The sequence below is a fragment of the Cydia pomonella genome, chromosome 12 (genome assembly GCF_033807575.1).
Source record: "Cydia pomonella isolate Wapato2018A chromosome 12, ilCydPomo1, whole genome shotgun sequence".
Classification (NCBI taxonomy): Eukaryota; Metazoa; Arthropoda; class Insecta; order Lepidoptera; family Tortricidae; genus Cydia; species Cydia pomonella.
Genome location: NC_084714.1, coordinates 13309151 through 13381239, shown reverse-complemented (window position 1 = coordinate 13381239; position 72089 = coordinate 13309151). Strand labels below are relative to the sequence as shown.

Sequence of the window (72089 nt, the reverse complement as noted above, 5' to 3'; positions counted from 1 at the left end):
ATATGCCTCGGCAGGAACAGCAATTCGTGGATTCGTCTTCTTTGTCGGACAAAATTGAAAATCGTCCACGAATTGCCCTTTCCCGGCCTCTGCAATAATATACTATTAATTGTGCTGTAAGAAATAAACGTCGTTCTAAAAAATTTAACATTATTAGTAGGGAAGTATACCACGTGATCGCCCATACAAAAGGAGAAAACGTTTTTCCACTTCTAAATATTTTCCATTCTCCATGTTTTTTTAAGTATGTTACTGACACAATTAAAAACTAGGTTTATAGATTTTTCTTATTTTTACTTGAAAAACATTTTTTTTTAAATTAAACCTATAATATATTATGCTGAAGCGATCGACATTGAAATCAAAGTTATTTGTTAGTATTTAGTTAGTCGAAAACGTTTTCTCCCGAAATGGAACTTCATAGAAAAAGTACCGTTATTACGCTATGATCGCAAAGCTATTTTTACCTCTCAAGATATAATAAACTCCAATTTATAATTTATCACCAAACCTTTTTCAGAATATTAGTTGAGGAATATCTATCCAGATAACTGAGGTCAATTTCGTGATTTTGGAGTTATCCCTATAAGTCTATACCTAAGCAGTTATTGACTAAATTTTTCTGGGGTTCTAGCGTGCTCGGCTCGAGAACAGTAAGCAAGGTATACTTTAGAAAACAAAAATGGCTGTAACATACGGACAGTCGGACGCACACTCGGACATGATGAAAGTATAGGGATTCCTTTTTTGCCATTTTGGCTACGGAACCCTAAAAAGATAACATGTCATGTGACAGGGTGGAACAACATAATTCATGATCTTCCGCTATCAAAAATTTCAAACATTGGTCTTGTCAGGAAGTGAGAATTCTGTAAAATCAAGAAATTTGATTTATATACAGTTATCTGCAGAGATAGTTGACCACCCTCCCCTTTAAAAATAAATTCCATGCAAGGGAGGTCAGTTATCTCTGCAGCTGACTGTCCATACTATACCATTTCAATGTGAAAGCAGTAACAAGGTACGAAATGATAAAAAAATCCAATTTCTTGACCGTATACGTTTATATGTGTACGTATAGTATAGGTAGTATTCCTTATTTTGTAGATAAACGAACTATAGGCATTCTACCCCTAAATCGGAGTCTTAATGCAGATGTTTACGCTACAGCAAAATATAGGTATATAAATGGTAAATAACTACCTTATTTTTAATGAATGTACCCGTAAATATGCGGACTTAGTACCTGCACAAAGACCTGAAACTCCAAACGTATAGCCGAAGTGCCAGCTTATTAGGATAATTTTACATTAAGTGGCAAAGTACGCCTTATTATCACCCACCCTAACGTATCGAATATTAAGCAGGCCCGGATTATAGGCAACGGCGAAGTGCACATTGAAATCATGATAATGTGCGCTTTTATATGAGATGTAAAATGTTTCGAAAGGTAGGGGAAGGTCGGGTAAAGTGAACACCTCAGGCAAAGCGAATTCAGTCTCCCAATCCCGACTTATTCATCTATGTCTCACGCTCCTACGCGGCTTTCGGAATCCTTTGCTCTGAAAGGGGCAGGCGATGTATGTATGTGTCACATTATTGCACATAAATAGGTAGGATGTAGGGAGCGGTCGTTGTTCGTGTCGCCAGTGTCTGGTAAATATGTATTTTAGAGTAAAATGTTCGATGTTTAAGGTAAGCAGGAACATTATGTGATATCTTGTCATTAGTAGTAATGATCTCGAATTTAAATGATCGATACTTCTATTGCCTATTAAAGTATCTTCCGTTTACAGTGCATTATTCTTTGCGTATTGATATTATTTGTGCATTATTTTGTGCTGTCTTCGTTTGTAACATAGGCTTTTCTCTAGTAGTGCGCAATACAGAGTTTGATTATTATTACTTTTAAAACAGATCAACAATTTTATTTTTAATTCCTTAATTTCGTAAACTGACTGATTGGGCTAAGTGAATCGCGCTAAGCAGATATGATGTTCCTTAAATTTATGAGGTTCCATTTTTTAATACCAATTTTTGTAATAGATGGTATATTAATATTTAAAAAAAAAACTGAACAAATGCCGATCGGACTCGCTCAACGAGGGTTCCGTACAAATATAAGTTATTTTTTTCACAAATTGAGATTTTTCCCTGTAGTTACATATATGCAGAGTAAAACTATATTACTTGCTGAATTTCATAGTTCTAGGTCAACGGGAAGTAGGTACCTTGAGAATTTTGATTCTCTTGAGAGTGTCAAAATATATGTTCTCTTGAGGCAAAAACGCATATTCTTTTTACTTTAACTTAGAAGTTTGATTTATTCACAGCTCTAAGAGATTGTAGATCTGAGTATATTGTTTAAATTTCAACTCGATACATCTACTCGTTCCCTAGATAAAGGGTCTTGACAGACAGAAGGACGGATAGATAAACAGATGGACAACAAAGTGATTCCATAAGGGTTCTGGTTTTCCTTTTTGTTGTACGTACGGTTGTCAGACGTCATAGAAATAGCTATCAGGACGTGGACACGCTGTGATAAATGTCTTCAGTGATTAATATTGTGCTTATGAAGGCAGTGAAAAGTTACTTAATTATAATAACTATTTGTATTTACTATTATTAAAATGTTTTTATGTTCTTGAAATTAAAACTTCTATAGCGGCGCTGTGCACTGTTTGTGATGGGGAAAAAATGTTAAACTCGCGACAGGTCACGTGACCGACAGTTTTTTTTATTAAGTTTGTTTAATAAAGACTGATTATATACATTTTTTGCATCCTTGTTAAACTTTTGTGTTATGTCCAGTCAAAAGTAGAGGGATTCTCTATGCCTGGGTTTCCCCTATTTTTATATGTTCTTCTATCAGCAAAACAGGGGTCGCTGCAGTTGATATATGCAGTTGATCATTGTTATGGTGCAATATTCCAAACTAAAAAGCCAAGTAAATAGAAAACATAAGTAATAAGGACGTATTATAATCGGATGGGACGGTAACCGCATTTTAGAGATACACTTGGAACGGATGGAAAGGGATAATCAAAAAACTAAAGTTTGTCACCAACCAAGTAAGATCATTTTTAAGAAATTCCTGATAGTCAGTAAAGCCAGTTTTAAATGTATCTTTTTCGCTCTTTCAAAAATGTAGGTTTCTAAAAGTTAATTAGTAGATTTATTAAATCATATATTTGTTTAATCCATAACCATCATCCAAATCCACAGCGCAGGCTTCGTCAACAGCATAGATACAAAACAGAATCCGCAACAAACTTCGTCCAATTTACATAAGTGATATTCCGCCACGGGCTTCGTCATAAATGTAGGTACAACATAAAATCCGCAACAAGCTTTGTCCAAAAACCTAAAACTACCTACGCCTCCCTGTTAATCCCCGAGACGACACGTACCCGGCGCAAAAGTTCCAAAAATACTGGCCGCATTACCGCGCTGTACCGCCAATGATATTTGCTGGACCAGGTATGAGCCAGAACCGGGACCTAAACCTCGCTCGCTTAACCGCCGCCCCAGTTTTTTAATAAAGGTTTTCGCCTCAGAACACCAGGGTCCACCAGTTTCCACCGCAACCGGGACAAAGTCGTAAACTGGTTCCAAGTTCGAGTATTTGGAATGCTTGAGCTTTGCTGCACCCTCCACCGCAAATAAAAAAAAAGTAAATATTAGTAGATTACATTTATCGTAGGTATATGTGTATAAACATATGTGTTAAGATGTGTATATTTTAAGTATAGTAACATCAAATAAACTGTCTATGTTGGTATTGCATATGGTTAATTGTCTTTGACATATATGTCACTTCCGTCTAACCGTTACAAGAATAAATGTGATCGTTCATAGCTCTCCGCTATATAAAACCGTAGTTTCATTTATAATAGGTTTTGGGCCCAGTTCTGCCCATTAGGGAATAGTCAAAAGTTAGTTTTCAGGTAGCTAGCATCAATTCAGTGCCAGAAAGTGTTTTTTTTAAAGTGGTTCGTGACTCAACATCATGGCATCAAATTCGTTCCTGACCAATGTTCCCAAGTTGAAGGGACGTGAGAATTATCGGGAATGGGCTTTTGCAGTGGAGAATTTGTTGATTTTGGAGGGCACGGGAGATTCAATTAAGACTGAACCCGACCCGTCACTCGCATCAGCAGCCACAAGTGACGCAAAAGCAAAAGCAAAATTGATTTTAACGATCGATCCGTCGCTGTATGTTCACATAAAGGAAGCGAAATCAACTAAAGATTTGTGGATAAAGTTACAAAATATGTTTGATGATTCTGGATTTTCCCGAAGGATAACGTTGCTGCGCAATTTAATTTCGATTCGACTCGAAAACTGTGAATCAATGCAAAATTATGTTACACAAATCATCGAGACGGCTCAGAAATTATCGGGAACCGGTTTTTCCGTGGACGACGAGTGGATCGGATGCTTTATGTTAGCTGGATTACCTGAAAAATACATCCCAATGATAATGGCAATTGAACATTCCGGAATCGCCATTACTGCAGATGTCATAAAAACGAAACTCATCGACTTGGCAATTGATGATAGTGAAGTTGGCAACGCATTGTTGAGTAGAGGGCAGCACTACCACAGCAAAAACTTGAAAGTTGGTAGCTCTGACAAGAAAAAGAATCATGGCGGCGGATTGTCTGTGGCAAATGTCAACAACAACAATGGTGATAAGTCGAAAATAAAGTGTTACCGATGTAAATCTTATGGTCATTATAAAAATCAATGCCAAGCAAGTAATCAGCAAACGGAGCAAATAAAGAAAACACACGCTTTTTCGGCAGTATTTATGAGCGGGAACTACGGAAAAACGGACTTTTATATAGATTCCGGTGCGAGCGGTCATTTTGTACGTGATGTAAACATGATCCAGAATACATCTTTTACACCCAGCGTAAAGGAGATTATAGCAGCTAATCATAGTGCTATGCCAGTATTGTGCTCGGGAGATGTGGATATAGTGACAGTGACTCCAAGATGTAAATACGAAGTGACATTGGAAAACGTTTTGTGCGTACCTAATCTTAGCACGAATCTCATATCAGTAAGCAAGTTAGTTGAGAATGGCAATAAAGTGGAGTTTAAGAAAAGAAACTGCTTTGTTTATAACAAAAACAAAGAACTTGTGGCCGTGGCGGACTTAATCGACGGTGTATACAAATTGATTATGGATGAAAGTAAACTTTGTTTACTTACGTCAAGCTCGGCGGCAAGTAGTGAAGTTTGGCATCGTAGAACTGGACATTTGAATATGAAGTCATTAAACTTGATGAGAGAAGGGGCAGTTACGGGTATATCATACAGTGATAAATCAGATATCAACAAAAATACGTGCACCGTATGTTGTGAGGGGAAGCAGGCTCGCTTGCCATTTAGTCACACAGGAACACGGAGCAGCCAGATACTGGAGTTAGTGCATGGAGATGTATGTGGACCAATGGAGACTACTTCAATTGGCGGATCAAGGTATTTCCTGATTCTTGTTGACGATTATAGTCGTATGGTATTTGTTTACTTTCTCAAAGCAAAAAGTGAGTCATTTAAATGTTTTAAAGAATTTAGAGCCATGGTTGAAAACCAGAAAGGTAGGAAAATCCAGTTTTTTAGGACAGATAATGGACTTGAGTTCTGTAGCCATGAGTTTGAGACTTATTTGAAGGAAGCAGGAATAGTGCATCAAAAGTCTAATCCCTACACGGCCGAACAGAATGGATTGGCAGAACGGACTATACGTACGGTAGTTGAACGAGCTCGCTGTTTGTTATTTGATGCAAATTTAGATAAAAGATTTTGGGCAGAGGCCACTAGTACTGCAGTTTATCTTAAAAATAGATCAGTCGCATCAGGATTAAATAACAAGACACCGTTTGAGCTCTGGACTAATAAAAAGCCAGATTTAAGCCATGTCCGGATTTTTGGCAGCCAGGTTATGGTTCATGTTCCTAAGGAAAAGCGACTTAAGTGGAACACTAAGTCAAGGAAAAACATTCTAGTTGGTTTTCCAGAAAATGTCAAGGGATATAGAATTTATGATCCCATTAAAAAATGTATAAGCACAAGTAGGGATGTGTATATACATGAGGATACTGAAAGGAAGTGTTCAAATGGCAGAGTATCAGTTTCAGTTGGGGATACTTGTCAGGAACAGGAAACTGCCTGTGAAGAAAAGCAGGAGACAGTCATGAGTAAGAGTGAACCTGATCACTCAGATCTGAACATTTCTGTAGAGTCTGATTATGACAATGCAATATCTGATTTGGACAATACATTACAGCAGGAGTCAGAAGAGGAGCCTGCAACAGCAGAAGTAGTAACTAAACGAGTCCGGAGGCAACCAGAGCGCTATGGATTTACTAACATGTGCACCTCATCAAACCCTGACTACATCAGCGATCCTGTGTCTGTTCAGGATGCCCTGTCTAGGCCAGATAAGGATAAATGGATTGAGGCTATGCAGGACGAGTTGCAAGCATTCGATGAAAATCAAGCTTGGGTGCCGGTGGAACAGTTACCTTCAGGTAAAACCTTAGTGCAGTGTAAGTGGGTTTTTAAAATCAAAGTTAACAGTGATAAAAGTGTGCGTTACAGAGCGCGTTTAGTGGCTAAAGGCTTCACCCAGAAGCCAGGAATAGACTATGAGGACACCTTCTCACCTGTGGTCAGACATTCCACTTTAAGACTGCTATTTGCCTTGTCTGTGCAATTGAACCTTGATGTAACACATCTAGATGTTAAAACTGCATTTTTAAATGGTTACCTCAAAGAGGACATTTACATGTATCAACCAGATATCTCTTGTGATGTTAACAGGAAAAAGGTGATTGTTAAACTTAACAAAGCTATCTATGGCTTGAAACAGTCATCTCGGTCTTGGTACGAAAGAGTTGAAAAATGTTTGTGTGAATTAGGATTTAAAAAATGTAAATTAGAACCTTGTGTGTTTACAAAAATGGATGATAATGTGAAAATTATTATCGCATTATATGTGGATGATTTCTTTGTTTATTCAAACAGTAAAGAAGAGACAGACAAATTAGTTTCTGTTTTGAGTTCTAATTTTAATATTAAAAACTTAGGACAAGTTCAGCAATGCCTGGGTATGCGTGTTAAAATCGATAAAAATGCAAATGTTATTACATTAGACCAGGAAGAATATATAAACAACTTGTTAGAAAAATTTAATATGTCTAAATGTAAAGAGGCTAGTACTCCAATGGAATGTAAATTAAGTATAGAGAAATCAGAAATTTGTGATAAGGAAATTCCATATCAAAACCTTATTGGAGGCCTTATGTATTTGTCAGTGATGACTAGGCCTGATATATCTTTCAGTGTTAGTTTTCTTAGTCAATTTAACAAATGTTATACTAAAGTTCATTGGAATTATGCCAAGAGAATACTTAGGTATTTAAGCAAAACTAAAAACTTTTGTTTAAAGTATGTAAAAGAAAAAGCTCAGCTTGAAGGATATGTAGATGCCGATTGGGCTAGTAATGTTATAGACCGGAGGTCTTACAGTGGCTTTTGTTTTCAAATGTCAGGCTCAGCTGTTTCCTGGCTTAGCAAGAAACAGAGGACAGTTGCTTTGTCTAGTATGGAATCGGAACTAATGTCGATAGCAGAAGCTTGCAAAGAAGCTATGTATCTCAGAGCTTTGCTAAATGAAATTAATGGTGATTGTTATACTGTACCATTGTTCAATGATAGTCAGAGTGCACAGAAGTTGGTGGCAAATTATGGTTGTCATAGAAAAAGTAAACATATTGATATTCGGTATCATTTTGTGAAGGATGCAGTAAATGATAAAATAATTAATTTAAATTATTTGCCAACTACTGCTATGCCTGCTGATGTGTTAAGAAAAGCTTTATGTGCAATAAAACATTATAAATGTATAGAAGCTATGGGAGTTAGTCAATATTAATAAAATAAGTTTTTTTACTCCTAAATAAAAGCTTTGTTTATTTGCTGTAGTTGGGGTGTTAAGATGTGTATATTTTAAGTATAGTAACATCAAATAAACTGTCTATGTTGGTATTGCATATGGTTAATTGTCTTTGACATATATGTCACTTCCGTCTAACCGTTACAAGAATAAATGTGATCGTTCATAGCTCTCCGCTATATAAAACCGTAGTTTCATTTATAATAATATGTTTTATGACAAATCTCATAAGTAAAACTAATACAAATACGACTTAAGAACACAAAAGGCTGGTACTTAGTTAAACCAGATTTATATGAAATACATTTTCCTCTAATATCCTATATATGATTCCTGCAGTGCTTTGACGGGATATACAACTGAGATTGCACTATTCTGCTAGTGTCATATGTAATAATCTACCAGTCTCCCACCTATTACTTGCACATTGCGTCAAAGGAGAACAATTTGGCTGCAGGTTGCATAAGAACATTTCTTTGACACACAAATTTGAGACATGAGTCTTTTGTTCCTCAGCGACAGCCTCTTGTATTCTAGAACAAGCTTTTTGGTCGATTGCTCAGATTTTAAGGGCCTACTAAAGCCGTGAATACCGGTTCGTAAGCCACGCCCGCTAGCTTCCTCACTCCCCGCTAGCACGCACACATGGAAGCGCTCCGCGGAGTCCGCGGCGCACGTGAAGGTGAAAGCTCCATCTAGCGTTACAAAAGTTAACTACGATTATACGCGGTCGGCCAGAAACTTAATTCTTAGAAAATAAAAAAGATGGCGTTATTACTTGCTACTAGAAAATAAAAAAATATATTGTTGTAAATTGTAATAAATCTGAGACTACAATATAGCCAATTTTTATTGTTGATTTTTGGAAGATGTTAATAGTATAGTTAATTGTAAGTATAACACTACCTATCTTTTTAAATTCGGTGTGATAACTAACAATGTAAGATTACATTGTTAGTTATCATATTTTATTTAGTAATATATTGTTGAGGCAGGAAATACAGGGTGCCGTTTTCCGACGACCAATTTTTCGGATGATAGTGAATCACAGTTGTCAGTGGTAACTACCTACATATAAAAAAGAAAAAAGTAAGTAATATGGTAACAACGAAAACTACCAAAAAAAGTGAAGTAAGTATTTTTATTACGCTGAAATATGTAATATTCAACTAATAACTTTTAAACAGTTACTCAAACAATCAGGGTGATTCTTAAATTGTGTCCAGAAAAATATTTTTTCATAAAAGGTTTTTATTTTTCACATATTGTTACGTATAAAAAGCATTTTTTGATGCATATGGTCAAGCTTAATACCCTCAGGAAAGGTAAATAAAATGAGTACATAATCACGGTTGTCACAAAGTGTCCCTCAGTCGTGACGTTTCGGCATTTTGGCGGCCAACTCCGCTATTTTGAATTATACAATATTTTTAATATAGCCTAAGTTACTCCCATGACTACGACACATCGAATGACAGCTCATACGTTGAAATTCGTCAAACTAGCGCTGTAGAGCGTGACAAAGAATCGGATACACATCATACATCCACATACACGCGGAAACCATTTTTCTGCTTTGGCAGTTGGGCAATAATAACAAATGAACGTAGCTAATAAAATCCATTTCTAAAGAGTGAATATGCCTCTAAATTAATCAAACGAATTGAGAATGTCACGACCACGTGTCTATATTACACGAACGTGGATTCAATAGTCCGTGGCGGGGACAGAATTTTGAGGCCACTGTCGTGACAATTTGAAACATGTTCGGTATTACCTAAAAATTACCTTTGACTTTGCAAATATTAAATAATTAGCTCAATCTCGAATGTATTAGGTATATCTTATGTTACAAACAATAACGTGAAATGAGTACTGACTTTTAAAACTCAAACACGGCGGTGACGCGTTAAGGTTGACCTTTTTTTTAATTAACACAAATAAATAATTTTCGGTAAAACTTCTCCCTTCAGCCATTTGCAAATCTGACAACAACACAGTATTGCTGTTCTAAAAAAAAGCGTTAAAAAGGCTGCCAGACGTAAAGGTAACTTTCTACCGAGTACTGCATGTTTATATTACCACGCGCGTCGGTGACACGAAAACTGATCACAAGATGTATGTTATTAAAATTGTTATAAAGTCGTTATATATCCATACAATTTTTAAACCGTATTGTGGAATAGGTGTAAGTGTTAACATTTGATATAAAATTCTTCCAAAAACACTTTCAAAGAAAAATAAAATATCATAAAATCCGAGGAAGTCACACTACACGTTCCGTGACATTTAGAACTTCTTAATATGTTTCTAATAAATGCTCTTAGGATATTAGGTTGACATAAAACTAGAGGTAAATTACTAAGTATATTGATATTTAGTTTACTTATTTTCTTAAAAATATATGCTATTCTTACAGGTAACACAAAATTGACGTATGTATTTATGATTGTTATTTTGACTGTTTTTAATTTAAGTTAATTTGTATTGTATTTTCGATTGTTTGTGATGTAATTATGGGTCTTTCACCTGAAATAAACGATTTCATAATATCGTTCCCCTGGCTTTGGTTCACTGTGATTTTCATTCCCGTGTGTTTTGATATAAAATGTATTCTTCATGGGCATGTACAATGTTAAATCATATGTCAAGTAAATGATTATTTACTTTCATGGATTAAGTAAAAATTATCGTAATCATAACAGTTGATCAAAGACATACTTATTTCTTTTCCCCTGGTTCTCATTCCATGCCTTTGGACTGGGGTTTCAACTAAAATCAACGTTTGGTACTTCGTTCTATAGATCTTAAAAATAACATTAAGTTGCTAAGGGCGTTCTATGATTCAGTGTATTATTTTGGAACTAATTGTTCCGAAATTCATTGTCATTATGTTATTCCTTGTCATTCCCTTATCGGTTTTTTTCATTTCCTCGTCGCTTTTACATTCTTTTTATCGATTTTATTATTCCCCTGATAGGTAATAAATTGACCAAAATGTATGCCTATTCGATTGATGGGCTTATATTGAAATTATATTTAATAATCTGATTTCAAAGAACGACCCTTCAATGCCCGCCATAAGCTAATTGGTTGGCTAATGGTTTCAAGAGCATGGACAAATAAAGTATAGACTAACATTATCAACACAGAATCGCGTTCCTCTCAAATGAAAAGTTTGATCGGGATATCCATAATTGCACAACGCCGTCTATTAGGAACTACTTTAATTATCAGACAGTTAGACAAGAGGTTGAAGCACCGAACCAAGTGTAATGAACTGTTACTGCTGTTAAATGGCTATAGCAGTTGCCTAAACTTACAGGAAAGCGATTTTGTAAAGACATTGTTAGTAAGCGATTTTGCTAAGTATAAAACTTTAATCGTCTTTGTCAAGACTAAGATATATTATTAAGGTATAAAAGTAGAGCTGTATAATTTTAAAATCTGAAAAAAAAAAGAAATTAAAAACAGTTTTAGTTCTAAGATGTACATTATCAAAAACCATCCTGTATATGTTACAATTTTATAGTATTTTTCAAACTCGATGGGTAGGGTGACAGGTGTTATCTCTATATAATTTTTAACCTGAAAAAGGCCAAATATCGCAAAATCGTATTGAAACGACAGCTGTTAGCGTACCCATATAAAAAAACTATAGATAGCACCACACACGAGCTGAAGAGTTACATGCGCGTTGCCGACCCTAAACTTCCCCCCCCCCCCCCCTCGTTGAGCTCTGGCAACCTTACTCACCGGCAGGAACACAATACTATGATTAGGGTCTAGTGTCTCTTTGAATGGCAATTTTAAGAAAGGGACGATTCGGTACGTTTTTCTTATTGCTCCTTGTCAAGTAAAATCAAACTGAAAAGCATACTTACTTTACTCTTTGCTGAAAAGTCATATTAGTCATTGACGTTTTGACAGTATCCTGTTAAATAAATTATGTGAATTGTTCTTAAGGCATGCGGATTACAAATCAGAGGTCGCTGGTTCAAACCCCGGCCCGTGCAAACGAGTTTTTTTTTCTAATAAACGTGTTGAATTTTTTAGTTTTTTTTTTATATAATAAGTATATTTGTTTTACATAAAGATTACCTAGGCTATACAAAAATTGGTATGAATAAAATAAAACTATTCGTGTCATTAAAATATGCTTTTAATACACATATTTAAAAGAATAACTTTATTTCTGTCTAAGACAGACAAGATTTACTTTTACAATAAAATAGAAAATAAGCAATATAGATATTATATAGGAACAAAAAAGAAAACAAAAAGTTACGATTAGATTCGATGGGTCTATAGATGTCTCGCATTTTTTCTTTGGTGTCTACACGACCACACAGCTACCGATACATTACTGAAGCTGTCGAAATTTCCTTACCCGTTGTAATTGTTCAAAGAGTATTAGACTTTGACGTAGCTAAGCAAACACGCACACATGCGTAACGTATAGGCCTGTAAAGAGAGCTCCATTCGTAGTAGACCTCCGATTCCGTTACTAGTTAATAGAGCTACGACTCAACGTTTATTGGATATGTCGATTTTACGTAATTTGGAGCGCTGCGCGATTTGACATAGGTCTTACCTCTTTGAGGCACCACGGCCATCTAACATTACTGGCATAAAGGACGCATTTATGACTTTGACGCATGACAGAAAGAGAAACCGAACTGCGTAAAATGGGCGTTTTCTGTTGAATTCATAAAATCAAAAACGAGAATAAATCCGTTTGTATAAGATAATAAGTTAATATTTAGTTGAATGATGTTTAAGACGAGATGAAAACCTTTACTTTAAAGTGGATTATGCTGGATGAAGATGTGTTTTCTAGTTGCACTGAGGTAAACACTAAACATGTAGATGTAACTTTGGATTTATATTCTATCGAGAAAATTTTAAGCCTTTTTGTTTCGACTAGTATCATACCTCTTATCATATAGTCAAGATACATATATCCGAAAATCACGCCAGTTTGTTTCCGGGGCTAGCCCCTGCCACGCTTCAAAGATCCCGTTATTTTTCGATGCAGGGCCTTAACATGTTTTCGTAAGTAATACAATACCTAAATAACCTAAGTTAAATCACAAAATAGATGTTTATATCCATTACCCACATACCCACGGTAAATGTAATCTAATAGTTATTTAAATATCGCTTTAGATCCTCTTAGTTTTAATTTATTTTAAGTCTTTGTTATTGAAATATACCTAACAAAGGTTTTAAGTACCTAAATTATTTAAATCAAATATTTTTATGTGGACAAAGACCAGTTAATTAATTCGCATCGATCCCGCTGTATAACTTAATTGCGTGCGTTTGAGGTTTAATCACCTTCTATTATTTGGATTACTTAGTTTGGATTACGGCGGTCATTTGGTATGCAAAATCGACTCACGGCCACAGAGAGCGCACATAAATGAGATCTCAATGTCTCATTTAAAACTTCACTAAGATATATAAGTACCACATATTTAATATGTCTGAGTCTCACGAAAGTTTTGTTATTAAGATATATAACTAGTTGTGAAACTTCAACAATATGGATAGCAATATGCTATCCATATTGTTGAAGTTTCACCAGTTTTGGGGTTGAGGATTGAGACCAACCACCCGCAGCGCAGGGCCTATACCGGCAATTGGCGAAACGGCTGGTGGATGGGACCGGGGATAAGAGAGCTGGCAGCTTCCTCGCCCAACGCTTGAGCATAGCGATCCAGCGAGGAAATGCTGCCAGCATCCTCGGTGCCTTGCCACGGGGGCCCATTTTAGATTTAGATTTTTAGTTTTATATAGTAGTTTTAGTTTAGTTAATTGTATTACTTATATAATTTTTTTATTAACTTGTCAATAAATTAGTTTTATATTGTAAATATTGGTTGATAAAAAATAAACTAGTAGGTACGTAAAAAACCTAGTTTACATTTGAAGAAGAAATTAATTATTTATCAAGTAAGAATTGTAATCCTACTTGCACTCCTCACAGTTTCCACGATGTAGCCATTATCCTTCTCCGCTTCGCCCCGCCCTATTTGTCACTCTGTGTAAATTTTCTCAGTTAATATTTCAGCAGAATCAAATTACGAAACTCGTAACACTACGCCCGAGAACATATTGGGAGACGAATGCGAGGGCCCGATATTACGCGAAATACGCAAGGAAACGTCTTATGGGCTGTTTGGTGAACATTCCCAAAGAGTTATTTCTTTCCTAATGCCTCGGCTCTGTCGTAGCTTTAGCAATAATTTTGCGGCAGTTTAAAGGGTGAGACGGGATTTTTATGATACTCTTAGGTATTTTATTTAACACCGTAGCGAACGCGCAATCTGTTGAGCCGACACAAATTCAACTAAATCGTTTTCATAAAACAATGGGTGACAGGTCTCCCCTCTTTCTCTTATCTTTAGATTTAGATTCATTTGAAGTAGTAACTTGGTCATTTAATTTAAATAGGTATCCGAGTCGAGTTTCCAGATGAAGTTGTTACTTGGATTTAGGTCAATTTTTTGTAACTCCCGGAGAAGCGCCATAAGGCGTGGCGATAAATCTCCCGGCAGTTTCATAACTCTTATTTTTTTGCATGACGACACGAACTTATTTTTAAATTTTGCAATAAACTTCTGGACTTCAGATGGAACTAATTTATAACGCTTTTGGTTTTCTCTGTAGGAAAAACCCAAATAAGGTGAAGAAAATTAATAATTCGGAATGTTAAATTCCATACAAAGCAATCCTGTTGCTCTTCAATATTTACCTATAGCTAGGTAAGTACCTATTTATGTATCAAAAACTAGTTCTTGAAACATTATGTTAACCTAATTTTAGTTCTAACTATCATCATAATAAACTAATAATGACCGACGATATAAATCCAAACTATAAACTGGAATTGATGTTTAATCAATAGCTATGGCGAATGAGAAATGCATTTCTTGTTTGCCGCACTCTATTATTACGAAAGTGCGTGTCTCTGACGCAGAATAAAATTATTAGGTGGGTCATAGTCATATTTCTAGGAGTACTTTTATATTAATTTTATATTTGTTAGGTACGTAGCAGTCAACCGCTTTAAAATTGCAGATTTCGTATATATTTATCGTCTTGCATTGTGTCTAGTCAAGGCTTTGCATCTAAGGACCAGGGGAGTTAAAGTTGTTGTAGCGATTAGGGTATTTATTAAAAAAAAAGACAAATAAACTAATTTCACAAATTTTAATCATTCTATCCTTAACATTCTGAATCGTAGAACCAAAAGGTTGGTCCATGTTTGTCCATAGGATCTCTTTTGTTCGTTTTATTAGTACATTTTTGGTTAGTTTGCGAATATTGTTCCATAAGTCGTCCAAATAACTTTTGTTTGGAAGCACCAACTATCACCAAGAGGCACCTTAATATCTTCTAATTTATTTGTCTCCTCTTCGTCTACAAAACTTACAGGTATTCCTTCTATTTCAAATGCAATAAAAATTTCCTCCTCGTTTTTAGGTTTAGATGCAATTATGACGGCACTCCCATTTATAAGTGCCCTAATAATGTTATCGAAGCAAGGGGACGGCACTGCTACAGTTCCAAATGTGTTGTATAACACTACTTTATCGGGTACATTAAATCCCAATATCATCGTATCATTGTTGATACAGATAAAGTTGTTGATTTTCCAATTCAATATTTCAGGCTCAATTTTATCTCCTAAACTGAAATCTTTACTTTTAATTACTTTTAACACAGCGTCACAACGCTCGTTGAAAGATTTTTTCAACCATTGACCTTGTTTTTTTAGCATTTTATCAATGGAGCTATTAACTTTAACAGTTACATTTACAGAGTCTATTCTTTTATAAATTGCTTTACTGATTTCATCACTTCCAGTAAAGTTACAATAATCATTTACCCATATAATTGGAACGTCGACATGTAAAGCTATTTCATTAGCTTCTGAAACGCTACTAGCCCATATTGATAAGCATAGTTGTTTGTACTTAGGAACAAGTGACAGCAATTCTTTGACACTTCTAAAAGCTTCTACTAACACAACTTGCTCTGATCCCTGCCGAATATAACATCCAAAATAATTTATTAAAAATAATTTATCTCCATATCTAAATAACTTTGAGCATTTCTGTACTAATTCTTGCATAACTAGTCCTGATTCCTTATGATTTAATTTGCATTTCCAATCTAAAGTAATCATAAATTCTTCAAAAACATTTTCTTGGACGAGGAGACGTGTAAGCGGCAGCGGATGAAACTGAGCATGCAGGCAATTATCAACAGCAGAATCTAAGTCAGATCGTTCGGTAATAATCCCGGTAATTTCGGGCAATAAACTATTGAATAGATTTGGATATACTTTCTCACTGCCCATCAAATTTTTCAGTTCGTCTACTAGTATTAATCGCACATTCCATCCAACTTCACGACACAGTTCGGTAAATAGATGACACACTGCAGCGGTTTGTGGCGTCGACAATATAATTGGGTCATCACAAGTTTTGAATATTTGAGCTACAAACCCAAGTATCAGCATTGGCGTATTATCAGCCATAGTAATAACTCCTTCTTCAATGTAAGCCGCTTTCCAATCTGCACTGGCATGAAGTAAGTTTTTCATAATCAAAATTATACTGTGTTGCGTGTTTTCAACTGGGATACGCCGGATCAACCATTCAAGTTGGCAGAACAAGTCGGATTTTTCTTGAATTCCCGAAGCCAACTTTTTTAATTTTTCAGTGATATTTGTCCATGACTCAGTAGTTGATAACGTTGAAGTACCCGGTAGCAGGAAAGAAGATGAATCTGCACATTCTATATTGTTCGAATAAAAATCAACCTTACTTATTGTTTTTTCCGGCTCAAAGTATAAGCTACGGAATAAACCTTTGTTTGTTTTTATGTATTCTACTGCTAACTTTGTGTTTATTTGTATTTCATTAAATTTAAGATTTTCGAAAACAGTAGTTAATTTTACTTTACCCATTTTAACTCGCTTTACTAGTACACAAACAATATTACAATTAAACAGAAACAACAAACCACTCTAGCTTTGTGAAATAAACTGACAACACTTGTGATAATATTGGGGTTCGATTAGTTATCAAAGAGGTTATCTCTCGACTGACACATAAATGATAATATTATAGAGTTTGGGAAGTATTACATTGAAATGAGCTCGGTTTATGTTGACATTGTTGAAATTTAAACAATATTTATCGAATGTATTTTTAATGAATTTTATACCAAGCCAGGCAAAAAAAATTATAAATTATCTTGATTACAATGAAAACATTCAATTGTTGACGTAAATGTTTGATAACTGATTTTATCATTACTTTCAACAAATTGTTTTTACTTCAGATTATTTATTTATTTATGTAAGTACCTATCTAAAAAACAAACAGATGTTAAGACAAAGTAATCAAATATTGCGTACAATAAGACCTTACAAATATTCGGGATCGACTAAGAACGTCACTGCGTTAACAAGGAGTATAATGAAACCCACTGAAAATAGTTACGGTGCAACCAATATATAAGGGAAAAGGTGACATGGATGCACTTAAATGCTACAAGCCTATTTTTTATGATACCTATTGTTTCCAAAATACTAGAGCGGAATTAATGAGCACTCATCTAATGAAGTAGTTTAGTGATAAAAAACTGATTAACCCTCAATAGAACGCATACCAGCCGGCGCGGGGCACGATGGACGCGGCGCGCGATCTGCCGCGGCGCGTGCTGGCGCACCTGGAGGGCGGGCACAGGTCGCAGCCACGTTTTGCGATCATTCGCGCGCCTTCGTAACTACGAAATTTAAGACGATATTAATTAAATTAGCTTGCTACAATGTTTGGGATTTGTTCTCCGACTACAAGTCGTTGGCTTGTTTGTTACGAAATTAAAGACGATATTAATACAATTAGATTGCTACAACGTTGAAGATTTTTTTCTCCGACTACAAGTCGCTAGCCCAATCATAATTAGGTAATTTAAAAAAAAACAATATGTGAACTGTTAATAACATGTACAAAAGTAAAAACGATACAGTGTAGATGACGATGTTTATATCCACGTACCTATATTATGTAACTACGACTTGTAAAAATGTATTATTTACCAATAAATCATTATTCATTTTATCAAGGAAATTGACAGTGACAGCGCCGGCGTCTACGCTGCAGTAGTAAATCCTCAACAGTAATGTAGCTGAAGCTGTCATTCGAATGTCACTTTTTGGGCGTAACGCTAAGGTTTGGCAGCACAGCGTCCTGAGTGTCGCAGGCTGGTGCAGGACAAAGTGCGCGATTTCGAGGAGCAACGTAAAGTTGACCTCGACGCTAAACGCGACGAGCTGAAAACACGCCAGCCTGCTTCTATCATTACCACTATGTGGCTGGTGTCCTCACGTGCCCTCAATGTGCGCGGGGGTTCAACTCAAAATTCGGCTACGTTAGCCATCTTCGGGCGCACGAGCGCCGAACTAACTAGGAGTCAAAGTGGTCGCTATGGTCGAAATCGGCCGGAAGGATCATAATCAAGAGCACATATAACGTACTTATCACTACCAATCTTCTTTAAAAAAATTAAATTCGTATTGCAAAGCGTACTAACTAGGTAGCAGTAACAAGTACCTTCTAATAATGTCTGGACATTTTCTGGACCCTTTTTAAGCCGCTTTCATTATCTTGAAAGCAATCTCTATTTTGTTCAATTCCAATCGATTCAAGTGTTAAGATTGGAAGTGGGTTTTGGACTATAAACCTTTCGTAATGTTCTTTTTTAAGCTTTAAATGCAATCGGAGATTTCTGTATTCAGATAAACTTAGATAATAAATTTTATTTCGTTTAATACCTACTTTGAAAGTACGGCAGATATTTTAAAATGTTCTTTTAAATAGTTCAATCTATTAAGTATCATCCTATCGTCCTAAGAATAGATATTTTTAAGTTACTTTTTAGCTTTTTAAACATTAAATTATGTTTAAGTAACATAAATCCTTCAAAGGTAAACAAACAGATTTCTGTACGTCGAATAGCTTCCACACATCACTTTTACTGCACTTCTATAAAATAAATAACAAACTTTATCTGGTGACTGTACACTGGAGTGCAGTTTGGAATCTTTTAAACCAACTTTTGCAGCAGTTAATGTTTCTTATACTGAAAAGTTTCAAGATCCGTTGATTTATTATCTTCTCCTTAACAATGTAGTAATGAAAGTGATAAAGGAATATACACTGAACGCTCTATGTGTAATATACATTAATTATTCTAATACATTTATTTGAACATGCAATAACCAACGATAACATTTTTATTTTTATTTTGCTATGATAGTTTGAATTTGAGAATGGGCTTGAAGTCCAGATAATATAATTTTATAAGAAGTCCTTTGTTATCGAATATGAATAGAACGTCTGGGTAAGTCACAAAGAACTAGACTATTATAGTCTAGACAGTGGTACAGGTAACCTATAGTTACGTATACATATGTAGGTACTCGTATTTAGCAACGACACACTAAGTGCTCTATGTAAGAAGCTTTTCCTAACGATAAATCGACCCTGCCTATGAAGCTGATGGTCCCGGGTTCAAATCCTGGCAAGAGCATATATTTGTGTGATGAACACGGATATTTGTTTCAGAGTCATGGGTGTTTTCTATGTATTTAAGTATTTATTATTATATATTATATATATCGTTGTCTAGGTACCTACAACACAAGCTTTATTGAGCTTACTGTAGGACTTAGTCAATTTGTGTAATAATGTCCTATAATATTTATTTATTTATGAATTAGATTAATACGAATTCGTGTCGCGTTTTTAAATTTGTGTTACTACTTTGCCGTGCGGCTTCCGACTGAGTGTGGTTGTTGGTTTGGACAAACGGCCCGATTTGAATTTTAAGATAGGAACGTCAAATTTTTAGATACGATATGGATCGGTCAAACGTTCGAATCTGGCCGCTTCACTCATAGGTAGGTAGATTTCTCGACATTTGCCTATGGAATAATAATTATTTGATATATTAGCTCTCCGATGAAGGAAACTATTGTGAGAAAATTGGACTAATGTAAATATGTTTTCGTAAAAACTGATGCTTAAGCAATTTCTAGGATTGGGTAGCTAAACAGGACCACGATCTCCTTTGCGATCCAACTGGGAAATAGAAGGGTGTATTTATGCTTTCAAACCTCTTAGAATATAATTAATAAATTATATATTAGCTACTCGCCAATCAACACCAAAACTCACAGCGTTAATACTGAACAGTTTTGAGCAAAGCGAACTAACTGGATTCGTACAATAATTAGATTTAAAGTTGTTAATTTGACCAGCGCGCCGCTGGACTATTCTGTCCCTTGTTGCCAAAATTTTGGACGTAATTGAAAGCTGAATGTGTTGGCTACATCCGAACTTTTAGTGTGAACTCAAACTGGAAATTATTTAACCACATCCGCTATTTTTAGTTGTACATATAAAGTTGATAAAATGTGGTATAAAATTGTTTTTTTTTTTAATTGTAATTATATACCGGACCAAACGGTGATTTCTTTTTTTAACGATTATAAATAATAAATAAATAAATATTACACAAATTCACTAAGTTCCACAGTAAGCTCAATAAGGCTTGTGTTGCGGGTACTTAGACAACGATATATATAATACATACATATTTATAAATACTTAAAAACATTGAAAACATCCATGGCCATATATCTCGGAATAAGGCAAAACAAATACTTAAGATTTTTTTTTTCTATAACAAGGTATTTATAATAAAAGTTAGAAGGTTTACAATTTTTTAATTATTTATACAAATGAAATGGCAAACATAAAGGATGATTCATGTTAGAATGGCCCGGGTCCATGCCGAGGCATTCGACACTTCGTTTTCTACAGAAAGCATTACGAGATCACCGATCAACTGTCATAGAAAACGAAGTGTCGGTTGCCTGGGCCCAGACCCGGGCCGTTGTAGCGTGAGTTATCCTTAAATCATTTATAATAGAGCTCGTGAGTACATGTGAATATAAGCCAGGTAAAAGAGTACACTTTAATATGATAACCTAAAGATATTTGAAATATCGTAAAATATAACAATTTCATAAACTATCAGCAAGCCAAATGTCTGAAGTGCAGTCCCCTCCTGGATACCTGCAAAAAGGAAATTGATTCAAACGCTGTATTGTATAAAAGGGGAGAATTCGTATCAAGCGTGTTATGTAGGAAGGTATATAATATATAGGTACCTATCATATTCTAGAGTGAATATCGATTCTGTAACTACGTGTATATGTAAACGATAGGGTTAAAAATGGCATTTCGTCACTACGGAGAACGCCCCTGGGTTAGGTTACTTAGAAAGTTTGACGGTTTTTGAGGGTACCGTGCTCGAAGGATATATGTCAATCGTAAGTCAGCTATTACATATTACTAAACTTTACTATGTCGTTAGTATATGTTTGTTTTAATGACAGGCTATATTTCATAAACCATCAAGAGCAGATGTATATTTTTTTAAATGCGGATAGTTCAAGCCATTATAAGAACAACCAGGCAAGCTAACTTAGCACCCACTTTAACAGAAGAAAGTGAGGTGGTGGCATTATAAAGGTCATATTTTCATAGAAATTTTACATAAATGATGACATCGCCACACTCTGAATGCAGTTCAAAATTCCACGCAGAGTTAGTTTGGTCGGACTCAAAGTTTTGAAAATAGTTTAATTTTTTCTGACCTCATTTCATGCGGCAAGACTGGCCCGTTGGGTTCTCGTCCGAAGTCAATGAGGAAGTTGGGGTCCAGAGTCATACCTCCGTTTTCGGTATCAATGTCCAGTTTCACGATCCAGCCGCCCTGAATCAAATATGCTATACTAAGTGATAGTATTTTAAGACGAAACGGGAGGACCCGCGCTAAATCGCCTTTTCATACAAACGTAGTTCTCATTTCCCTCTCTGGATAACAATATTGAAAATATTTTGACACAATTTGTATTACATCAACCACAGCTATGTCCCTATGTTTGATTTTTAATTTCAATTTTTTAAATATTATAAGAGTTGTGAGCATTTAAATATTGTATGAAATCTGTTTTTAAGCTCCTAATTTTTACAAAAATCTAAAAAATTTAAAAAATCAGACGTAGGGGCTTAGCTATGGTTCATATACATTAAATTGTGTAAAAATATTTTTCATCATTTTAATATTCAGAAAGGAATTTGTATAATTGTATGGAGAAGCGGCTGTCTCCTTTCCTCTTAAGTAGCAATTAAAACTGCTATAGTTTTTATGACGTTATTCATAAACGCCTGAATTACCAATTAATCGTTTGTATGCTTAATACATTTTGAGCAATTTAATACACTTGTATACATTGCTGAATAAAATAACATGGTAAATAAATTATACTCGTTTTTTTATATTATTAGGGATAATGTCCTAAATAACAACTAAACTTGAATAATGTCTTGGAAATACCACGCACCCCGCACATACTCGCAGTAATGCGAAATTTAATAAAGGCCAAGCAGTATTTTTGGAGAAAATTCAGGGCATTCCCATGAAATAAAATGAAAGGGGCATTATTAATAATATTGCCAACAGACTTAGTTATACAAAATTAAGTAAAGCTTAGTGTTCTCATGTCTAAATATTGTTTTTATTAGGTATTTGTAGGTACAGGCGAATTAAGGGAGTGTCGATAAAAATCGTTATAATTATGCCGCCTTGTGCAAAGTTCTTTCTAAATTTTCAAGTGTGTAAAATAAAAATAAAATAATTAAATCTTATACCTCTTCACTGGTTTTCGGATAGAACTGTTTATCCCAAGGTGAGAAAAGCGAGCACGACACATAAAGTCTCTTGCCGTCAAGAGATAGCTGTAGCATTTGCGGGCTGCCTTGCAGAGTCTTGCCTTTCACCGTCACTTGCTTATACGGACCCTAGAAATGAAGAAACCAGTTAAAATATTTTTACGGTTTAACTGACTTTTTAATCTTTCGCGCGACATCTAGTTCATAATCGTTATATTATGATTGTTAAATTAGTTAAACCAAAAAGTTGCAAATGAATCCATATCATAGCGAAATAAAACTATAGCTGCTCGACAGAAAGTTTCGACATTAAAACCTGTTAAAATGGTCCAATAAAAATTACTTAAAGAGTATTGTTTGCATAAATTTTACAGTACAACGACACAAATGATAAGTATTACATATTTATTACCCATATTAAATCAATGAAAGAAAGCGGTACAATGAAGGTAAATTAATCGTCTTTCTTATCGCTAAAAAGCGATCACTTTTACACAACCTTTGTCTTCCAAGCAACAAAATTTTTGTGGTTAATAATGATTTTATTTGCAGAACAAATGCAGATCTATTTATGTTTATATTTGTATAATCTGGAGCACAATATCAAACAAGCTGCCTTTGACTATTTATATTTCGTGCACATTATTTGTTTCGCACAATCCCAGCCGAAAAACTAAGGAACAACAGAACAAAGTAATTTACGAAACAATACGAGAGCAGCGAGGCAGAACACAACGAATGACGTGGCACTATGAAATACTGTAAAGTCATGTGGCCCTCTCAACGAGTATTATACATACAATCATTTATTTCACGACACATACAGTATATGAAGGTACAAATCATGAGGCAAAGTGTATTAATACCCAACTAACGTAAGTGTAACTATAATTAGTTATTGTTATCTTAAATACTGAAAGTCGATTGCATTGAATATATGTAGGTAAGTACAAATAATTCTAATAATAAATAATACATACATGTGGAAAAATGCAGACAAATATCGAAGGAAATTGTTACTTTATTTGATTCCATGCATAAGTAAAAAGCTTTGGCCTTTTAAGAGATGATTTTGAATGATAAATACTTAAAATTATCAATTTAAATTTCCTTGCCGCAGTGAGGTATATTTTCAATGTTACAGTTTACAAAGTTTTTTTGTCTCTCAAGCCTTTAAACCCTCACAACGCTTTAGATCTCACTTAAAGAATCCCCTCCCTTATCAAATAATAATTTTTACCTTATTGTCCTTATCTTCAACAACAGTTAAGTTTTTACTAGCAATCTGCCCTCCCAAGAAGACCTGGCCGGTTAGCTTTGGATTTTCCGGATCCGACACGTCATACTGACGCACGTCCCCATGCAGCCAGCACGTGAAGTATAAATACTTGTCATCCAATGACAGCAGGATGTCGGTCATCAATCCTGAGGGGAAAAAGTTAATAAAACTGTCAGACCCATTTACCGGCAAAAGTTTCGCTGAAATCCGAAGGAAAATTAATAAGTTAGGGAGTTTCAAATCATTTCTGGTTTAACTAGTACTTTTTTATTTGTATGTAACAAATAAATGACGGTACCAGTAATTGCGACAGTAAGGAGAATCGTTACCATTAAGCTCGGTTTCTACGCCATCTTGCAATACTTTTTTTGCTGGCACATCAATGATTTTATCAGCTCTCCACTTCCCATCGGAGGTCTTTTTGAATCTGAAAAGAATTTAAAGTTAAGGGATGTAAGGCTTTTTTTTGTTTGTCGCGTCCGATTCCTAATTGAGAAAGTTTTGCTGGTTTCACTTTGGTCACTACATTACTGACTGCTTTGAAACTGTGTAACCAAATGTTCTCATTTGATAGCTGAAACTTTCGTATTCAAATATAGAAACTAACAAGTAGAAAAGGCATCTTTAGTTGAAGAGTATTAAATATGGTCGCTCTTACCGCTCACGATATGACATATTAAAGCGCTTGTCTTTTGTTATTATTCGACCGAATGATAATGTCATTCGAATGTACGATTTTAGCATTTCTTTATTTATAATTATCCATGACTTTATCATACAATCTAATAATTACATTAATTAGACAACAAATAACTAATTATATCTTTCAAATTTTTTACGTATAATTTTAGAAAAAGTAAGTTGACTAAGCCTGTTGCAGATTTTAGCGCTGTATTGTTTTGTGAGCTTGTATGTAGCTGATTGTGAGTTCTTGTTCACCTGGCGAAGTCTACATATGCTGCGGATACAACATTATGGTCCCTAAATATTTTTTTTTATCTAAACGTGAACGTATGTGGAATGTAGATACGTATATAAAACAATTCATTAAAATGACTTAAGTAGTTTATACCAGAAGTGCCTAGCCAAGATTTCAATCGATTGCGCTACGACAAAAAAACGCTTTTCATCTCTCATACATCTCATAAAGTGGGTCGTTGTTGTTCTAAAAGTGTGCAGAAAATGATTCGTTTTTGTACTACGAGCAATTTACTTTCCCAATAGGTTTCTTTTTTTCTTTTATATTACGATAAGCAATTTCATATTACTATAAATGGATTTGGAGTATAATTTACATTCTGAATTTAACTCCCCATTTAATAAATAACGACCTTAAGAGTCCTTATTCCTACAGACGAGCGTATTTTGTAAAATGCTTCCTTTTTCATTCAAGATTACGACGTAACTATTAGTATTTATTCAAAAACTGATAACGTACTTAAATAATCGTTTCCTAAACTAGGGGCTCCAACAGTTCAAATTTTCATTTTCTCTTTTAAACCTCTTTTTTAATGAGGTTTTTTGGGAGCCTTTTCCAAATTTTGCAGTGAGATGTGGCGTTTCGGTTCTCAATTTTGCTATAAACAAGAATCATTTGGTACATGAATGACTACAATTTGATTCAACATATCTCGTACGAGGGGCTGGAATGATTAACAATCGAAGATTCATTGAAAAAACTGATAAAATACCTTCCGAGTTTTCTTCATTTTTTTGGCGAAAACAGGGTTTTATTATATTTTATTTCCGCAAATTGTACGCATATTTTGCTTTAAAAATAATATTATAGCAAACTGTAACTTTATGTTAACCTATAAAAAAAAAATCGTAACTATGGGACCTACATTGGCGTAAATTTATATTTTTTTAAAACACGTATAAATCACGCAGCAGCGACGCCCCGCTCTCAGTCTGCGCGGAGCGCGCTTAGAGGACGGACCTGTGCTCGATTGTCAGGCATTCGTTGCGATCGTAATCAGCTACGGAGTTCCGAGAAGTGCTATATACTGCGATTAGAAAATCTTAATAAAAGTTCATTTTTTACAGTATGCCTAACAGACTCGCTTATTGATGGATTTTCAGTGTTACTTTTTTTTTTAATACTAAGTCGGTGGCAAACAAGCATACGGCCCGCATATGTACGCCTGCAACTCCAGAGGAGTTACATGCGCGTTGCCGACCCTAACCCCCTCCCGCCCCTCGTTGAGCTCTGGCAACCTTACTCACCGGCAGGAACACAACACTATGAGTAAGGTCTAGTGTTATTTGGCTGCGATTTTCTGAAAAATGCATTTTCACTTGAAATTACGTTAGGGTTTGCATTATTATTTTTTGACCCGGATGAAGTCCAAGTTCTCATGATGGAGTCAGGAGTTGGTCACCAGAACTCCTAATCTACTAATTATAATCCCATCGTGTTTGGGCTCAAAAGATTTGCCCTGACGAACACCATCGATCTAGATGAGGTCCAGGGTCTCATGATGGAGTCAGGAGTTGATCACTAGAACTCCTAATCTACTCATTATAATTCCATCGTGTTTGGGCTCAACAGAGTTGCCCTGATGAGCACCTTCAATCTAGATGAGGTCCAGGGTCTCATGATGAAGTCAGGAGCTGGTCACCAGAACTCCTAATCTACTCATCATAACTCCATCGTGTTTGGGTTCAATAGAGTTGCCCTGACGAGCACCATCAATCTAGATGAGGTCCAGGGTCTCATGATGGAGTCAGGAGCTGGTCACCAGAACTCCTAATCTACTCATCATAACTCCATCGTGTTTGGGCTCAATAGATTTGCCCTGATGAACACCATCGATCTAGATGAGGCCCAGGGTCTCATGATGGAGTCAGGAGTTGGTCACCAGAACTCCTAAACTACTCATCATAACCTCATCGTGTTCGGGCTCAATAGATTTGCCCTGAAGAGCATCATCAATCTAGGTAAAGTCCAGGGTCTCATGATGGAGTCAGGAGTTGGTCACTAGAACTCCTAATCTACTCATTATAATTCCAACGTGTTTGGGCTCAAAAGATTTGCACTGATGAGCACCATCGATCTAGATGAGGTCCAGGGTCTCATGATGGAGTCAGGAATTGGTCACTAGAACTCCTAATCTACTCATTATAATTCCATCGTGTTTGGGCTCAACAGAGTTGCCCTGATGAGCACCTTCAATCTAGATGAGGTCCAGGGTCTCATGATGGAGTCAGGAGCTGGTCACCAGAACTCCTAATCTACTCATCATAACTCCATCGTGTTTGGGCTCAATAGATTTGCCCTGATGAACACCACCGATCTAGATGAGGCCCAGGGTCTCATGATGGAGTCAGGAGTTGGTCACCAGAACTCCTAAACTACTCATCATAACCTCATCGTGTTCGGGCTCAATAGATTTGCCCTGAAGAGCATCCTCAATCTAGATAAAGTCCAGGGTCTCATGATGGAGTCAGGAGTTGGTCACTAGAACTCCTAATCTACTCATTATAATTCCAACGTGTTTGGGCTCAAAAGATTTGCCCTGATGAGCACCATCGATCTAGATGAGGTCCAGGGTCTCATGATGGAGTCAGGAGTTGGTCACCAGAACTCCTACTCTACTCATCATAACTCCATCGTGTTTGGGCTCAATAGAGTTGCCCTGACGAGCACCTTCAATCTAGATGAGGTCCAGGGTCTCATGATGGAGTCAGGAGCTGGTCACCAGAACTCCTAATCTACTCATCATAACTCCATCGTGTTTGGGTTCAATAGAGTTGCCCTGACGAGCACCATCAATCTAGATGAGGCCCAGGGCAAATCTTTTGAGCCCAAACCTGATGGAATTATAATGAGTAGATTAGGAGTTCTGGTGACCAACTCCTGACTCCATCATGAGACCCTGGACTTCATCTAGATCGATGGTACTCGTCAGGGCAAATCTTTTGAGCCCAAGCACGATGGAATTATAATGAGTAGATTAGGAGTTCTAGTGACCAACTCCTGACTCCATCATGAGACCCTGAACATCATCTAGATTGATGGTGCTCGTGAGGGCAAATCTATTGAGCCCAAACACGATGGAGTTATGATGAGTAGATTAGGAATTAAGGTGACCAACTCCTGACTCCATCATGAGACCCTGGACTTCATCTAGATCGATGGTACTCGTCAGGGCAAATCTTTTGAGCCCAAACACGATGGAATTATAATGAGTAGATTAGGAGTTCTAGTGACCAACTCCTGACTCCATCATGAGACCCTGAACATCATCTAGATTGATGGTGCTCGTGAGGGCAAATCTATTGAGCCCAAACACGATGGAGTTATGATGAGTAGATTAGGAATTATGGTGACCAACTCCTGACTCCATCATGAGACCCTGGACTTCATCTAGGTCGATGGTACTCGTCAGGGCAAATCTTTTGAGCCCAAACACGATGGAATTATAATGAGTAGATTAGGAGTTCTGGTGACCAACTCCTGACTCCATCATGAGACCCTGGACTTCATTTAGATCGATGGTACTCGTCAGGGCAAATCTTTTGAGCCCAAACACGATGGAATTATAATGAGTAGATTAGGAGTTCTAGTGACCAACTCCTGACTCCATCATGAGACCCTGAACATCATCTAGATTGATGGTGCTCGTGAGGGCAAATCTATTGAGCCCAAACACGATAGAGTTATGATGAGTAGATTAGGAATTATGGTGACCAACTCCTGACTCCATCATGAGACCCTGGACTTCATCTAGATCGATGGTACTCGTCAGGGCAAATCTTTTGAGCCCAAACACGATGGAATTATAATGAGTAGATTAGGAGTTCTGGTGACCAACTCCTGACTCCATCATGAGACCCTGGACTTCATTTAGATCGATGGTACTCGTCAGGGCAAATCTTTTGAGCCCAAACACGATGGAATTATAATGAGTAGATTAGGAGTTCTAGTGACCAACTCCTGACTCCATCATGAGTCCCTGAACATCATCTAGATTGATGGTGCTCGTGAGGGCAAATCTATTGAGCCCAAACACGATAGAGTTATGATGAGTAGATTAGGAATTATGGTGACCAACTCCTGACTCCATCATGAGACCCTGGACTTCATCTAGATCGATGGTACTCGTCAGGGCAAATCTTTTGAGCCCAAACACGATGGAATTATAATGAGTAGATTAGGAGTTCTGGTGACCAACTCCTGACTCCATCATGAGACCCTGGACTTCATTTAGATCGATGGTACTCGTCAGGGCAAATCTATTGAGCTCGAATACGATGGAATTATAATGAGTAGATTAGGAGTTCTAGTGACCTACTCCTGACTCCATCATGAGACCCTGGACTTCATCTAGATCGATGGTGTTCGTCAGGGCAAATCTTTTGAGCCCAAGCACGATGGAATTATAATGAGTAGATTAGGAGTTCTGGTGACCAACTCCTGACTCCATCATAAGAACCTGGATGGACTTCATTCGGGTCAAAAATAATAATACAAACCCTAACGTGATTTCAAATAACACTGAAACTCTATAGCACTAATGTGCGCAAACGATTGGCATCTTGACTACGCAGCATGGGTGCGTAGCCACCATGCCAATCGATACGACAACGAAACACTATCTGTCTCTCTCTCGTACTAATATGCACAAACGATTGGCATCTTGGCTGGGCAGCATGGGTGCGTAGCCAACATGCCAAACGTTTACGATACGACAAGGAAACACTATCTGTCTCTCTATCGCACTAATATGCGCAATCGATTGGCTTCTTGGCTAGGTATCATGGGTGCGTAGCCAACATGCCAATCGTTTACGATACGACAACGAAACACTACTCTCTCTCTATCGCACTAATATACGCAAACGATTGGTATTTTGGCTAGGCACTAAGCAAGTGTGTGGCCAACATGCCAATCTTTTACGATACGACAACGAAACACTATCTGTCTCTCTATCGCACTAATATACTTTATTTATACCTGCAGTCATTTAGTAACTTCTTCATTTTCCATTGGTGTGAAAGAGACAGAATAAAGAGCAAGGGTTATAGTACACTCTGTAGTCTGTACACTTAGTAGTAGTGTACATAAAAAAAAAAACTACTGTGCATATACAATAAAATAAAGAGTGCCCATATGATATCATATGACACTAAAATTAATGTTGCTTGAAATTATATTGAAAACTATCAAGATTATTCTAGTCTGCATTGAAACGCGCGTCGCGTTGCCGGCGCTCGCGTACCGAGCGCCAACGCCATCTATCGAGCGTTATTTCGTGAAATCGGAGAACGCTCCAAGGATTAAGGGCTCTTAATTGTTAATTGAAAGTACCCTCAAGGAATACTATAAAAGTAATTTTTAATACACATATATTTTACTTTCCTCGTATGCGAAACGAAAAGTAGAGTGTTTAACTCGGGTAAAAGGCACCCCATTTCAGTCTCGGACTATTGGCGCTCACTGCGTTCGCCCGCTGAACTATCTTGACAGAAATGAGTAACTTTCATTTCTCAGTTAAAAAACTTCTATTGTGTCTATCACTCTTTTATATTACTGCCACAACAAGAGTTGCGTTTCGTCCCGTCGCACGCAGGTGATGATATCTGCGGCCATTGCGACATCAACGTAATTATAACGATACGATTGTGTTACTTATGAGTGAATGGATTTCGATTATGTTTCTTAGAGTTAGGTACACATAGATCGTGGCATTCACAACGAACCCGTGCCTTGATATCTTATGTGCCTCGTATTTTCATGATATTAAAGGTTAGATTTGACAAATCTGCGCGTCATCCTGAATGACACGAACTATGTTATTTATTTAGTTAATGTAATTTTCATTTTCATTTATATTTTTTTGTTTAAAATGTAATTATAGCAATAATGTCATTTCACGCATGTATCCAATAATGTACTCAATCCATTTATAATCGCGGTTAAATAATAGCGCGAGGTGTCAGAATATAATATTCGCGGTATCATGTCCTCCGCGATAAGCGCGGCGATAGAATGTCGGCTATTTTGCCATTTTTATTATATTATTGGTTAGAATATTCGTAAATCACAAAAAATACCAACCAAATTACAGATAATACCAAAGAAAAAGAGACAAAGGCATGTATCGAATATTCAGCCCTGAATCCTTACAAATCTCTTACCTGAAAACGTTAGCCTCGACGCCGCATCCGACAAATCCCAATGCGGCTTTAGGATCATGGAGAAATCTGACCTCAAGGGGAGCCGTCCCCTCTTTGCCCAGATCTATGACTTGTTGCAACTCACGCGTTGACCACTTGTACATATTTAAGGATGAGCCGTATCTCTTCGGATTGGGCACGTCATCAGGGTGGAAGCCACTTTAATGCAAAATTGATTTATTTAGAAAATATCTTTAAGAGCTATCAAAGTATAAAATAAAGATAATTATTTAATAAAATCTTACGTTTTAAAATATTTGGGTGTACCCCATTCCGTAGATATCATAGCGTCATGGTAAGGCTGATACCAAAAGTCATAACCGAACTGCGCAGTTTTTCCTTTTGTCCACGTCCCTAAAAATAAAGCAAAATGTCAAGAGGTAGGCAGAAGTACGAAGCGTGTGGCATAATCTATTGAATAATCTCTCCCCTTCGTCAAAACGGGCCAAAGGCACGTCCGCAAGCATTCACCTGTCACTTTCAAAGTCTGCGAGTCGATGAGGACGAAATCCCCTTTCCCGTTTTCGTCTTTATCGCCCATCGTTGAGATCATGATTTCGCCAGATGCTAGGCAGTGCGTCGTGTGAGGGAAACTGCAGTTGAATGACCTCATCTCCGAGCCGTCGATTACCTAGTAACGAGATAAAGGGGCTATGAACACTCGATAAAGGAACGGAGGTGAGAATATTAAGCAGTTTGGACAAACATTGTTTCGCCTAATGGAAAATAAAATGCGTCGCCGGTTGCTCGTGAAGTCATAAAAGAGTACTGCTCGGAAACTTTATCTTTTGAAGTAAGTAACATAGTTTTTAGAAAATAAATGTTACATTGTATAATACTAGTTTGATCCTCTTTGGTAAGTACCAAGATATTTTGGCAAAAATATATGACTGTTTTTTATTTAAATATATTTTTTATATATAATAGGACAATATAATAAAAGATAACAACTCTGGTACATATGTGTCCCATTTTTCTTATTTAAGTTTCAAGTACAGAAAAAGTGTCCCGTCTTGCAGACGGTGCAGCGTAAAATTTAGCTTAAATTCCTTTAACTTTGAGATATCTACAGGAAGCGAGTTAAGCATACTATACAATTTGTGAATCACATTGATGTTGCTAAACTGTCAGGTAGGTATTGACTAAAGGGTATTTTTAATAATGACACAAGCTGTTTTCACTAAGTCGATATTAGAAATACCTCCGCTTTCCGAATATGTAAATCGTAAAATTCAAAGTTCAAACTGGCGGAAAAGTGTGTGAAAAGGATAACGCAAGGTTTAACAGCCAATATAACGAGTTCGCGAACTGTCTGGCATGAGTTGGAATGTTTGAAGTTTGGCGACAGATTCGAGATGGGTTTCGGAGCTAGTTGCGCGAAATTTCACTTCCGAACTATGTGACGCCCTCGGCAATTATGGAGTTGAGCGATGATCGATAAAGTAATATATATATGGGAAATGTTTCTATGGCCGGCAAGGCGTTAATAATTACCAGTCAATGACTCGAGCGAACTTTTCCATTCCCCGTTGTTGTTTTACTAGTATGAGAAAAGTTAATTGAATATTTTATGAAGTTATCTCTAGTAGTTACGAGGGAAGTATACGAGTAGCACGTAATCGTCTATACAAAAAAAGAAAATGTTTTACCACTTCTAAATATTTTCCAATCTCCATGATTTTTAATTTAATATGTTATTGACAATGAAAAACTAGGTTTATAGGTTTTCCATTTTTCAAATTTGCAAAACAACAAAAAAAAAACACTTTTTTTCAATACAGCGAAACCTAAAGCGATCAACATTAAAATCAAAGTGATTTGTAAAGATTTAGTTAGTGGAAACCGTTTTCTCCCAAAATGGCATTACATCGAAGAAGTACCGATATGTCGTTAGGATCGCAAAGCTTTTATTCCCTCTTAATATAAATTTTCAACACACATGCTCAAAACGACGTTTTTATTCCACCGATTTTTGGCTCTTAATCCTAGATATTAAACACTCGTGCTTTTTCATTATATTATCCGACTGAATTAAGAAGGTAACTGATTGCCAACAATATGCATGGAAATGGAGCCTTCTTAATTTAGTCGAGTAATACATATTTTTAACCAACTATTTATTAGGTTTCAAATGTTAGTTCAAAGAGGTTTTATCACACCAAACATAATTTTTAGATTAAATTATCTCGTAAATTACATTAATCAATAAACATAACATTTTGTCGATTTGATCTCCATCCGTCGAATAGAAATACGAAAATATTAGCTTTTATACATTCTTTTAATAGGCTGTTTGTCGATTTCGTTCGCGCCTTTGCCTTGCGCGCATTGGAATCGTACATAAACAAAAAAGTGGCTGTGACATAATCGGACAGACAGACGGACATGACGAATCTATAAGGGTTCCGTTTTTTGCCATTTGGCTACGGAACCCTAAAAATAACGCGACAGCCATTTTCCGTATTTGTCATAAAATTGGAATAATTTTGCGTTTTTAGTTTATATATTAAATTATTTATATGTTAAAATGAAAATGAGGAACACATAAAATTGACGCTGCCAGTAATACTAATAGAGGCAAGAGCCGAGAACGATAGCCTTTTACCATCAAAATCGGGTGAAAAATAAATGGCATATGAAACTTTTATTCAATGGAAAATCAGCAAAAACGCCTAGGCTTTCTTGGAAAACGTATTGATAGCTTTCTTCAATCTTTCGATGTTAAAACTGTAAGCCACCATTTTGAAAATTGTACTTTTACTGTTTTGACGAAAAATAATCTAATTTGTAAGTTTTGTTTTTTCCTCGCAAGTGTGTTGTAAAACGTCGTATGAAACGCGTGTGCATTGGTCATTACCCACATCGGCTTTCTTATTGCGCGCTCGCTTACAGTTCGCGCGCACTATTGTTTTGTTTTGTATTGTTTTGTTGTCGCCTCGTGTGTAATGACCAACTTAGCACACTTGTATCATAATTTACCATTAAATCTCTTAAAAACCCTTTTGTTGTAGAAGTAAACTAGAGTTAGACCAAGATAAGTGTGTAGCGATTTTGATAGCCCAGACTGTGCAAGTGTTATTTATACGTCATAATTTCATGGAAGTTTAATAAAACTTGCACAGTCCAGAGGCCCAGAGGCTGTCAAAATCACTACAGACTTATCTTGCTCTCATTCTATATATAATAAGGTAGTTTTTAAGTGTTCCTATGATTCAAACATTACTTATTCGACGACCGGTTTGGCCTAGTGGGTAGTGACCCTGCCTACGAAGCTGATGGTCCCGGGTTCAAATCCTGGTAAGGGTATTTATTCGTGTGATGAGCATGGATATTTGTTCCTGAGTCATGGGTGTTTTCTATGTATTTAAGTATTTATAAATATTTATATATTATATATATCGTTGTCTAAGTACCCTCAACACAAGCCTTATTGAGCTTACTGTGGGACTTAGTCAATTTGTGTAATAATGTCCTATAATATTTATTTATTTATTTATTATTCGTAGGGCATATTATGTTTCTTTCAATAACAATTAATAAACAAAAAACTTGCCTAATATCGTCCTGGGAGCTGATAGGTACAGACGTTGCCAGGAATCGTACATAAACAAAAAAGTGGCTGTGACATAATCGGACAGACAGACGGACATGACGAATCTATAAGGGTTCCGTTTTTTGCCATTTGGCTACGGAACCCTAAAAATAACGCGACAGCCATTTTCCGTATTTGTCATAAAATTGGAATAATTTTGCGTTTTTAGTTTATATATTAAATTATTTATATGTTAAAATGAAAATGAGGAACACATAAAATTGACGCTGCCAGTAATACTAATAGAGGCAAGAGCCGAGAACGATAGCCTTTTACCATCAAAATCGGGTGAAAAATAAATGGCATATGAAACTTTTATTCAATGGAAAATCAGCAAAAACGCCTAGGCTTTCTTGGAAAACGTATTGATAGCTTTCTTCAATCTTTCGATGTTAAAACTGTAAGCCACCATTTTGAAAATTGTACTTTTACTGTTTTGACGAAAAATAATCTAATTTGTAAGTTTTGTTTTTTCCTCGCAAGTGTGTTGTAAAACGTCGTATGAAACGCGTGTGCATTGGTCATTACCCACATCGGCTTTCTTATTGCGCGCTCGCTTACAGTTCGCGCGCACTATTGTTTTGTTTTGTATTGTTTTGTTGTCGCCTCGTGTGTAATGACCAACTTAGCACACTTGTATCATAATTTACCATTAAATCTCTTAAAAACCCTTTTGTTGTAGAAGTAAACTAGAGTTAGACTAAGATAAGTGTGTAGCGATTTTGATAGCCCAGACTGTGCAAGTGTTATTTATACGTCATAATTTCATGGAAGTTTAATAAAACTTGCACAGTCCAGAGGCCCAGAGGCTGTCAAAATCACTACAGACTTATCTTGCTCTCATTCTATATATAATAAGGTAGTTTTTAAGTGTTCCTATGATTCAAACATTACTTATTCGACGACCGGTTTGGCCTAGTGGGTAGTGACCCTGCCTACGAAGCTGATGGTCCCGGGTTCAAATCCTGGTAAGGGTATTTATTCGTGTGATGAGCATGGATATTTGTTCCTGAGTCATGGGTGTTTTCTATGTATTTAAGTATTTATAAATATTTATATATTATATATATCGTTGTCTAAGTACCCTCAACACAAGCCTTATTGAGCTTACTGTGGGACTTAGTCAATTTGTGTAATAATGTCCTATAATATTTATTTATTTATTTATTATTCGTAGGGCATATTATGTTTCTTTCAATAACAATTAATAAACAAAAAACTTGCCTAATATCGTCCTGGGAGCTGATAGGTACAGACGTTGCGATTAGAATATTTTTCGAAGCGAGAAATTCATACACTGCCCTTGAGACCGTTTCAAACTTACATTTTGACATCAAAATGATATTTAAATGATATTATTTGTGTCGTTTCCAAGCCAAAAGTCTCACTTTGTCACTTGCCATAAGGACGCTTTGACAGGTTATTCGTATAAAAGTACAAGCAAATCTCTTTCTTATAGTAAGCGTCAAAGTGGGACCTTTGACTTAACTTCGACATTTTGTTACCATTCGCCCGTGCGTCTCGTTCGCGCCAATACATGTACGGAGAAGTACAAGCAAAATACACGTGCGAATGACAACTAAATGACATCACTTTGATGTCAATGTGTACGTTCGAATTGGCCCCCTTGGCTCGAAGAATTAATAATTTGCACAACTACTTAAAAATGCAATTTTATGGTTAAAAGTTTAAAATTAATATCGTCAGTCACGGACACACGCTCAATCTTGTTTGTGCTTCGTCGTAAAAATGAACTTTTTTATCACTAGATCGGGAAAAGTTTTTAAATATAGCTTTATAAAAATTTCAAAATAATGAGCAGGTCATTATTTGAAGATTGACTCTCGAAATAATGACCTTCTTTTTGTTTTGAAATTTGGATTGCTGTTTGTTGTTTCAAAAGTTCCACAAATTACCACATTCAGTCATTATGGTGTTTAATTAATTGTCTAGTGTATTGATAGGTAAATAAATAGGTACCTATATATTTTATTTACTTTACAACACGTAAATTTTTAAATAAAAGAAATCAGTACCCCTAGTGTAAATTTGATCGACATCATAACGTGACGAACGCGTTTGCGTTAAGTCTCATTTTGTATAGGATTTTGAGTTTCCAAAACGTCCCGCTTGGCGTGCTCTTTCTAAATCCAATACAAAATGAGACTAAACGCAAACGCGTACGTCACGTTTCGAAATCTAATTTATTTACACTAGGGGTACTGATCCTTTTAACCTCCTGCCTACTTGTATTTTTAAGTTAAACTATATACCCATATATAATTACATACGGATGGTCTAATGTCTTCGGATAGCACATATGTAAGCACAAGGTTAAAATAATTGCATTATAACTTCTTTTTCAAGTAATCTATCTTTTCACTGGCGGATAGGTAGTAAATAAAAAATGGTTGGTGGCAATGTCGTAAATAATATAAAGCAATCACCTTCCAGCGGTGGCATCATGGTTCCATTTATATCACTTGTCACTATGCCCGTCACTTTCGCACTTACATACTTGTTAGAACGTGACAGGCATGGCGACAAATGATAAAGACCCGACCATCATAGCCCTACAGGCTCGTATAAATTGACTTATTACAGTACTGGCTTAAAACCTACAGTAGGTTACAAGGGCCAATTACATATTCAGGATGTTTAATCTTCACGATTTTTACTGATTATATTTATCTATAACTGAGTTTAATCACATATAAATATTTAAATAACGTCATTTTTGGGAACACGAATGCAATATTGCATTAGAAATGCCTTGTTTTACTAGTTAATAAAAATCAAATTAATTAAAAAATATGATATGATGACGAAGCGTGTTGTGGATGGTTTCTATTTGTTTACGTTAGTATATTGACGAAGCCTGCGTCGTGGATGTTGCCTCTGTCTTGATATGATGTTAAAAAACAAAAACGTCAAGTATTACATACCTATATCTTAGATTTTTTTTTTAAATTCTACTAAAGTTTTAGTGATTGAACAAGAATATAGGTCCAATATATTCAGTAAACAGCAACTTAGCCGACTTTTCTAAATCTAGACGATTTCGTAATAGGTAAAATAACTTTACTGATCTATAATAGTATTAAAAAATAAATGTACCTTATGCATCTTCGGCTTGCGCGGGTCAGTGCCTACATCTACCACGTACACATTGCTGGAGACCAACGCGGGCAGGATCAGCAAGTCCCTCTTCAAGTTAGCGTTGTCATGGCAACTCGAGCATACATTCCACCCGCTGTGGTGTAGCTCGTCACCCACATGGCCGGTGTACGTACGATGGATTACCTGAAAAAGACCGCATTTGTAGGAACAGTTTAATTTTTTCGTATATTCTAATTCATTAATATAAACTGATTTTAGAAACTGAAATGGGACAATGGAGCTTGTGAAGATTTCCCGCGAGGTCAAATAACAAATTAATTGGTCCGATGTTGAGTAAAGTCAAGGACATTGAGTAAAGTCTCTCAGACGGTTGCCAGACTAAAGAGGGTTGATGGTGGCAAGACTTAGCGTGCAAATATATATTGGTAATTAATTAGTGGATTAAAACACAACAAGATCTTGGGAGAGACTTGTAAACGATCCTAGCCAATTACCTAATAGGTTTTATTTCAGCTGGTTTCAATTCGATAATGCAAATTAAGTTTCCCTTCCAACTAACTAAAAATCGTTGACTAGATTTGCACATACTCAAGATTCTTTGCTCAAAAATAAGTTTTTTTTAGTTTTTGTAGTTATTTACGTGAGCTTCAAATATCGATCAACGGCCGTTTGGTTAAAATAAAGGTTTAATTTATACTTCAGTATGGTGAATGTAATTTGCATTGCCCAGTTAAGCACAATGACACGCTCTTGGTTTGGATGTGGAGCGCAAATAACGCATTCAATGGCTTTATGCCCCCAATCACAATACTCGCAATGTGTGCTGAAAATGTTTCCACTATTCACTATTCTTTACTAAGGTTAGTTAGGTTGGTTATCCTTTTTTAAGGTTAACTGGAAGATATCCCTCAAAGGGATAAGTTCGCCTTTGTACTTCTTACTCATTGCATGTTACTTTTAACATGTATTTTTGTACAATAAAGAGTTTACTACTACTACTTCTTGACTGAGATCGGGCCCGTAATATTTATTGGTTGAAAATTGGTATAAATAATAAACTCTGTAGCAAAGTTATTTTTAAAAAGATTACTTGACTGTTATTTTCTGTACAAAACAGTCTGCCGATTTGGCAAGCAGTCTCCGTAGCCTATGTACGCCTGCAACTCCAGAGGAGCTAAATGCACGTTGCCGACCCTAACCCCCCCCCCTCCGCCTCCCCGCCCTCGTTGAGCTCTGGCAACCTTACTTACCGGCAGGAACACAACACTATGAGTAGGGTCTAGTGTTATTTGGCTGCGGCTTTCTGTAATGTGGAGGTACTTCCCCAGTTGGGTTCTGCTCTAGATCTGGAATGACATTCGCTGTACTGTGCCCTACCACACAAAGCGAGATGACATTCACAATGCCCATACCTCTCTTAAACTCTCTCTGTGGTTATTTACACATGACTAACTCCACTTAACATCTGGCGGGCCACAAACTTATTTGCCACTACATTGGTATAAAAAAACGGCTACTTAGTTTCTATCACATAATTTTAGTAGACACAAACTGAACTAATAAAGCCCACAAAAACTCATAAAACTACAAAATTACCAAAACGTATCTCTTAATCCTCACAACAAATCTCGGACAGATATATTACATTCCGTTTGTTAATTTACTTCCCGGTCCGTATTGCAGCAAAGTATACAGTAATACCTACCAGCTGAAGCCTGGAATCCTCCAGGATTACCTCGACGTTATTGCCTCGGTACGACATCGCTCTGAACTAAATGTCCCTTTACGTTCACCAAATGGTTAACGAGATAGTTGACCGAAAACAAGTTGTTTTAGGCCAAGACTTGAATTGAAATAGATTGTATTTACACCCGGCTCCAAAAAAGCATGGCCACTTCCTAATGTGTCTATACAATTTTGCAGCTCACTTACCCAAGACCCAGATACCTATGTCAGTAAACCTAAGAGAAATATGAATCTAAACAACTTCAAACCTTTCAAGATCTTTGAAACCGAGTGTCTGTCAAGTTATTTTATGTTATCTACGAATGCGAGAATACGAAGAATAATCCTGACAGTGAATGATCTGTGAGATTTACTCGTGCGTACTCGTAGATATGCCACAATAATTTTGTGTCTTATTTATTTCCCCGCCAAATTCAAGGTTCAATGTGAAGGTAAAACTCAGACCAGACAGAGAAAACATTTAAATTTTAGTAAAATTCAAATAATATTTTATTCGTTTTTAATTAGGTAAAAATCACAAATGAAAAACTCGTGACATTTCCCACAGCAATGCAGCCAGTACCTATGTGACGTGACAACGCAGACTCACATTTAATTTAACTTTTACCTTTTCTTAGCAAAAACTTCAAATGTCCTAAAATATTTCTTTTTCTACTCATCGACTGTATTGGGATTAAGAATTAATTAAGATTTCTTATACCAAACTGTAATTGCGCACTGTTCATGCATGATCAGTACTCCCAACTCTACTATAATATTGACTTTGATACGCTGTAGTCAAATATAAAATAAAATTGACTAATCACGTGCCCCCGCGCCCCCATAGAAAAGACTAAACGGGCGTGGGGCGGGACTAAATAGTCGCGCGTTTATATCTTTTGTACTATATTTTTGTATACTGAGATACTTATCAATTTTCATTCATTATTTAGGTTTTATAGCAAAAAACGTATTATTCTAGATGACTCGTAGAAAAGTATTGTATATAACAATGATATAATCAAGCTTTTCAATCTCGTACCTTACTTAGGCAACTCCACAAGCTTCGTTGCCTAAACACGGTACTCGAATGAGAAGCTCTCTACATATTATATCACGATCGTATAAAATACTATTTTTCAACTTCTAACAAACGAAGTACGGTGAAGGACATTGATTTTTTAAAGAATACATTAAGTATATAATAAATAGGCATTCATGATTTGGTAAGCAAAGATTTAAAATAGACATCTTAAACAATAAATATAATAAATACAAGATATATGGGAACTTTCTTGGGCCGAAGACAAATTTTTTTCGCCTTAAACCTCTCATTACATTTTTTTGTTTCGGTCAGATGAAAGTACTACGTTAAAATAATAACGAGAGGCTTTGCTCTAATTAACGATGACTGTAATAAAAGAGAATTACACAATTATTTTCGTCTTTTTAGGCCATTTATTTTATTTTAGTATAGTCGACGATGTGCTTAATTAACATTTAAAATATGTTATGTTTCCTCACACTAATTACGTATTTCAGGGTTTCCTAAATATTAATTTATTAAATCTATTACCTATGTACTAAATATAAAGTAAAAGTACGCGGTATAGTACTTAATTTACAAGTAAATGTGATTCCAGTTTACGATATGGAAGCTAACTACCTTGATGAGGCTGTTTAGTATGGATATATAGTATTTTTCTCAAACTTGTAATGAAATGTTGACATGACTTACTTCAAATTAGGTCCGGAAATACTACATATCCGGTGCGATGAGTGAAGATGATATGTAAAGGAATTTCATACAGCCTTACACACTTAGGCCTGTAAGGCAACCTTCTTTGGTTTTTAAACGTCAAATTGTGGCACGTCAACCATAAAAAACCTGTAAGCAAAATTCTGCCATTAAATAATCCAATTTTCGTTCCCCATTTGATAACCATAATAAAAAAACACAAAAAAGAAAAAAAAAAAAAAGAAATGAATAGAAAAAAAGCGTAATGGCGTGCGTCGTAGTGCCAAAATAATTACATTTTTGTTCCCCTTTAATACCCCACGCACTGAATAACCCATCACATTGGGACACGAAACCATCATCATCATCATCAACCTATTTTTTTTAATTATTTCATTGCAAGTTTGAGAACAGCACTATACAAATGTCGGCGAGAAACGGGGTTGCCGGCTGCGTATTGTTATGCGACCTCGCTACGCTCGGCCGTCTATATCTTCTTGGCCTGCAACTCTTCGTTTCCCGTCCTCTATAGTACTATTGCTGGATTAGATCTGAGAGGTGGGGGAAATGACCGAACTGGATGGTCTTACGGAACTTTCAGTAGAAGTAGTAGTCATAGTATCACTTTTCCTTTCTGCCTACTTCTCAAAAGTCCTAAGTGACGTAGACGTTTATGTTGCACACCGTTTTTATGGTGAGGAACAATGAACCCGACCAAATTACGGGTTGTCTTTGGTATGACCAAATAATGTATGTTGTGATTTTTGTATGGAGTAGCTGCCATATATAATGTTTGTAGACAGTTTTAAAAAGTTATTTAATAATGTTTTATTCCATGTCTCCTTTAATAATCTCTCCAATATATAAAAATATATTTTTAAATTAGCCCAACCAAAGGAGACTCGAAGGACCTGTCAAAGTGAACATCATTCGAAGCGAGAGGTGTTTTCTTTACAAAATCAGTATCGGAACGGAACCGGGAATTCCCGGTTCTCGTCATACAAATTCAGTCCCAGGCATTCAAAAATTCAATCTGGTATTGATGCCATATTTAAACTGCATTGCGATATAGAAATAAATATACACAGCAATTGAATACATTTTCCGATGGCTATTATGCGTGATGGGGCACTATTCTAGGATACAAATGGATGGAATGCGTGCCGAGGATGTTTTATGTATGTCCTATGAATCATACGTGATGAAACAATTGGGCTTCACGCTCATTATGAGACTATTCATGTGTGGTTTTATCCTATAATCCGTGTATAGTCCTGCTGCATACAAGTTAAAATTTAAAATATCTTACGTCTACTCTGTCTGTTAGTTCTCTTGTAGTTAGACGTCAGAAACACTCGGAAACAAATTTACGATACTATTACTAAAATAGTGATTATTTTTTATTTTTTACAATCAACATGATTGTTGAATAAAAAACTGGTAAAACTTATAATATTATAATTATAACGCAATTCACGAGTATCTCAGAGAAAAGCCACTTGGCTGATAAGATTTAAGTGTTCACAAATAAACGTTAATATATAATAGGTATTCCAAATAAGGACTCCATATACCTATTTTATTACTTGTCTATTAAAAAACTGGACAGAATGACATACGGCTGCGTTTCCACTAGAGATGTGTGAGGATGCGTACCGTAGGATGGATTTATTAAGAGCCAGTAGAATCACTTCATTTACCCATCCTCACTCAGCGCAGTTATTTCTATTGGTTATTTACAAATGCATTCCTCGCTACGCATCTTCACACATCTTTGGTTGAAACGCAGCCTAATATTAAAACTGTGACTTGTATAACGTGGTTCTTAATTCCCAACATGGTTGCCTTTTAAAAAATACAAACCTGGCTATACGTAGGGGACTTAGGGTCAACATCGACGGTGGCCAAGTAGTCCTCTTTAGTCTTATCTGGTTGAACACACACGACATATAGAAGCTCCTCGCGCGGCCCACTTCTGAACGCCTCCAGTGGCGACGAGTAACCAGGACCTTTGCCTTTAAAAAGTTAAATTAATTGTTTAAGTAGATTAATGTCTACATTTGCCAAGAGTCTAAAGATTAAATATCTGAATAAGCATTGTGATTTTCCCCGAGACGAAATCTTTCGGGTTTCCACTGTGAATTTCACAGGCGGCCCATACAAAATCACTCCCTAACACAAGAAAAATCTCATTGCATATACAGCTACCTTAAGCCATACTTTAATTAACTTAGTGCTGCGTTGTTGGAAGTCAAAATGATCATTGCGATGAAATAAGAAGGGGAGCGAGAATCAGAGGGAGTGAAGGTATGAAAGTATGAATAACTTTAGGTGACGTTGGAAATCTTATAATAACTAAATTGTAAAATGAGTCATCATTAAATATGTGAGAGGATTACTTACAAAAAATTAGAGCAAAATAGTAAAGTGCAGTTGTATGAGTATTTTAAACGGAAGGGAAAAGAACATTTTGAAAATCGACCATTAGCCTGAATTACAGTTGATATGTGCGCGTAAAATAAAAATAAAACTAGTCAAGTGCGAGTTCGTTTTTCTCGCGCACCGAGGGTACCGAACAAACTTTGAATTATCTCGTGTAACTATAAAGTTGAAAGACTTTTGAACAGAAGTACCTATACTAAGTATATTTGTGTACACCGCCATCTATCGGCAAATTGTCTAACTAATTTGCGAGATGTAATACACGTATGTTGGTTTTTCGAGAATAATTTTCTATCATGTGAACCGATTTCAAAAATTGATCTTTTATTAGAAAAAAAGTGAATAATGTAATCTCATAGAAATTTCGGGTATAATAAACTCACGTAAAGTTGGTTAAATTGCAAACTGCATCCGGAAAGGTTTTTGTTAATTAAAAAAAAGTTAACAAGATATAGGTCTGATTATATTTTTCGTGTTAAATTTATAGTAATGTTAATATTATGTAAAAATGTCATAATTTTTCGTCGTTAAACTATGGAGATAAGGGAGGGGGGGGGGGATACCGTTGCCCCGAACTTTTTTTTCAAATCGACAGCTTAAGTGGTTCACGAGATATTTAGCGATGTGACAGACAGACAGACGGACGGACGGCCAGAGTCACACCATAAGGGTTCCTTTTGTACTTTTTTGCTACGAAACCCTAATGATGCGTCGTTAACACCCGGAATTAAATCATCAATCATTTTACCATGTCGCAAAATACCTTTTTGGTTAATTAAGGGGATCGTTGGGATATTTGGTAAACAAACATTGTGCTATTGATGGAATTACAGCGACAAAGGAGTAATTTATATGCAGGGTACCTGACGCGATTAGTGAACCTGGCGTATGTTCCCATCGGACGCACAAATGCGAGCGAGTCAAGTATTCATTCATCCGAACCAGGGTAGCTTAACCTCGAGGTTCTATACAACTATGCTTAGTTGAAAAGCGCACTTTATGCTAGTTCGCTTGAGACTAAGACTCACTGGTGGTCGTTAAACAATGAAAATGACACCCTTGTGGCACCCCTCACTGTGCACCCTTGTTTATGCAACGGGGAAAATAAATGTTTAGATTCCTATCCACTATTTATTGAGACTGACAGTTCTTTTTATGAGAAAATAATGCAATCATCGACGAAAATTGAGTTGATTTTACCTGGCGCAGGATTGAGAGGAATAAATATGAAGTGTTATGATTTTGTGGCCGTGAAAAATGTGTGCAGTTTTATCAAATAATGCTATATAAAATAATAATAATATCTGTAGTTTCACTAATTCTAAATATTTTGTTGGTACCTGGCATCATGTTTACTTTATACTGATAAAATTGTGCCAGCTACTTAACTTTAGATTGTAATGCGTTTCACTTCGTTCATGTAGTACGGAAACTCAAGTAAAGCTCTTCTTGTATGAGGTAGTGCAGTCTTCGTATACGCATTATACAGGCACACAAAAGGAGCATTACTTAAGTTTTTGTCCAATCATTCCTGTTTTGTATGAGTGCCGATAATACTCAGGCTCAAATGATTCAAAAAATCAAGTTGGCGGCGGTTGGCTGGCGGCATTTCCTCGTTGTATCGCAATACTGATACGTTGTGTGAGGAAGCCGACAGCTCTTCAGTCGTCAGTTATTTCAATCAGACGCTTGGCGATTTCTGCAAAAAACTTGTGCGCACTGGGACCCGATGGACCTACAATTTCAACGCCAAATCTATCATCATCATCATCGTTCATCGTTCTAGTTTATTCCAACGCATCACATGTCATACTCTAATGTTTGGTTTAAGTTCTCTTAAGTTCCTAAAAACTCACTTAGATGAACTACCTGCTAGGTACACGTTCAATGTTTACTAAAAATTCCAAATATGATTTTGAATGAATTAGGAATTGCTGAAAACGCGCCATTACTTGTATTTTCACGCAAATATCAAGTAAAAATACGTTTCATTTTTGCCCTCAAAGCCAGTATTCAGTATTCATTTCCCTCGGGTTGTATTACAAAACCTCCACTTTCAAAGGTTCACTACAAAAATTCTTACATGGAAAATATTGTTAACTTCGTCTTTGAGCATTCATAATGAAAAAAAAGTTTTTCTTTATCTGAACTGAGATTAAAGACGGTTCGTGGCTTTGAAGTCCTGTGAGGTCGCAAGTGATTAATTACTACCAGGACCATGCGACGTATATGCATCAAATACTTACGAGTATGATAAATGTATTCGTTGCTTGTGGTCACTGGCTCTATAAAAAAATCACAATGTGTGTGTCGTACTCATTTATTTATTTTATCGCGTGGCATGCGTGGTTAGGCAACCAGAGTACAGTTTTGAGGTTGTTAAATCAGGTAACTACGAGTATGTAGTACGTACGGGTGTCAAGGCATCTAGATCCTCAGCTGGGCCAGGATAGAAGTGAAGCGGGCAGCGCTCAAAATACCGAAATATGTGGTTGACGTACTCATGATCATACTAAAACTACCGTATTTGTGTTAGGATTTGCTGCGTTATGGCTTTTGTTAAAATCTGGCACTTATTTATTTATTTAATCTTTATTGCACAATACATGAGGGTACAAATGGCGGACTTAATGCCTTAAGGCATTCTTTACCAGTCAACCAAACTTATCCACACTAGGACTGTTTCCCGTTCTTTTTATGCTTGTCGGGATGTTGAGTCCACTGGGTTGCCACAACTACCACCACAACGTCTACAACATAACATTAGACAACCTCTTTGGTTCATCCTCTTAAGACTTCCTTTCCCCTAGGTCTTAAGACATAGAGTAATTACTATATTGGCATAATTGAAAAACTCATTTATTAGTATGATATGACGACCTGTCTGGCCTAGTGGGGAGTGACCCTGCCTATGAAGCCGATGGTTCCGGGTTCAAATCCTGGTAAGGACATTTAGTTGTGCGATGAGCACGGATATTTGCGGAGTCATGGATGTTTTATATGTATTTAAGTATTTATAAATATTTATATATCGTTGTCTAAGTACCCACAACACAAGCCTTATTAAGCTTACTGTGGGACTAAGTCAATTTGTGTAATAATGTTCTATAATATTTATTTATTTATTTATTTATTATTTGATTATTATTTATTAGTAGGTACGAAAATCCATAAGTATTATCAAAATAAGAATCCTTAGCTACAATCTACAACGTCTACCTATTTTTATTGAGCAATGCATATAGAGATAATAGTTATTTGTTTTACAGGGAAGCAAAGTTGTTGTTTAACTCCTAGCTTCTGCTAGTATTGATACTTGAGCAAGCGAAAGATCTAAAAATTGAACCACGAGTGTAAAAAGTGGTTCAAAAATTATAATCTCATGCAGTAAGGTGGTTTCAAGGTACGAGGATTAAACAAACTTTGCTACCGAGTGAAACACAATAAATAGTACATTGTGCAACGAGGGGGGTAAGTGAAATTTTGGATACGAGGGAATTAAAGACCGAGTTTGCAATATTCTTACCCCCGGAGTTATACACAATGTTTATCATCACATTTGCGAAGAAAAAACTAAATTTTAAGCAAAATAATTCTTAAATACCGTGACATATCAAACATTTGTCCGCCATTTTGTAATTTCTTGGCAGGTGGCTGTTAAATTAATCAAATTATATAATTTTAAACACAAACAAAAATATTAATTTATAAACGTCAGTATTTTAAAAGTAAAACTCATTTATGCTACTTGGTTTGTATGAATAAGTGACATAATTAAAGAAAAAAGTTATGACTCCCTAGGGAGTCATAGCTTTTTTTTTTCACAATCCATAACTCCCGCGGGAACAAAATAGGCCTTTGTCCTTCAGCACACCCGCATGAAATAAGATCTTTTTCGAGCAAGTGTGATGAAAAAATGTTAACCACACATACGCGAGGAAAATACTAACTGTAAAACATTAAAAATCAAAACCAAATGAATGCTATTTAATATTTGTCGTTCAAAATCTTATCATTCGTTTTTTTTTTTTTTCAATAAACAGAGCATTTAAGAGCTGGTATAGTGAAAATAATCTTTAATGTGCCAAAGAATATTATTCTTATCCCCTCGGCAGTCAGACAGGAAAGATTCGTATCGTGAAGACTGAAGAACTAACTGGTGGCCTTGCGGTAAGAGCGTGCGCTTTGCAATCCGGAGGTTGCGGGTTCAAACCCCGGCTCGTACCAATGAGTTTTCGGAACTTATGTACAAAATGTCATTTTATATTTACCATTCGCTTTTCGGTGAAGAAAAACATCGTGAGGAAACTGGACCCAATAAGGCAAACTCAGCCTTGTGCCTCTGGGTTGGAAGGTCGAATGGCAGTCGCTTGTAAAACGACAATTCTTAGAGTTAGTTGCCAAGCGGACCCCAGGCTCCTGTGAGCCGTGACGAAATGCCGGGACAACGCGAGAAAGATGATGAGACTGATAAAGTGATACATTAGTTATTGTGTAGAGGTGAATGGAAAACAACTGCAATATTTTTTTTAAAAGCAACAAAGGAGGAATGGTTTTAACATTGTATAGGTTGAATACATTGGAATAAATTACTTAATTAGTATTCTAATCACTAGATTTGATACGAAGTCTACGTCTCAACCGGCTAATCCAACAAATACATTTTAATATTACAGTTAAGTAGCTAACATGTATTGTATTTGTTTTTTTTTTAAATATGTAACTAAATAAATTATTATATTAAACAAGGTGCCACCTACTGCCAGTATATTTCATGTCATCCACGATGACGCGCAGATTGGATGACCTTTAATAACATGACATTACGAGTCAAGTCACGCGTCTTCGTGAATGACACGATGTATACCGGTAGTTCTCATTTAATTGGCCTAACCTCAAAACTTATAAATTGCCTCTTAAGCTTTTCCACACTACAAGAAATTTATAATTATTATTATAAAAATTAACTGTACTTACAGCACGACATTATCACTAGATATGTTGTCACAAATAGCACAGAACAGTTTGTTTTGAAGATAACATGCACAATCGAACACCTACAGCGTTGATAAACTCTCTTCAAGTGAGCAAGTAAACACTGCTGGAACGAGTATTCACATATTTCTGTCCTTTTCCAACTCGCTCTATTAGCATACACACTGTTAGTGATACTGGTCAAACAACTTTGCTTGTAGGATTCATAAAAATAAATGAAAAAGCTGTGTAATTACCAGATTGGAAAATTCTTGGAAAAATAAATAAAAAGTAGGTGGACAGTTTAACATTTTGTTTTCAATGTACCTATTAGGAACTGTCTCCTTAAAATATGAGTATATTTGACTTAATTTAGTTTAGTTTAAGTTAAATTTTAATCTTACGTTTAAATATAATAAGTTAAATGTAATATGGTCGAAATAAATGAATTTATATTATATTATATAAATAGAAAAATCAGTCAAAATAATTAATAATATAAAAATGTCAAAAATTATTGTACAAAGTATACAGCTAGGGCAACCTAGGTAATGTCAGAAAGTCAATATTTAAATATTACAATAATATGAAAAAAAAACGCAGCAATGTCAAAATGTACTAATTAATAAAATCAAATAATTGGGATTTTATTATTTAAATTCTTTGACAGTATACAGCGCTTTGGTCAGTACAATTTGTAATTTCTTCTTTCGTGTTTATTTTTATATACTTACCTGTTTTTTTTATTAGATTTATTTTTACTGTATTGAAATGATTTCTACGTACCTTTTTCGGCAAAGGGTCGCTTTTTAAGAGGAAGTCACGTACGGTGTAAAATAAAGAAGTGGAATATCTTTATAATTTATATTATTGAATCATTTTGAATTGCTGTTACAATACATTTTAGATAATGCTATTTGACACTTTATGGATACAAAAATATTTACTCATACAGTGTTTTATTTCATCGCTAAAATCCGTAAATTTCTCGTTAGGTACACGCCCTGAAACAAAAAGGAACAAATATTAGAACAAATGAAACGATTTTGAAATGGAGTTTAACAATATAGACCTAACCTACCTATTTATTCAGTAGGTAAGTATGATTAAAACGCGTTTTATGTGTATCGTCTTGTCAAAACTAATTTTCACCAAGGCACTTTGCAAAAACTAGTTTTGACTAAAAAAACCCAGTTGAAACTAGTTTTCACCGAGGCCTTACGGTAAAATTGTTTTAACCCGGGAAAAAGCATTTTTACTAAAAACGGGTTTTAACGGTAACATATAATCTAAACGGTAAATTAAAAAGTTATCTTAATAACAAAAATTCTGTGAGACCAAGACAAATAACTTAATTATAATAAAATGACTTTGAATTTTTTAAGTCGAAAATGCTTTGGCTATGTTTTGTTGTATGTTGTATCTTGTTGAAGGAGCGTTGGAGGAGCTCCTTCAACAAGAGAAACATGTTGAGCTATTTTCGACTTAATAAAATAAAAACATCATAATGTCACATACGTCTCTAGGTTGTGTTTTAAATTAATTACATTTATATTAAACTCCCATTTATAGCGATTTTTTTACATATCTTCGAAGATTGATCATGGCGTAAGTTATCTGGCCTTTGCCATCATTCAGTTTCATTTTCACCTTTTCTTTTAAATTTCTGACAGAATAATACGTACATCAATACCTAATCTCAATTCGGACCCATTCCAAGTCCAGAAAAATCGAGGTCCAGTCGCACGCGTCCTTGTTAAGTTCCACCTTTCTGAAAGAAATGAGAAAATTTAATCAATGGTGTAGGGATTCATACTCGTATACATTCCTACGGTCATAATAAGTAAATGTGTATATAGTACGTTTGGTTATCCATCCATCACTTTCGCACTTACATACTTGTTAGAACGTGATAGGCATAGTGACAAGTGATAAAATGCGACCGTGGTACAGCCGTAGGAAACGGCTGAACAAAATTTGGCACATACATCAATTATATACTGGAAAGGGATATAAGATACATTGTATCTCTGAATTTATCCCTTTCGTTAAATGGGGGTTGTAATTTAATACGATGCCACTAAGGAATTGGGGCAGTTTAACAACTTCTACGTGGACAGAGTCCCAAGCAGGTCCATTATTGTGACAGTTTTTAGTAAACAAACAATTTATGATTATATATATTTGCACATTGTCTCATTTAGATGTTACTACTTGCAACTTACCTACTTATTTATTTATTTTGAACTTACTTCAAATTATTTTATTTTTATTTTACGACTGTTCCTTACTGTTAATGTTGATAAATCCTATTGAATAAAAAAAGGTTACTGTTGAAATTTTCATTGTACCTACTGTAATAATATTCAGATCACCACACCAGCTGGTAAATCTCTAGATACTTTAAAACCTGACGGAAATGTTACCATTTTAACCACAAGAGTGGCAAAGTAATTAGATGCATAATTTGTGGTTTTTCCTCATTTCGGCTGATGGAATTGACTTTAAAGTGATGATTTTGAATGATAAATATTTAATAGTGTTAGTGTTCATTTAGATTTGATTTTGTAATGTTTTTCAGTTAGTATTTTCCTCGCGTTGGTGTAGTGAAAATATTGTGATTCACTCGGTGGCAAAGTTTGATTAAACCTCTTATTTAATACCTTCTCAACGCTCAAGATTCCGTTTTCAAGACACACGCTGTGCTCGTGGTTCAATTTTGGAATTTTATGCTTAGTCCGGACTGATACCCGTATCAATATCAGCACGAAGGGTTAAACAACGACTTTGTCCCCTTGTAAAATAAATAACTATTGTTTAACTAAATCTTGTAATATTCAGTCTACCGTAGTTTACTTTTCAAAACTTAATTTACCGCATGTTCTACACTAATTTGATAAGATCGTTCTAGTAATTTATAGTCAAAAAATATAGTTTGTAATAACTTACATTGTAGATTCTAAAGATTGTCCGTTGATAGATGGTTGTTTAATTTATATCAAATAATTATTTTTATTTTTTTAATCCATTTTATCCGAACTTGCTGTTGTTAAAGTACAAGTACATAATAGTTACTTATTACACCGCTAATGTATGAAGTTTGCTCATCTATAATACTGTTTAACTTATTTCTTTGCCAACGGTACCATTTCTTACTAAAAACCACCCTATTCAGTAGCTCCTACCTAATTTAGTTTCGCTGGAGCTGCCTGTTCGCGTAATAGTAAGTTACTAGCAGGCATAAAATATACTTATATAAGTACTCATAGGGCTGAGCCGTGTCATAACTTATATTCAAAGCTCTAATAATAGAGGAGGTCTAAATTATTATACAGTCTTTTTATAAGTACTTATAAAATAATTATCTATAGGTATTACATTTTTCAGTATCTAAATTCAGTTATCTTTTATAATATTAATTAAGACATTACGAAATAAAAACATGACAATGCATATGGCAATAAATTGATGTACCTAGATACTTATAGCAGATCTGGTTTTTTTTTTAACCAAAGTAATTCCTTACATTTTTTACGTTCATCTTTAGGTACTAATAAATTAGCCTCAAATCTGGGAAAAGCAATAGATTGTCTCTAATAATTATACCTAAAATTCAGTCATAGCGCCGTTAAACTTAGCAGATTAATCTTACACTGGAAAGTAGCACTGAAGGTCCTATAAAATTGTATCTTTACGCCATAAGATAAGTCATATGGTACATACTCGTACGTGCTCCGGGAGCCGAACACCGAGCACGGTTCTCTAGTTGGTTCACGTAGAAACTAGTTCGAATAAAATACGGTTATTGTCTGTTTGGAATTTCAATCTAGCACTTTATACAAATATTCTAACGATAATTTATATTAAACATGATTACACAGTTTATAGTTTAACTTAGAAAAACTTTTCTTTTGCCCTTGTGTGTGCCAGTGTGAGCGTCCTGCATTATTCTTCGCAAACTAGAATGTTGATGGAACTCGTGTCGAATGGAAATATGTCTGCTTATATTTTTAAACAGAATATGCCACAGCGCTTTGTCCTTGTTCTTCCACAATAAATCTGCAGTCTTTTCCTTAATCCTACGCATATTTTCCTCCAGTCTCCTAGCTTTTATTTCCATTTGTATGAGTGAACGGGTCGTATTTGTCAAAAGACGGTACAGGTATTCTTTTCTCCTCGTTTTCCCGGGCTCTGTTGCATTTGTCGGCAAACCGTCCTCGAGGTAATCAGGGTTTACTGTTTGTAATTGTTTAGTTTTATTCTTGAGAAGAATGCCGGCAAGAAGGATGATGAGCGCGAAACTTAATAGCATGAGCAGTTTCGCATGGTTGTAGAGCGGTTTGGTTATAAAATTCATGACAGATTTGGGTGGTACATAATTCACTAATCAGGTCTCATTGGGCTGCATGTCAGGTGAGCAACAAGTCCTGACAAGTCCGTAGGCGCGCGCGGCGCCCTCTCGCGGCTCGGGCGTGGACGGCACTGCCGCGACTGAAAACACGCCGTTGCGTCTCTCCCCACGAATTTCCCCAATGACTTTTCTTTAGAGATGTGAGAAGGCATTCTGTTTGGATACGGACGTCGAATTTTAATGTTTCTGGGGAGTTCGGAAAATATTCATAGACAGAACTCAGAGTTTACGTTTAGTAAGTTTGTTTCAAGAGGATATATGTCGTGTTATACTTATTGAAGTTACACATATTGCTAAGGGCAGGGCCACGTGCATTAAATATCGATATGTAAAATTCAATTAAAATCTATTAGCTAGTACATACTTAATTATATATCTTCGGTCGATCTAGCTATTCTAGTATGGTATATATATATTTATATCAGCCAATAAACATTATTTTCAACTTTTAAATAAAAAATGAAACTTATTACTTAGGTAGGGACTTGTTCTTTTAGGTTATTTTCAACTTTTAAAATAATCTACAAGAACAAGTCCCTACCTAAGTAACAAGTTTAAATTTTTATTAAATACAACAGCAGCAGGCATCTTTATTGACAAAATTATAATAATATTCCATGTTTTAAAAAATCTGTGAAACATCAAAATATGTTGTATGTTTCAGACAATCACAGACTTTTGTGGGAAATAGAATATCAATGTTTCTGCACTCCCTGTCCCCCGAGGTGCGTAAGTGGAGAAGGGGTGCGGCGTCCGCGGCAGTTCCTTGTCATTATCACCACCGAGTTACCTGACAAACGTTTACATAGCTACCGTAAAATGCGCATACTTTGCTACGTAATTTGTTCTAAAAAAAATTTTATTATTATTATACTATGGTATATACCTACTCAAAATGAGGTTATGATATAGTTTTTATATATACGAGGGTTAGATGAAAAGTAATCTACCAAGCCTATAAATAATTAAAATAAAATACTGGCCGGTATGAATTTGTGTTTATTGACTAAGTATTCTTTTTTCTAATTTACGAACTTTTATTTGCCATATGCTCTTCATGTGTTTTTGACCCTCGAATGCTTGCAACATGTCGCTACAGACAAATAATTTGATCAAAAGTGAGCAACGTTCAGTGATTAAATTTCTCACTAAAGAAGGAAATACGCCTTCGCAGATGAAACAACGTATGTTGCCCGTGTTTGATGATTTATGTCCTTCCGATTTAACAATAAAGTTCTGGTCTAGGCAATTTAAATCGGGCCGCGAAAGCCTATAAGACGGTCCTCATAGTGGACGACCAATTTCTGCCATCACTGAAGAAAATATGACCAAGGTGAAAAATATAATTCTTGAAGACCGACGAGTGAAATAGTGGGAGATAGCTAGAGATGTGGAAATTAGTAAGGAACGGGTAAATGAAATAATTCATGGCTATTTAAACATCTCTAAGGTTAGTGCCCGTTGGGTCCCCAAAATGCTGACCGCGTTAGACAAGGACAGACGTGTCAAATGTTGTCAAGAGTTTTTAGACATGAGTCGCGGCAAAGAGGAAGACATTATTTCCAGGATTGTGACATGTGATGAGACTTGGATTAGACAATGGGACCCAGAAAGTAAACAGGAATCACTACAATGGAAATTGAAAGACGTAAAACCTCCTCGGAAGTTCAAGGTTCGTCCATCGGCTAGTAAACTTATGACGACAATTTTTCCGGATGCTGAAGGGATTCTACTAAGTAATAGATTATTAACCTGAGAAAACGACGACGAGGGGGCTTGTAACACCTCTAGAGTTGCAGGCGTCAATAGGCAACGGTGACTGCTTACCATCAGGCGTTCTGTATGCTTGTTTACCACCGACGTGGTATAAAAAAGTAGGAAAATGTTAGGGTAGTTAGTATAAAAATTAGATAGACAGAAAAGTAACTCTTTAAATACCAGTGATTCATATTGTTTCACGGAATATATAATTATTGTATTTCGAAATTATGAATAATGCATAAACGGTAGACTTTATCAGTAATGGATACAAATTACAAACCAACTCATTCAAAGAACTAAGAATGCATCTGACAGTAAAAAATCGTTATGCCTTTTCCTAAAAACACTCAAAATAAAAATAAATATGCGTTTCAACGCAATTAATCAATATTCAATATCGTATACAAACATCAACCACTGTAAGTTTATGATAAAACAGAATAGATAAGTAGGTGTAGGTTGAGAAGTTCAATATTGACAAAGACAAAGAAGGCTTAAAATATAATTTTATCAAACTGATCGACCCTCCACAGTCCGGCTCATTGGTTCTGTTGTCTCAGCCCAGCTGCTAAACAGAGATAAGGGACCCCTTCTTTTAAGTTTCTTCTCTTGAATCTATATTTGGGTCTTTCGAAATAATATTTAGCAACAGTGTAGGTATATACATACGCTATCAGATCCTTGACGAGCTGATGAATTGTGTCGGCTTCTTCAGCATTTCTGGTGAGATCTTTTGCTGGTAAATCTGGCCCTGCATAGTTTTGTTTAATGATTACAGGATCGCTAAAATACAACGACGTTGAACTGTTTGAAGGCTTCGTAATAAAGAGTAAATTTTTCAAGAAACATCACATTATGAAATAGAAATAGTTAAATATAAAATTTTAAACAAAACCTCTATATATTTACAGAAGAGTTGAGTAAGTTGCATTATAAATTTATATTAATTACATGACGATATATTTATGTATAAAAGGATACTACAATCATAAATGATGTTATTAAATGCATGCGTATACCTACTGATATCCATAATCGGGAAACTGAGATTAGAAACCATATAAAAAAGTATGTGTTATTGAGAAAGTACCTACTTAAATAATAAATAAACACCCGCGTCTATTACCTAGTTAACTCTGTTTAATTCTGAATACGTATATAGATACCTGTATTCATATTCAGAATAAAAAGCATGAATGAATTAATTATAAAGACTATCAGGTTTGCCCCATGGCAATATGAACTGATTTTACTCCCTAGAAAATAATGGATTTTTAGTCATGCGACCTAAAGAGGGTTAAATAGTCACATTTGTTTTTTGAATCGTGCTGTAAATAAATGTTAATTGTGCAACTTCAATATAAATTGTTGTTTAGTTCATTTACTTATAAATCGTACTCAATAGCCATTTTAAATATTTATACACAATTTTCAATATGGCTTTTTGCCTTTGATACGGGATTCATTTCAATCAACATTTTTGTTGGCTAAAATTTTATTATTTCCTCGCTAAATTGTTGACAGCTAGCTATAAGAAACATAATGTGCAGGAAACACAGACATGTAGTATTAAAATGATAAAAAAACCAGCTATGATTTCGTATAGTGATACGTAACATAATAAAAATATGCGAAATTCAGCATCACTTTGTCTCAGGTTAAAAACGCCTATATTTAACACCGGAAAATCGTTCCCGAAGTGATTAGTCCTCACAAAAGGGGGCTGTAATCGAGTATGTTTTGTCAATTAGGCCTCCTCTCAGGGGGCGCTAAATTCCCATTTGCTTCGGAGTTGTCTGTGTGATTATCCTTTTAGAAAGGGGCGGTTGGAATTTATAGTTTTCCGGGTAACTCCATTAGGGTGATCGATACTAAGGTATATTACGACTGCTTTTAGCTGGTACTGAAGGAATGCTCGTTTTGCACCGGGTACACTGCTGTTAAATGTGGACGATATAAGTATTTACAAACCGTATGGTGGAACTGAGACTAGAAGTAACAGTAGTGATTATTCTCTCAATTCTCTGCACCTCTATACATACTAAACCCCGTTAAAGCAAAAACTTTTATTATGCTTTACTTCTTTATCTATTGTGCTATTAAATTACATTGCTATTACAGACCTGTGTCCTACAGAAATAAGTAAGCTAGGAGTACACACTCCATACAAAGATAAATACCCATTTATACCTATATATAATCAGTTTTAAGCGAGTTTTATACTTATTAATAAAACGTTTTACTTTACCTCCTCCTCTTCGTTTAACTTATTATCATTAATTAAGAAAACTCCTGTACGAAGTGACCATCAGTCTAAGCTTAGGTACTCATATATGTCTAAAACATCTATATTGTTTCCAGATGTTTTTCCTATAATAATATCTAAGTTACAATAACAGCAAATATAAACGTGAACTCCCAACTTTAGTGACTATTCTCTCAAGCACAGAAAATAAAGGCGTCAGCTTTAACATTTTTCCAACAAAGTTCATGGCAAGGAAACAAGAGACAATTTACGCGAACCCTTCACTACAGCTACACAGAAAACTTGTAAGTTCAAAGTCGAGACCCGAATAAGGGTAAGTCATGCTTCCGTCACATTTGCACTGCGGTCGAGAACATGAGAAAGTCGACATGTCGCGGAGCGATGAGTAAATATGGTCTTTTGATAGTTCCGACGTTTAAGGATCGTTTTTTGAAAAAAATGCAATAGTTTTTAATAAATAACTCTGACTTATTTAACTATTGGACTAAGTCTCGTCTTCCTTCTGATACGCAAACGTACAATACCAATAAATAGTCAATAGCAATATTCTCACAAAAATGTTTGCTTTAAGAAAATTTCAAGGCATATTCTGGTTCGTGACACAGTCAAGCCAATTTGAACGTACACTGACTTCAGAATGATATTTGAATCATATTATTTTGTTATCGTGCGTCTCTTCTGCGCCAGTATATGTACGAGCAAGTACAAGCGAAATGCATGATAACTAAATAACATGATTCAAATACTCATTCTGATGTCAGTGTACGTTCGAATTGGCCTGCGTGATCCTCTCAAGCAGTAGACGGATTCGTTGGGACGATTCATTCGATAATAGTACATTACAATACGTGTGAAAAATAGGAAATTCGCAAGGAGTAGCGATAAATTAAAACACGACCAAAGGGACTGTTTTAAATCGGCACGAGTCGCGAATTACCTATTTGCACATGTATGGTATACCGTTTTACAGTACATATGGCCCTTTAAGTTTTCGACATAGTTCCGTAATGTGCTAATTATTGCATTAGTGTATTGTTGTAGTTAATTTAATTTACAAAAACTGGAGTAAGTATATCTTTTGTGATCACATAAAACGCGTGGTTTATGTACAGCTTTATTTATAGCTCCTGACTCAAATTACAAACAAACTTTAGTTCACCCACGAATTCCGGAAAATAGTACCTATTTATTCTGACTCATATAAAGAGCTGCTGTAACGTTGTGATTTAATAATTAGGCACTAAAACCCTTGTTTGGGACTTGGGACTCCAATAGTTTCGGAATCATTCAGGTAGTTAGTTACTATATATACAGCAAACTTTGCACTCCGACTCCGTCCCAGCGGAGGTAATGACCGAAGTTTCGTGTTTTTCTTGTCATCGCCTACTTTACTACGATTTACTACTAATCGGGGGGTTGTTTAAAGTTTACTGTTGTGATTATTTACGGGGGGTTGCAACAGGATCGTAAATGTGGGTTTGACTTTTTTTTTCACGATTCCATAAAGTAACTAGTTAAGAGACAGCTTAAGTTAGAAATTTTTCAATATATTTAGTACGGCTGCTACCCGTGACAACACTTTAATTAACATAGATTTTTAAGAAGCTACTAACCAATTTCTATGGATTATGGTTCGAAATAAACTTTTTTTTTTTTTATTAACGACTCTGAATTGTTTGCTGTTTTATATTTTAAGTTCTGTTTGATGTCTAGTGAGAGTACAAGAAACTAAAATTAAGGCGCGGTGTATAGTAAAATGCGCTATTTTTAAATCGATATTTACAGGCTTGTACAAGGATTTCATCGATTATTTTCTAGTATGTATAACTTCAGTCTTTGAACTAGCCGTATGCTTGTCAGAAACACGATGGCTCATCTTTTTCTCGATAGATTTTTGCTTTGAAAATATGCTTAAAACTGTATTTATTTCGATATTTTAGAAGTACTATGATGAATATCAATATGAAATTTACTTCATTCAATAGCTTTTAAGTAACTCTAACATTTTGCTTGTCAGTTTATCGATGCGTTAAATTTTTCATTCATAATTATGAATTCAACATTTTATCTACTAAACGTTACCCTGTGCGGCAATACCGTCAGTACGCCAGTACGCCCGTGACCACTGTCAGCGTCGGACCTGTGCTAGTTTAGCGGACGTTACATAAAATGGATAATCACACTAAAAATACACAAATATGTTATACACAAAATGTTTTCATCACTCTTACGAAGAAAAAAACTAATTTTTAAGCTTACTGATTCTTAAATACGGTGACATTTCAGACATCCATCCGTCATATTATCTTTTCTGACAAGTTTTACACACGCACCTGTCCGGCATACAGCCACGATTAACCAAATGATGAAATGGTGTCTTGCACCCGAGTTAAACACTCTACTTTTCATTTTTAATACGAGGAAGGTAAAATACATGTACATTTTAAAAAACACTGCTAAGTATAAAATTCAGTAGTACTTATTTCGTGAGGGGTACCTACTTTTAACTATCAATTTAGGTAAAATAATATTTTAAATGGCTATTAAAGTAATAATCAAATTGAATACCTATTTTTAAACGTAAACAAATAAAATTAATCCGCTTGTTTAATTTATATAAGTCATTATATTGGAACAGCTTCATTTTTAACACATACAGGATGCAGGAGATATACTGGATTTAAATATGTGGGATTTAAATAGTGCTTAGTGAAAGGTACCATTTCACGTTTTTGTGGAAGTGCTCAAATGGCTGTAATAGTTTATGTTATTAGTGTTGAATTTGTTTGGTATTTCTGGTTTATTAACTTTCATATGGTATACACTTAAGACTTTATTTACAACATTTATCAACTATTTTATTTTGTGAGGTGAGCAGGAGTGATATTTACCCTTCAAATTCCATTAAAAATTTTGCAAGTACTCGGTTCGGAAGTTCGTATATATTTGTACCTCTCGCCAATATTTTTATTTCACTGGTTAATTATAAATTCCATTTTTGATAATGTTAAACATAAAGTCCTTTGTAAAAGTTTGGTATAATACTTTTATACCATGCTATTTCTGTTTTGTATGAAATGAAAACTGGTGACATTTTATTTCTTTTTTCAAGTATAAATTTCGATGACACTCTGCCGTCAATTTCAGGTCTTAGCCAATTTTAACTTCTTCTTTAAAACCTTGGACCTTGTTATGTGATATGCTTTTACTATTTTTCCTGCCAATACAAAATATAAGTGGAAAAATCGATCGAAAGTTTCGCAAAATATATTTTCTTCATTTTTGCATTAGGGTGCTTATGTGTAATATGTATATATTAAAATAGTTTATTTTGAAATGAATCACTAGTCAAGGCCTATAGTATATCCCTTCAAGTGGCAGAAGCCAAAACGTAAAAAGTAGTCACGTGGCGGGGCCCCGTCGGGTGTTCAGCGCGGATTTAGAGAATATTACAAATTCAACTATTTAAGCTTATCTATGTATAAAAGTATATATTGAAGCATATATCGTTAGAATAAGCACTAAATACGCTATTCGAATAGAACAATTATTGTCTTCTTCTTCTTGGTCCCTCAATGCTGAGGATCGTGACATCATGTCCTTCTGTTGAAGTTGTCCTTGTTGTTGTTAAATTATTGTAATGTTTATGCATTTCGCCACATGCACCTAACTAATCAAACCTAGCAACAGTGACAGTTTTCCAGTTTCCTTATTAAAAATGACTACCACCACAAAACAAAGTTATGATTGGAGGTAATTGTTAATTAATTTTCTACGTAGGGCTTAAAATTCAAAGGTTAAGTCATAAAAAGTGCCCGTGAGGAAACGGATTTTTTTTAACCACGTATTCTTGAGGTCATAAGAAGAATTTCATGTACAAGTTGTTTTTTTTACTTTTTGTATGTTTTTAAACATATTAAGTTCATGTTCTTGGAAAATTTATGGATTAATATAAATTGTTACATTTTTTTTTCGTAAAAAATAGTCTATTCAAATGGTACCTTGTGACTTTGATATCTGTCAAGAAGGTAGTCTAGACTAGGTCCCAAAGTGGCGACTGGCGACATAGCCATTAAAAAAGCGTTATGCACTAAAACACAACGAAAAATATTTTTTTTAATTGGTATTAACTCTGAAACTAGGCGAATTAAAAAAGTTTATATGACATTTTTGCCTCTAAATACGATCCGGAATATACTGTCAAAATCTTTCCGTTTCCTCGAGGGTACCGTGTATTTACAAAATAACCTCTTTAAAAATGAGACAGAACTCGACCTAGGCGTTCGATCCCGGATGAACGGTCCTTAGCAACCAAGCGTTAACAAGCGTGTGTATGTATGTTTTCCTTGTCTAACTTGCTAGCTACTTTTGGGCGCTAGAAGAGCGTAAATATACTTCAAAGCCTTTAATTTTGCCACTAAATATGGCAACACCTCACTAACCACCCTCTGTTGGCCGACAGCTTTCTGGCTATCGCATCGACCCGTGAGTGGTGGGCCACCACCAGGGATAAATAACATAGTTGACGATAAAATAATTTTGTTCATCGGAAAGTTTTGTATGTTAATTAACTTTACGGAACAGGTCTTAACTGTATTTCTTTCCAAAGGAAAATAATACTCATTGAAACAATTCTAACAACCTCAAATGCAATTTGGTTGCGATATTTTGACACAGAGTTCCTATGGCCACCTCCTCTCTCGTGCATCAGATCAGCTCGATGGTACCATAATATTTCATTGTCACCCTACTTACATATGTATGCAGATTTTCAACTTCATCTGAAACCTCAGTGGGTCAAATATACTTGTAATATTTGATTACAGACAGAGTAGACAGACAACAGACTGATTCTTTATTAGACTTTAATTAAAGTCAGTCAATTATACTCATTACTATATAACTTCGAAGTAGTAGTAGTATAAGTGCATTTTTGCCATTATAAACTTCAAAAAATAATATAGAGATAGTCGTTACAGTTAGAGTCATGGTTCTTTTTTGAGAAGATAGCATAATTTATCTAATTTTTGGAGCTACATATGCTTGTGCATACCTTATGCTTATGTTTTCAGTTATTTCAATACCAGCAAAAACATGCTACCTTTTTACGGTCACTTCCACAAATTACTTAGCTTTGCTAGTATTCTTCCTTTTTTCACTACTTGCCCGAAATTGACTTCTATTGCATTTTTAAGGTCAACTAAGTTTTGAATAGGTATCTATATAGATATAAAGCAGACAGTTGTAACTTTTATTGTAATTTTAGGGCCGTGGAATAAAAGATTATATGCGGATTAGATAATTATATTGATTTATCTTTCATAAACACTGGGAAGCAAGTACAGGTCTGTTCGTGTTCTAGAGAGGGTATATGAGAATTACCACAGTAAAAATAATGTAACTTAGTGTTGCTACATTTCAATGTATAATTCGATTTAATTAAGTATCGACTTACATTTGATTATATTATGTGATTGATTTTTGTTTATAAATTATTAAATAAAACCAACACGCCCCCTCAAAAATGAATCGCCTGTTTATATAAATTCAAGTAGCATTAATTCAGGAACCGTATATTACTTCCGAGTGTATGCTGGGAAATACATTATGATCCAACATTCGTTGCAAGGATTAGGGAAAACCCAGAAAAACCTAATCAGACCATTTGCATCAAATTAATTAATCATGTAAGGCTATAATCCTATATTTGATTTTACTCATTATTTTAATTATCAATACAGAAAATCATTTTAGCACAGTTTGCAATCATTACAATAATAACTTATTCAAGACCCATCCTGCTTCTCATCGTTTGAAAAGTAACTGCAGGCAACGGCTTCGTCAATACATCGGCCAACTGATCACCTGTAGGAACATGCATTAATTTTATTACATTATTCTGAACTTGTTCCCTTGAGAAATGATATTTGATGTCAATATGTTTTGACCTTTTGTGGCAAGTTGGATTATTAGCTATACTTATGCATCCGTTGTTGTCTTCAAAAATAATGATTGGGTCAGTTATTTTTAAATTAATACTGTTTGCAAGAGACTTAAGCCACAATGCTTCTTTAACAGCTTCATATAAAGCCATATATTCAGCTTCAGTAGATGATGCTGCAACTGAAACCTGTCTCTTTGTACACCAAGTAATTGTGCATCGCTCAAACAATTGAAATACATAACCAGTAGTACTTCTTCTGTCAATATTATCACTGCCTCCCCAATCAGAGTCGGCATACCCACTTAAAAGATTTTCATAGCTACCTCTTTTGTAGGTTAATTTTAAATCCATAGTACCTTTTATATACCTCAGTACCCTTTTTAGACATTGCCACAATTCTTGATTATTATTATTTGTATACCGACTTAGTATATTTACTGAAGCACTCAAATCAGGTCGTGTACATAACATAAGATACATTAAGCATCCTATAAGGTTACGACAAGGGGCATCATAGTTTGTTTTTGAGTTTAATGCCTCATAGTTTAGTTTTGCTTCAGTGGGGGTAGACACGGGATTACATTCGCTCATGTTAAATTTACTAAGTATAGTTTGAATGTATGCACTTTGGTCTAAGGTAATAGTGTCACTGTACCGTGTTACTTTTATACCGAGAAAGAATTGAATGTCCTCAAGATCCGTCATTTCAAACTTTGTTTTCAAGTAATTTTTAAAATTATTCATTGTTTGAATTTCGGCACACACTATGACCAAATCATCAACATATAATACAACGTATATATTTTTGTTGATATCTCCTTTATCTAAAATATATATACATCTATCTACTGACGAATTTTGAAAACCTTTTTCCATAAGTGATTTTTCGAAGACTTCGAACCAACATCTTGCAGCTTGTTTAAGCCCATACAAAGCTTTGTTTAATTTGCACACGTAATTATTTTTATTCAAAACACCATCTGGAACTTTCATATATATTTCTTCTTTAAGAGTTCCATTTAAAAATGCTGTCTTAACATCCATGTGATGAATTAATAAGTTATTTTGATTAGCAAAACTAATTATAAATCGAAAACTAGCTATTCTTGCAACGGGTGCAAAAGTTTCATTATAGTCAGTCAAATATTCTTGGCTAAAACCTCGAGCTACAAGACGAGCTTTGTACCGTAAAGGCTTTCCAAATCCGTCACTTTTAATCGTAAAAATCCATTTACAATCGACTATGTTTTTATTCGCGGGTCGTGGTACAAGTGACCACGTATCATTTATTTTTAATGAATTTAATTCATCCCTAACTGCCTTCTCCCACTGAGGCCTATCATCAAGGGTTTTAATGTCATGAAATGTTTTCGGTACTTTACCTGTAAATGACTGTACACTATACAAATAATCGTCATCAATTTCATTATATGACACAGGCGTACGACCCTTAAGCCTATCACTCCTTCTAGGTGCACTTAGGTTCGACTCATCAGTATTTACAGGTGTCTCGGACGTATCAGAGTTGATCTCAGTTTCAAGTGGTTCATTTGAATTTAATCTGCGAATTTTACTTGGCCTGCCTTGCTCATCAACTTTCGAATACGTTGATTTAGGAACGTGTGTATCTTGAGACTTTTGTGATACTGATTTTGGCACAAGGGCACTATCAGTTTTGTCCTGGGAATATTCAACTTTACTCCCTTCTGGCCTTGGCCTGGACACAAGAAAATTCGTCTCATCCACCACAACATCCCTGACAGTAACACATTTTTCGCATTCTGTGTTCCATACCTTATAACCGTTTGGCTCGTAACCTACCAATATGCCTTTCCAAGACTTGTCATCAAATTTAGTTTTACCGGTTTTATTATGGACAAACACAGTTGAACCAAACACTTTAAGGGTTTTGATACTAGGTTTTTTGTCGTGCCACATCTCATATGGTGTTTTAGACTGTTTTAAAGCCCTTGTTGGTGTTATATTGATTAAGTGTACAGCAGTTAGCACTGCTTCACCCCACAAACATTTATTCAATTTAGCACCAGTTAACATAGAACGAGCCTTTTCAGTTATTGTCCAAACCATGCGTTCAGACACACCATTTAACTGTGGAGTCCTAGGTACTGTTAAATGATAAGTTATACCCTTTTCCTTGCAAAAATCTTTCATGTCGGTAGATAAATATTCTCCACCATTATCGCAATACAAATTGACTAATTTAAGATTAAACTTTGCTTCACTTTTTGCAACAAAGTCCTTAAATGCTGAGAAAACGTCTGATTTATACGTTAGTGTATATACGACACAATAATGTGTATACTGATCAACAAACAGAACAAAATAATTTTTGTTGTCAGTTGTCGGTGGAGTAATAGGACCACAGACATCTGAGTGCACAATGAATAAAGGTCGTTTAACATAACTTTTATCCTTAACTTTGTTAAATGGTAGTCGCGTCTGTTTCCCATTTATGCAAGCTTCGCACAAGTTGTCATTTGGAACAACTTTTTCAATCTGTTGCATGTCTTCAACCATATTATTCCCTTTCATTTCAAGGAATTTCGTTTTACTTATATGACCTAAACGTTCGTGCCATAATTTGTAAGAATTATTACTGCTCTGACATACTTGGGAAACAGACTGATTTATTCTGGCAGGCAGATCAAAATCTATAGCAATTAAATTGCGCGAAGGTTTACCTTTCATGATGACCTCACCATCCCTCGTGATGCGGCAGGTCCCATCTGAATCGAATATTATTGTGAAGCCAGCCTTCTGCATCTTCGAAACTGACAGCAAGTTGTATGGCACCTCCGGGCTGAACAGCATGTTCTCCAAAACACCAGGGACGCCGACATTGCTGACGACATTGATATGGCCTCGTTTTGTTGCTGAAATAAATGTATTAGTTTTAGCAATAGACATTTTTACAGGTGTACTTAATGTTTCGCAAGTATTAAAAAAATCATCCCTGGTTATAAGATGTTCCGATGCACCGGAGTCCAATAAAAACGTCAGTTTATTTGCGTTATTTTCTTGCAGATGCGCGCCGGTCATAAATGCAAATCCAGAAAAATCATCTGACGTTGATGCTTGATTTAACTGAACATTTTGAACTGTTCTCGTCCTGTCCGGGTTATTTTGCTGGATGTTGCTCCTCTTAAAGTAATAACAATCGTTCTTAGTATGTCCTTTGCGACCACAGTGATGACATTTTACAAATTTCGATTTGAACTTTCCTTTGAACCTCTTATTATTTTGTTGAGGGTAGTTATGATTTGGATGTTCATCACTTAATTTCCGTTTCTTGCTGGTTTGACCTTTGTTCTCAACATGTAACACTTTAAGACTTGTATCACCTCCTTCATTTTTCAATTTAACTTCATGATCTAACAGCCTAGTTTTGACAAAAACTAAAGTCAAGCTATCTTCCGACAAAGTTTCAATAGCCGTTATAACGCCGTCATAAGATCCAGGCAGTGTCAGCAGCAAATGCGCAACCTTGTCCGTCTCGTCTAATCTTGCCCCTGCCGCAATCAACTCCGTGATTAAATCATCAAATATAGTAAAATGTTTTACTAGGGACATGTCACCCTGTAGCTTCAAACATAAAAGTTTTTTTCTTAAAGCCAATTGAGTTGCTAAACTTTTGCGTTCATACAACGAATCAAGATTTTTAAACACTTCTTTGGCTGTAATTGCGTCATTTACAAATCCAATATACGAATCAGATAAATACTCAACTAGCATGTTCTTCGCCACTCGATTGTTGCTCACCCAGTCCTCATTTTGAATCTCAGGAATTTCGTTGTCAATAACATCAATCACATTTAGTTCGCTGAGCAACGATCGCATTCGAAATTTCCATATACTATATTTTTCACCATCAAAAGGCTTAATGTTCCGTTTTTGTTTAAACTTGTCCATTGTTAACGGTTATCAATTTTTATTACTACAACACTTTCACTTCACACTGATTTTACACTTTTACATCGATCGTACTACTTTATAAATACTGGACACATAACCTATTGTAATTTTAGGGCCGTGGAATAAAAGATTATATGCGGATTAGATAATTATATTGATTTATCTTTCATAAACACTGGGAAGCAAGTACAGGTCTGTTCGTGTTCTAGAGAGGGTATATGAGAATTACCACATTAAAAATAATGTAACTTAGTGTTGCTACATTTCAATGTATAATTCGATTTAATTAAGTATCGACTTACATTTGATTATATTATGTGATTGATTTTTGTTTATAAATTATTAAATAAAACCAACAACTTTTGTCTGAATTAGTAAGTAATATTATTTCGACACAAAACGATTTGGTATCATTTTACTAGGTTCTCAATTTGCCGCGGTATACTCTAGTATTATATATAATTATCAAATTTTTAATTTCATTAAGTTTAAATCATAATCAATATAAATTTCCGGAAAAGATCCCAGAACTAACAAACCAGAATACGGATGGCGTCAGAATAAGGACGTAGGCTTGCTGCGAGCGCGGCGCGCGGGGCGCCCGCCTGCCTGCTTTACCACTTCGTCTGCTTCACCCCCTCAAAAACCTAAAATCTGTCTATAAGAGCGCCTTAATTTATATTTTGACAACTGACAACCTCATTACAATCAAAAGCAGTGAACGAGTTCGTGTAGCCAACTTCAAATGGGAGTGGAAAGTGAATTTAGCAACTTTTCCAAATGCTAACTAAAGAAAACTTAGTTCAGTGATTCCCAACCGGTAGCTCACGCCTGTTCCGTAATCGTAATCATGGTTTGCAAGAGGATCATACTAATGAAATTAGAGTAACGTTCATTTCATACTAGGTACGACTGGTACGAGTACCATTCATTGAGTCCTACTTAAAGACTATCTGAGAAACAAGAAGAAAACATAATAACATGTAAAAAACTTCCGTTAATAAGATTTTCACAACCTGATTGTGAAATTGCATTTTCTACTATTTATTTATTTAATCGAATGGCATAAAAAAAAAACAAATAAATCTAAAATATGACAAGTATGTCACAAGTTTATATCCAAGATTTTTAGGAGTCAGGTGTAAGCGAGAACAGGTAATCGGGGCTTCCAGAATAGGCTCTGAGCGGGCACTCCTATACCACGTGTTGAACAGTTTGAGATTCAGCGCCACAATCGCATCTGGGCAAGTCGATCCATCCACAAAGGTGTTTAAAATGTGCGGTACGACCGAACCCTGTTCGCAATCTGTTAAGCTTGTACCATTCATGTCGCGAGAGGCTGAACCCCTTCACTTTCACGCCGGGTGAGAATAGGCTACTAACAGATCGGTTTGTCTTTGACTGCCAGTAAGAAGTCCATTTTTCTTTAAGACTGAGTCCGGATTCTATTAGGGTCTCAGCCAGCTTACAAGGTGGGTAACGTGATTTGAGTCAATGGTGATAACTGGGGTTAAGGAACTCTTGGCGCCCGGGGAGGTCCACTCTAGTAATAAGTTTCTGGGTTTCCCTTAAAAGTGCCTCTTCCCTTCTCAGTCTGGGAAGTGCAATGTTACATAGGACCGGGAGCCAGTAAGTTAGTGTGGGATGAATGGTGCCTGAAATGCATCTCATTGACTTATTGAGTTCCACATCGACTCGGTCCGTATGCGCACTTTCCAGCTACACCGGTGAGCAGTAATCGGCAGTAGAGTAAACAAGGGCCAGAGCTGAGGTGCGCAGGCAGTCTGCGTTTGCTCCCCGCAAAATACCAGCAAGTTTATTGAGGATGTTGTTCCTGGTTTGCAGTTTTCTAACCAATTTTGTAAGATGTTCTTTAAATGCGAGTGAACGGTCTAAAGTGACTCCCAAATACCTAAGGGCAAAGTTGTGCGTCAGTCTTTTTCCCTGCCAGTGTACATTTAACTCGTAGTTTGCACAGCTTGTCGTGGAGATGAAAGCAGGTGACTTTAGTTTTTGCGGGGCTAGGAGTGAGTCGCCATATATACGCAAACAAAACTAAGTCGAGGGAAGCAAAATCTTTAGCTTGAATGGACAGGGCGATGTCGTCTGCATAGATGAACTTTCTGGCGTTGGTGATGGGAAGATCATAGATGTATAGATTGAAGAGCGCAGGAGCTATAACCGAGCCTTGGGGGAGACCGTTATTTAATTTTCGTTGTCGTTGCCAAGGTGAACGGTAAAGAGCCTCTGCGCTAGCATGTTTGAAATGAGTTTCATGATCTTCATGTTTGGGACTACGAAGAGGAGTTTAAATACCCTTCTCGCCAGACAGTATCGTACGCGGCCGTGAGATCAATGAAGGCGATGCCCGTTTTAGCCGTGAGGGCTAGCACCTGACCAGCGCAGTTTCTACCAGCCCTGAACCAGTCTGCTCGGGTGGTAGTATGTTTTCTATTAGGGGCCCGATGCGCTTTAGCAGCAGCTATTCTAGCTCGGGTAGCTCGAGGCGTCACTCGCAGGTTTTCCGGTTTGAAGAGAGCTATGATTTTGGTCTCTTTAAAAGCTTTTGGGAGGGAATTTTCTACTCGCACTATGGGTTAGGTGTTAGGTAAATAATAGAAGTGGTCCGTATTCGAAAAAAGGTTGAGAACCTCTGCTTTAGTTGGAGCAGTATACCGCACCACGGCTAATTTAGGAAGTTGTTGATAGAGTTATTGAAAAGTTCTGGACGTAACAAGTCGGGACAGAACTTCATATATCTCACTAGTGGTCTGATCCGAGCTTAAACTTTGATATTTTCTATGTAATTTTGTTAGTCGCTTGGTAAATATAACTTCAATCGCGGCAGGTACGATATTTTATCGTTATTTTGTTATTATTTGGTACTTTGGTAATCTATAATTTTTACTAATTTGTTCTCTTTAATGTAGCAGTTTATGATCGTAGTGTAACTTGACGAGTAGTAATAGGTACCTAAGCAATTAATATGGACACCATACAAATCAAACCAATGACTGTGGTTTGTATTCATAAAATTTGTCTGTACATAATTATCAAGAGAGGGAAATGGGGGCTACGTTTACTATATGGAGAAACGGTCGCGCGCGGTCATTAATTTTCCTCTTAATGCTAGAGAGTGGAGATTGTTTATGCGTTTATTATTTCCTTATTAATTTCATAATAAGTATTTAATTTAATGGTAATTTAATATGACATGTATTTACAACTATACGTTATAAAGTAAGCTTTAATTTACAATGAAATCCTCATACTTAGAAAAAGAATATTTTAAGGTATATTCGGTAGTTACTTTATAGAAGTGTTAACTATACTGACATGTTTACCATAAATAATTCACTAAAGTGCACTACACGTTAATATCGTGACCAATTATAAATGGTACGATTATTTTAATGGAGCACGCCATTCTCTGTAATTACCATTGTTTTAACGAAGCTACAGATAAACGAACGTGCAAATAGTACGAGTAAATAACAACAAAATATGATGCAAAAGTAGGTCAGAAACCTGGTAACACTAACCTTTCTTTTGCATAAAGGACGACTCACGCTAGACCAGGCCGGGGCTGCGCCACAGCGTTCGACATGTCATTTTCTATGACGGCTGATCGGTGATTATGTGGTGTTTTCCATAGAATACGAAGCGCCGGAAGCTCCCCCGGCCCGGCCTAGCGTGACAGCGTGAATCATCCTTAAATCTAAGTCCAGTGCATCCCTTTTGCAACCACCAATTGTCAATTGCGAGTGGCGTCCTCCAAGGATCATCCAACGATTGCATGCGATCATGAACCGATCATAATATGTTGGCCCTTATGTGGACTGGCTTGCAGTCACCATTCACTCAGAATCATCCGTCGGTCACATAGTTCTCTCATTGTGGAAAACATGTATAACGAGTTAAATTATAAAGTATATAATATTTGAATGTTTGTGCAACTTTTCCCGCCGAAAGTAAATGAAAATATATAACTTTTAACAAGTTATAAAATCCTCTGAAATAATTTAATAACAAAGCATTGCCACCACAAGTCAAAGTATCTCACACGTTAAAAGCTGCCAAACTGTTTTGACTACCGCACATCCTAAAGAAATAGACATTAAAAAATACACATTGTACTTACTTCCTTAATCACCAGTTCGGTTAAAAACCTTGAAAGAAATAAAAAAAAGTTGGAACAGTGACAGCCCGTTTAAATTAGTATAAACCCACCTTCACACCTTTTCTTTGTTCTACTTTGTTATATCTAACTACCCAACCTAGCGTACCGTACCTACGCGGGGGGCACGGACGGTCGGACGCCGGTACCATGCGGCTAAGCTTCGATGAACAAACGGCGTAAATATAATAACAAAGCGGCAATCCGGACTTACTTCATTCAGTCTGTGACAAGTGCAAATAGGGAGAATCGTTGTACTCCAATCAACAGAAACTAATTCCTGTAAGAGAAAAGTCGTATTTAAACACGTACAATTAAATAAAAATAGGTATGTATTTGTACAAAGTATTCATATTTTACGATTGCGTAATATTCATAAATTCTGAAGGTCATGAAAAATCACTCAATCAAAAATAATAAAGTCACCGAGGAAAAACCCTTTTACATTTTTTTTGTAAAAGATCTATTTTAATCTTTTTTTTAACAAAATAGTATATGTACATCAAATTACAGCAAAAACAGCAGCAGATTATTTAATTTTTTTTATATAGATGCAAAATAAAGAAATTGATAGATTTATTAAAGTTACAAAAGAAATGAGTCATTGAAAAATTCGAAAACTAGTATATGTCATAATGTTTTTTTTTTTATTCATTTTATAAGTTATTTTTTTATACATTTTTTTTATTCATTATATAATATTACATACAAAATGACACAGTATTTTTGTTTTATATTGAAGTATCGA

General features: G+C 35.7%; 2 protein-coding genes and 1 long non-coding RNA gene across 3 annotated transcripts; all 3 read right to left on the bottom strand.

The window, feature by feature from the left end:
* Positions 1–15173: 15173 nt before the first annotated feature.
* On the bottom strand, positions 15174–17058 carry LOC133523655 (uncharacterized). The gene has a single exon (XM_061859329.1). The coding sequence runs from the start codon at positions 16953–16955 to the stop codon at positions 15291–15293; it is 1665 nt and encodes a 554-aa protein (XP_061715313.1). The 5' UTR covers positions 16956–17058; the 3' UTR covers positions 15174–15290.
* Positions 17059–21020: 3962 nt separating this feature from the next.
* LOC133523650 (methanethiol oxidase) lies at positions 21021–49139 on the bottom strand. Its single transcript, XM_061859324.1, has 11 exons — positions 48853–49139; positions 43297–43448; positions 37968–38153; positions 31730–31889; positions 31504–31612; positions 31220–31417; positions 24406–24503; positions 24038–24222; positions 22777–22926; positions 21720–21838; positions 21021–21135 (listed from the first exon to the last, which is right to left on the bottom strand). Exons 1-11 carry the CDS (start codon positions 48860–48862, stop codon positions 21084–21086), a joined length of 1419 nt encoding a protein of 472 aa, XP_061715308.1. The 5' UTR covers positions 48863–49139; the 3' UTR covers positions 21021–21083.
* Positions 49140–49315: 176 nt separating this feature from the next.
* LOC133523648 (uncharacterized) lies at positions 49316–53654 on the bottom strand. The gene is made up of 3 exons (XR_009800261.1): positions 52573–53654; positions 50535–50620; positions 49316–49853 (listed from the first exon to the last, which is right to left on the bottom strand). It is a non-coding gene; the product is annotated as an uncharacterized LOC133523648 (long non-coding RNA).
* Between the last annotated feature and the right edge of the window lie 18435 nt (positions 53655–72089).

What these genes read in the sequence shown, in the direction of transcription:
- LOC133523650 (XM_061859324.1), bottom strand. An exon ending in AGTCCCCTACGTATAGCCAG is followed by an intron (nt 38,154 to 43,296) that starts GTTTGTATTTTT and finishes GGTCTTTTTCAG; the next exon opens with GTAATCCATCGTACGTACAC. An exon ending in GTCTTGCCGCATGAAATGAG is followed by an intron (nt 21,136 to 21,719) that starts GTCAGAAAAAAT and finishes TCCTTTTTGCAG; the next exon opens with GTATCCAGGAGGGGACTGCA.
- LOC133523655 (XM_061859329.1), bottom strand. Translation starts at nt 16,955, where the DNA reads ATGGGTAAAGTAAAATTAACTACTGTTTTCGAAAATCTTAAATTTAAT.